Consider the following 61,061-nt stretch of genomic DNA (forward strand, 5'->3'; position numbering starts at 1 on the left):
CCATGGTTGTGAAGCCATGTGTTGTTGACCGATACTAACAGTTTGACCAAGATGAGGGGTAATTGTACCCGTCTGAACCTGTGTCATTCCACCAGTCGGCGATTGTGGTTGAGTCGTAGGGTCAAGGGGCTGTTGCATTACAACCTGAGAAACCTGAGGTTGGCATACAACAGGCAGCGCTTGAACTTGCGACACTGTCACAATAGCTGGCGTAGTCGGTATGTTTGACATAGGTAAGCATTGTTGCATTGAGTATACAACTCTTGGTTGTTGAGGTAGTATAGGTACCCAACCGCTTGAGGTAATTCCAGTATAACCTGAATGCTGTTGTGAACTCCCGTATGGATATCCTCCCGGAGGGGATAATGAAAGGGTATACTGCCCCCCATACGGTGGTAATCCAGAACTCAAGGGAATTGTTTTCCCTTGGGGGCCGAACTACCCAAATTGACCTCCAAATGGATCAATTTGTTGAGACTCGGCATAAGAGTTTCCGGATATTATTCCGGATGAACAAACAGGAACAAACCATACTGTCGAAGTAGCCCCTGAGTGGGCTCCTTCTAGCGGTTGAGAGCTAGTCCGGACAGATGGTATACCGGCGAACATTGTCGGAGTGATAGCAGGGAGTTCTGCCGTCGCTGTGTCAGACGACATAGTCCTAGATGTTGAAGGTTTTTCAGACATTTGTAGTCTATCCAAAAGATTACCTAGCGATTCTACAGGAGCTTCCGCTAGTGGTAGACTAACTTCTGATGAAGAAGGATATAGAGTTATCCCGACTCCAAATTGCGATGGAGTACTTGTTGGAAGATCTTCTACAATTTCTTCTATGGCAATCAAACCAGGTGGAAGGGGAAGACCGTCAGGTCCGTAGAATATTTCTAGTGCCGAAGAAGGTATGGAATCGGCACTGACAGATGTTTGAAGAGCAAGACTTTCCGAACCGGTTGTAGATGGAACTGGTTCGGTAACACAAGTGTTTACTCTCAGACTAGGATCAGTATCACTGTCCTTCTGTGGCTGCTAAACTTCTTCTGTAGAGGCAAGGATTCCAGAAATGTTTGGAGTAACCGGAGTCTCTAATGTCGTTGGAACACTTGTTCTAACTTTAATAGGAGATTTGGAACCGGTTAAACGAGTTCGCTTTGTCCGTACTGGCTTCGATTCCGGAGACAAAGACGGTTGACTCATAAGCCTCCGCGAACGACGGGGTTTCAATTGACTTTCTTCCATGACTGTGGATTACTCGATCAACTAAAATAAAGGGGAAGTATGTTTCCGAATTAAATGAATTTTAGACACTTTGACACAACTTGTTTTTTCAGTTTTTAAGAGTCGAGAAAAAACAAAAGATGACTCTAGTCGCCTTCGATTTTTAATGAGCCTGAAGTGACAAGTGCTCAGATGGACCTTTTCCGTTAAGGAGTCTGAAAAGGAACGAAAGGGACTACTCTGGAAGTCTAGGTAGAGGGAGTACCAAACCAATCGCAAAACTGCAGAATACTTTTTACGGTACGACAGTCAATCTTCCCGAATGCTGTGTTCAGTGCATTGCGATCGATAGGGCGGCAGACACGGCTTCCTATGGATAAATGTTTTAAGCCTATAGGGGTCTCCCAAAATATACTCGACGGTACGTGGGAGCACAAGTCCGTACTAGCACTTATCGTCTCAAAGTGGAGGAATCACCCAACCATCAGTGAGAACAACAGTTACCAGGCTTTACGACGCCGGAATACGTCTCTAGCCTAGACCTCTAAATGTTGTGCGTTAAGTTCCAAAGCGTTGTTAGATTCATTGAATTTATTTTAAGTTGATCTTGTTTATGAAGTTTGCCTTTCGGGTTCACCACGAGATGTAGATGTAATTCCTAAAATGCAATCTAAAGATGATAAACAAACTTTTTATCTCTTTTGTGCAATGAAAATCCTAGCTACTAGGGAAAAGAAAGACAGAATCTTTTCACAAAGAGCAAAGAGCACACTGTAAATGCACTTTCCTAAATCAAGCCAAACAGACTGTCTATATGCAAATGCACATGCATGTATTTGTTTTTCGACTTTCTTAGTATATAGATGCTAAAAAGAAAGTTGATGCACAAATCTGAATTTCTTTTCAAGCGACAAATATAAACAAGCTTCTTTTCGAAATCAAAAAAATATAGATGATTACGACACCTTACGATTTTCAAATGAATACATGTTTTTGACACTAGAAAATTACAAATTCAGGCCAAAAGCAATAGTAACAGGATAATCGACCATCAACAGCAATCAAACTTTCTCCTACGATTGAAATCGACACTTGCGACAGATTCAAATCAAAGGACGATAGTACGACTACGCTACTTTTGCAAAGGAAAACTGTAAATGACTCAACAAACACACAAAAACATCTACAGTTCTTTTGTAAAAAGGAGGCAGAATAACAGCAAGGAAAAGGGGTTTCAAACAGACATATACTGATCACAGGCAGCGAAATTCAGGAATAGAACTGGAAAGGATGATCCACAGAAGCCACAACTGCACAGAGCTAATCTAATCAGCGCACCTGTAACACAGGGAATCTAAAATGCAACGCAGGTTGTCCCTTCGGGAAGTGCGCTGAAATTCAGAATCTCTGAACAGTACCTGCGCTGGGCCAGAAACGAGACTCTGTTCGGGTTCCGGGTCACAGTTTACAGTTCAGTTCTTGGTTTTTGGCCGAGTAAAAAGCAATAAGTAATGCAACAATCAGGGGTAGATCTAAGGAGGATCTAAGAGCTATCACAAGGGCAATCAGATAGTTTGTGAATCAGTTGTTTAAATCATAAACAGATCCAGTGGATGGATTGAAGCAGCAGTTATCTACTTTGAATTTGTTATGGCAAATGCAGTTCGAATGCTACTTATAAGTTTATGAAACAAACAACAAAGAATGATAAACAAACAAACTACTTCCTCCCCAGCGGAGTCGCCATTTTGTTACAGAGAAAAGTGTTTATTTAGAACTGCTCTATCCCACTAAGGTGTGACAGCTGCCTTAGAAACAAACAGAGAAAAACTACTTTTGTATTTCCTTTATGAATTATAGATAGAGAGGAATAGAAGGACCAACCTCTGTCTTGCGCTAATCCTTCGATTCGATCCCTCTCTTCTTTTATAGTCCCCAGCTACCTGCTCCCTTGCACGCCCAGCTTCACAAAGTACCTGTAAGATCACAGAAGCATAGCACTATACAAAGACATGGATCTATATTCATAAACAATCTAGGATCAGATTTAGATTGACCATACAAATGTAACAAGCATCAATGATACAAAAACATGGAGGAAAACTCAAATAGCTTTTATTGATAAACAAGAAAAGATCCAGGAGGAGTTACAACCAGTTGTTCCGACCCAGCATCAACCTCCCAGCAAAGAATCCCATCACCTCAAACAAAGCTTAGATCACCCAACAATCTGATGTTTGTCTCTAGAAACTAACAGCAGTTCCTTACAATATGAAAAATTCCAGCCTTTGGATCTCTGGGATGAGGGATCCATATATAGATATCTGTAAGGGGGATGAGTCAGCTTGTGATTTGATTAGTGTCTTCTCTCTGATAGTTCTTGCTTCCACTTGGAGACTGAGGGCTCCTTACTCATCCTTGGTCGAATTCAGTGAGGCAAGTGTCACAGGAGAAGATTCTGGAAGCTTCCATTGCCTCTCCACCTCTCGGAATGACACTGCCATTTGTCATTTCTCGCCCATCGCACCCCACAGAAGGGACTTTGGAAATGCAACGCACCCTCACAGTGCATTTGGGTGAGATGCAACACACCTAGCCAGTGGAGCAGCTGCAATGATCCTGTTTTGACCAATTTTGAGTAGTTTTTCATGGAGAACTTCTGGGAGAAGTTGTAATCTGTTGACCTTGTTCCTTTAGGGGTTAGAACAACACTTTTAGGGACTTAGGAGCCCTTGGTTTATGGAAATTTCATGCTTGGAGTTGTAGGGCACAAAAATGTCTATAACAACAATACACATCTATTTCACAGTCTCAAATACAATACCCTCATACAAAGAGAGGGGTTGCCTTCTAGAGCAAAAAACCCTAAACTAAACATAAGTTCTATCGTCAGATCATCCGCCTAATGAATGGCCCAGATTGACTAGAAATTACTATATTTTACAAGGCAATTTTACATTTGTTTTTAGCTTCGGGGGCGTTGCCCCCGAACCCCCGCCGAGGGACCGCTGGCCCCCGGACCCCCCAGCCGAGGGGGATCGGCCCCCCCGAACCCCCGTGGGGGGGGACAAGTCCCCCCTGCACCCCCCCCCCCCCCCGCATGGAGGGGTGTACAAGACTTCCTGGGGTATACATCCAACTGAAACAAAGACCTCTGAACAATCATGCTCCACACACAACATATAAACCCTAAAATAAGCATGGTTTACCATGGTTGATTTTCATATTGAGACAATCTTTGTCACAATGCAATGTGGGACCATGGTTGACCATGGTTGATTTTCATATTGAGATAATCTTTGTCACAATGAGACATTGAAACATGGTTGACCAAGGTGGACTATGGTTGAGCATGATTGACAGTTAATTAATTGTCCGTGATTAATTATTAATTGTTATTATTATCGATAAATTATAATAATAAGAATTAATCCCTGATGATGAACCACACAATGGTTTAAAACATGTTCACTCAAGATTTTCAAATGTGATTTACCGGTAGATTTCGCTCTTAATCATTATGAATCACGAAAATTTGCATTTTCAATTAATTAATTAATTAATTAATATTGATAAATTAATTAATTTTAATTTTAATTAAACTTATTATTTAATTGAAATGCGTTGCAACACATTCAATATATTGAATGCATTCAGTAGATTGCAATCTATTCAATACATTCAAAATCTATTGAATTCATTGATTGCAATCTATTAAATGCATTCAATCTATTGAAATATATTGTAATTTGTTGAATGCATTCAATCTATTGAAATCTATCAAAGCAATTCAATCTACTGAAATCTATTGTGATGCATTCAATATAAATCTATTAAAATGCAATCTATTTAATGCATTCAATATATTGCAATCTATTGAATGCAGTCAATCTATTGAAATCAATTGCAATGCATTCAATCTATTGAAATCTATTGCAATGCATTCATATCTATTGAAATAAGTTTAATATATGCAATCTATTGATGGATTCAAATCTACTTAATGCATTTAAAATCTATTGAATGCATTGATTGAAATCTATTTAATGCATTCAATCTACTGCAATCTGTTTCAATACATCAAATCTATTACAACCCTTTGAAATCTATTGCACTCCATTCAGTGTATTGAATCCATCCAATCCATTGAATGCGTTGGAATTTATTGAAATGCATTCAATCTATTCAATGTATTCAAAATTTATTGAATGCATTTGAAATTTATCCAATGCATTGATTGGAATCTATTGAATGCATTCAATATATTGAAATCTATTGCAATGCATTCAATTTAAATATATTACAAGCAATTAAATTAATTAAATCTATTGATCCCAGTAAAATCTAATATATATTGAATGCATTAATTCGATATCTATTAAATATATTGAAATCTATAGAATCTATTAACATCAATTAAATCTATGCAGTGAACTGAAGTTAAATGAATTTAAGTTAAATCTATTAAATAAATTTAAATTAAATGAATTTGAGTTAATTATTTTGATTCACAAACAATCTAATATCCATCTATACATAACCTTGTTCAGGTAATGGCAGCCAACCAGAGTCGGGTTTTGTGGTATGACAGGCCATATTATCCAGGTGACTTAAATATCACTCTTAATATGGATGAAATCTGGGGCATCAATAAGAAACAGGATCCTATTGCGGACAAGATTAAAAATGAGCTTCTAAGTAGAAACTTTATTGACATTCTCCCTCCCAAAATTCTACCAACTTGGGAAAATGGAAGGGTCGAGAAGGCATATATTGCTAAGAGAATCGACAGATTTATCCTTCACGTCAGTCTAATTGACATCCTGGGCATGCCTTTTTCAACAATCGAGAATGTCTTCATTTCTGATCATAGACCGATCATACTAGGATGGAGGGATAAGGGCTTCAGAAAAGGCTACTCTTTTAAATTCAACAGGCAATGTTTAGAAGATCCAGAGTTTAATAACATTATTTCAAAAGCTTGGAACGAGATGTCGTCTTCAAAATCTTTTCCTACTTTAATGACTTTCAGAGATAAGATGGAATCAATCCGAAAGGTTGTAAAAGAGTGGCAGTTTCAAAAAAGGCAAGCGAATAAAAAAGATCTCCGGGAAATTCAAAAGGAGCTAGACAGTGTTGCGGATTCCATGGCTTATAATTCCTTATCTTTTGAAATGAGATGTCGAATAAAGGGTCTTCAAAAGAAAAAAATGATGATTTTGAAACAAGAAGAAGCTTTCTGGAGGTTAAAAAGCAGAGCGATATGGATGAAAGAAGGAGACAGGAATTCAAAATTTTTCCATAATTTCGCCAACTCCAGAAGAGAAAAGAATTCTATATGGAAAATCAGTGACGGAAAAGGGGGCTTCCTTTATTCCCAACAGGATATAACAAATGAGGCGGTGGCATATTTCAAAAATCAGTATAAAAGATCGAATAAATGCAAAATCCAGGATATTCTATGGGGAATTGATCTGTTCCCACGGATGTTTGATGGTGATTTAAATGATCAAATCTTCCAGCCAGTTTCAGAGGAGGAGCTGCTTGCTACTATGAAATCCTTCAAAAGGGACAAGAGTCCTGGTCCAGATGGCTGGACGATAGAGTTCCTCATTCATTTCTTCGAAATCATCAAAGCTGATCTGTTGCGGATGGTAGAGGGTACCAGAATGTCGGGCAGTATCAATCAAAAAATCTCCTCCACTAACATAGCGCTCATTCCCAAAAAGGGGGATGCTCAATCTTTCAAGGATTTTAGGCCGATTTCGCTATGTAACATCTCCTTCAAGATTGTTTCGAAGATCATAGCTGAGAGAATCAAAGGAGTTTTTTCAGAGTTCCTAACAAAGGAGCAGCACGGTTTTCTAAAAGGAAGAAACATTCATGATGCAGTTGCAAGTACTCAAGAGGGTCTGTATGTTATTCATTCAAAAAAATGTGATGCGATTATTCTCAAGATCGACCTCTGGAAGGCATACGACTGCCTGGATTGGGGCTTCATCAGGCGTTTGCTCGCAAAGATTGGTTTGAGAACCAACATGATCAACTGGATCATGGCCTGCGTTGAACCAGTGGACTATGCAATCATCATCAATGGGATTCCATCCCCTTTCTTCCGTGCGGAAAGGGGTCTTCGTCAAGGATGCCCCCTCTCCCCGCTTTTATTTATTCTGGCAATGAACTCTCTTAGCCTGCATATCAATAAGGCTGTCAAGGAAAACATGTGTCGCCCCCTAAAAATCTGCAGAAATATCTCAATCTCACACAATTTATTTGTAGATGATATCATCTTATTCAGCTTGTTTTGCAGGTTCACTTGGATATGCTTCTATGAAATCATAAAAAACTTCCAAAAGGCTACGGGTTTGCAAGTTAACAATGAGAAGTCAACAATCTATCACAATGATATAAATCAAGAAGCTGTTGCATGGTTATCTGATCTTTTTGGAATAAATGCGCAATCTATCAGTTGTGGTATTAAGTACTTGGGTTTTCAGATTAAAGCTAATGGTTACTCAAAAACTGATTGGAAATGGATCCTGGATAGATTCTACAGGAGGATTTCAGCTTGGGAATTCAGATGCCTCTCTTTGGCGGGAAGAGTGATTCTGGTGCAATCAGTATTAAATCAACTCGCGGTTTACTGGGCGCATTTATTTTTTCTTCCTGCAAGTATTATTAATAGCATGAATAGATTAACAACTAACTTCATTTGGGGTGGTCAAGTGGATAGGAGGAAATACCATCTCACAAAACTAGCCAGTATCTCTTTACCAAAAAGCATGGGAGGTTGGGGTTTGATCGATATGCGCTCCTTCGGAAAGGCCCTTTTATGCAAGTCGCTGTGGAGAGCTGTTCATGGTGAAGGTCCATGGAGTAACATGATTCAGTCGAAATACTTAGGAAGGAAGGGCTTACCGTTCTGGTTCAGAAAAGGAAAGATCGGTGCCTCATATGGTTCTTCAATTTGGCTCAGCTTTCGCAAGATTGAAAACTATTTTTTGAAGAATTTAATCTGGCATTTTCAATCTGGTAGTAAGATTCTTATTGGTAAGGATCAGTTCAAGAGTGGCGCTGAGGAGGTCAATATACCAGAGTCTTTATTGAATTTCTTTCATAGAAGAGGTCATTTCTATTGGGATAGTTTGATAGCTGGCTGGCAGGGACCCATTCCTCTGTGGAAAGATGCAGACGTTCTGGAAATGCCTCAGGCGATCGCACTTCAATGGGATTGCATTAGGGCGGGCCTTAGAAACTGTGGCATTTTTCGTACTGTGGATTCTGATTATCTTATATGGAATCTTTCGAAAGAGATGAACGTAGTAAGAGTTAAAGATGTATATCAGCATGTAGTTGGCTCGAAGCGTCTTGCGCGCAATCCTGTTTTCCCTCAAATTTTCTGGAAGGATGGCTGCCCTTCAAAAATGATTCTATTTGCTTGGCTAACCTTTCACAACAAGAATTTAACCTGGGAAAATTTAATGAAAAGAGGATGGCACGGGCCAGGTCTATGTTCATTATGTAGGTCAGAGGGGGAAAGTAATGTTCACTTGTTTTTAAAATGCAAAAAATCGCAACAAATATGGCAGGCTTTGGAGATCAGTTATGGAATTCAGCATATGACGCATGCTTCAATTTTTGAAATGTTTCTATGGTGCAGCGAGCAGAAGGAATCATGGAGAAGGATCTTCATCTTTTCTCTGTGGAGCATTTGGAAGTGGCGTAACAGCAATATTTTCAATGGCATTAAATCTTCTTGCTCGGAAATCTTCTTTAAAATTGTCGCTTCTTTTGAAGCCCTTCCGCAGAAGCCTATCAATCAAAAAAAGGTCGCCTGTACTGATCAATCAAAGGAGCTCTCATCTTTCCCTAAGGCGTTCTTCGACGGAGCTGAGCAGCAAGGCTCTTGTGGCTGTGGTATTCTCATTATGATTAATGAAAACACTCATTTCTCCATTCACTGGAATGGGGGGAAAGGCTCCAACAGTAAAGCGGAGGCTATGGCTCTCGCTGGACTATTAAAATTTTGCCTCTTTCTTGATATACAGCATGTCTCGGTATTTGGAGATTCGAAAGTAATGGTAGATTTCGTCTCAAGAAAAAATCATATATTAATGCCTCACCTGATTGGCTGGATGGATAGGATCAATTTCTTCTGGGGTTGTTTGGTTGGAGGCACTATTCACCATATCAGTAGGGACAAAAATTTGCAGGCCGACTCTCTGTCTAAAATGGGCCTTCAATCTGCTCCAGGATTATGGTTTTTGCAGGTTTTTTCTGAAGGGGAAATCTTTTATATCCAAGAGTTTTCTCTCCCGGACTTCTAGGTTGTATAACTTTGTTTCACAGGTTCTCCTTGGATCATTTTGGTTTTATGATGCTGCTTCATGAATTCCTTCTCAGCAGAATCCTCTTCCTCTGTCTTTTGCTTATGTATATATTTTGCTTCAGATAGTCGATTCTGCTTTTGATTTGCGCCCTCTATGATCTTTGGATCTTTATACAATGGGGATCTCCCAGATCTGTATATCCTGGCAGGAACTGGTTTTTTATCTGGATATGCTTCCATGCTGATCCCTTTTTTGACCAAATGTTTTGGGTCAACTACAGTTGTAAACATATTGCCTCTTATATCTCTCATATAATATAATATCTAGCTTTTTCGTCCTGAAAAACCTTAACATTTGCATATTCTTTTGATAAATTGTTTCTTAGAATTTTTTTTCTTTTGTTTTTACTATTTTCTTTTTAGTTTATGAGTTTTTTTTAATATACATTGTTTATAAAAAAAATTAATATTATATATGGTTTAATTTTGAAATGCAATTAATATATTAATATATATCCCATCTCTATATATATTATGTATATAAATATTTTAAATTAAATAATATATCTCTCATTATAGATAATATTAAATATTCAAAGATGTTTTAAATTGAATAAATGGTACATATCTCATGATATACCATTTTTTAAATTAAAAGATGTATATTTTATGATTTTTTATACACAATGGGAAAACTTATCATAACTCAGTTGTAAAACCAGTAGTGATGACAACCATCTCTGGCTGCTAACCACGAATGCAGGTTGACTCATCACCATTATTCAAGGAAAGCCACGCCACCTAGGATAACCCGTTGGTGGTCCATAAGGGACAAGCTTTTACTCCTGCCAAATGCCTCTGGGTCTTGGGTCGTTAACTTATTTCTTTAGGTTCAAGGAAAATAAACTCTTAGCCAAATAGAAACAGTTTTAGGGCACACTCTAGACCAATATATTTTATGATATATAATATTAATATATAATATTAAAAATTTAATTAATATTATTTCATTTTTTTAATTAATTAAAATTATATTTTCAAATATATAAATGAATTAAAAACCTGAAAAACTCTATAATATTTAATCTGCATGCAAATAACATCTTAAATTTGTTATTTTCAATCATTTTTAACACAATCACATTAATAAAAAAGGCGAAACCGGCAAACTTTCACATTTTCAAACATAGCCCTACATTTTTATGCGTCGTTAATTTTGGACAATTTGATGTAAAATACAAAATTTGCCACGATTTTATTCTGTAAATTTCACAATAAAATGAAAATTGATCCTATAAACTATAGGTGGTTAAAAAAAATTGGCCGATAAACTTTAAGCATTTAAACTGAAAATATGTAACACCTGCCATTCTCTTGTTTTTCGTGCATATTAATTTATGTTATAACTACCATAAGTTTTGGAGAGTGAATCTGTATATGTAAATATATGTTTTTAAAATAGCACGCAAAGCTTAATTCATTGCAACTACGTAACTGACACAACTATAATATATAATGATAGGAATTCAAATTATGTAAACTAGCATTTGTACTAAAAAAAAGTGCATCGATATTTTGTTTGGTCTTTTTTATCTTTTGAATAAAATTGTTTTACTTATTTTACAAGTTTGGGTTTGCAGCCAAGTCTAGCTTGGGTATTCTTATCGATAATGAGTTGTTTCCAAGAAGCTTGGGGCTTTGGGCATAGTTGGACTTAAACTCAATGCAGGTTGAGTAACATCTTACTCACGCAAGGGTTGTGAATATTCTAGCATGGAATTACACTAGAACTTTATTAGTGATTTATCTATTAAAAGTGTTCAGTGTACAAACCCTCCCAACCATGGCAAGAATATGGAAACTTGCCACCCACGTGACAATGAGAATGTGGGAGCCTAGTAAGCAACTTGCAATTGAGCTAAAGTGTTCTACATTGCTCTGGTATTGTGGGGGTGTGAATATTTCGCGCACGTAACAAAATACATTCTAATTTTGCCAAAAAAAAATTGAAACTTTCCAAAAAACTAGTAACATTTTGCGAAGTTACCATTTAAAGAAACAACATCCCCTTTATACCCAAAAATGGCATTAAAATTTAGCAGCACCTATCCGTGAGAGTAATGCAAAAACATTTTTCATTTATTGGGCATCTTGAACAGATTGCAAGGATTCAAGTACAAAAGAGAGAGGGAGAGATATTGAAAAATTCAATTAAACTTGGCCTTCCAATATATTGAAAAAATATATACAATGACCAATCCTACTTGAGTAGACTTCTATCTTCCCTGTCTTTGTCTCTCTATGCACCATGCCATATAATTGTTCAAGTGCAGGAAATGAACCCATAGCACCCACCAATTTGATAATGTTTTCTGTGAGAGAAATCAAATAGAATGAGAATGTATTTGCAAATTGTTTACAACTGATCAACGATTTGAAATGTGTATAAAAATCTAGAATTGCAAATGCACTAGGTTGATATGCTTATTCGTAGAGGATATCTCTGTTGAGTATCTCTTGTATCACCATCAAGGCTAAACAGAAACATGAATAGGGAAAAATTGGCCTCAGAGGCAAAAATATTTGAAGAGAATGGGATGAGGCCACAAAGAATCTTAGAAAAAACTAGGAAATACTCTTCCTATATGAATCAAATCCATTTTTTTATGTCATCTATAGGTGTTTCACAACTGAATGTGTGAATGATATGGTAATGGTTGCAGAGAAAGACTGCATATTTCTGTCTAGAGGCTGTAATAATGCTTCATTGAATTTTCCAGGCCTTGCTGGCTTGGGAAAATAGTTTCCTTCACTTTGACACCATTCTTGTAAATCTTGAATGTGGGTACAATAATTTTATTATTATTATTATTAGTTTATTTTTATTTTTTTACAATCTGCACCTTCAACAATTAAAGACAAGTCCATGTTAGAGAAAGTTAAACAATCTACAATTTTATCTCAAATGCATCTCTGGTTAACCAACAATTCAATACAACTTTGTTTTTTTAGTGTCCACCTTCATCAATTAAACACAAGTTCATGTTAGAGAAAGTTAAACAATGTTCATTTTTCTCTCAAATGCATCACAAAATAATAATATTAATTCAATTTTAAAATTATATTATACATCAATTTCCAAAAAACAAATATCCATCTTTGTCCTTTAGCATAAATCCCAAGCTCATCTAATGTATGCAATTTGACCCACAATCTGATGTAAAACATGAATGCTTCTAAAATATGTACAAAAGTTTTGCAGGTCATCATCGTTCAGCTGCACCAGCCCTTACTCCCTGCGAGATGATCCGCAATCTGATCTAAAACTTCAATGCTTGTAAAATATCTACAAAAATTCAGCATCAGTCATCATCAGTCACTTATATTAGTCCTTACCGAATTCTTCTGCCTGTGGGTACCTTCAAGAAGTTGACAGAATGGTATCTTCCACATAGCTAATCGAAAAAGGGAGAAATCTTCTTGCATTGGTCATTTGATATTGTGTTGAAATGGACTACTGCTAGGCCTGCATATCCATACACATATAAAGCAAGTTATTCGAGGAGTTTTTCATCTCGTGCTATGAAAAAACATGAAACCTTAAAATGGGACAACAAGCAAATATAGCATAAATGTCTCACAGGAATGCATTACCAACCAAGTGAATTAATAGCATCGCTGAATTGATCATCACTGGAAACCACCTCTACTTCCCCTCGAAACTTGATATCGTAAATCTCTTCTCCACTAGATTTTTTGAGTTGTACTTACAACAAAGCATTCTGAATAACTGGGGGAATTTACATGTCTTATATTAATCATTTCAAGGGCTAACAATAAAATGACATGAAGAATATGTCTTGCCTTTTTCATTATATATTTCAAAGGGCTAAAATATTAATTATGAAGACCGACCATAGCTACAAAATTCTACAGGGGGTTCCATCTAGGGAGCAAGACATACCATGGCACAACTCCTCTGGTCAAACATCTATCAAGAGCTTCCTTTCTTCAACATCAAAAGTTAGGACAAATATCGAGATTGTAATTCCAAGAGAAGACATTTCGTCCTCCTATTTGCAAGAGATAGTGGTAGCACCAGGATGTGTTGAGGCACCCTCTTGAGTTTCCTCACACATGATATTTCTCTTCTTGGTCTTAGGATTACATATTCTAAATAGCAAGATGATTCCTATATCGGCATTACAGTTTTATATGCTTAGGCTTTAGATCTTAGATCTTAGATTAGATTTGCTTTTATCTTGCTTTATAGATGTGGCCCTTGTACTCCCACTTCATATTGACTCAGATTACTTAGCAGTCCCATTGACCATTTAATGGTCATTCGTTGGACAATAATAAACTTATCTTATATTATCTTCTCTTGTTGATGCCATGGATTGTTATGACGCCAAGCAAATTTCATCCCCTTTAAATGCATACTTTGAAGAAATAGCAAGGACTTTCAAGTAAATCAATATCCCAACCATTCAATACAAGCATAAGCAAAAGATTTTATTGTTTTTTATTCCATTGGCCAGTACATAGTTGTTTTTCTCATTTAGCAAATGAGTTTCCAGCAATATACACAATTGTTTTTCTCATTTAGCAAATGAGTTTCTAGAAATATTTGAAAAAGATGATTCATGCCATACAATTATCTATTTTTTGGCACTGTATTAAGGTCAGATATACCGTAAAATACACTACAACTTCAATATTGTATCCTCTTTGGAGAAATTATTTTAAATATTAGGAATCTGACAAGATACCAGAGTCAGTAAAAATCTTTGTTGAAGTGACGTCTGAAGTCAAGCTGAAGTCATATGTTTACAATCATAATTAATTAGGCAGTCCCATGGCTATACATAAGCACCTTGGTCGTAGTGAGAAAAATATGTTATTCAGCGACCAATAGGACTAACAAAATATGCAGCCTTCAGAAAAAAAGATGGATTTTGGTGGAATAGGTGAACATTAATCTATAAAACAAGTCATAATCCTCAATTAGAAATGGGTATACAAATTTATAATTTTATACCACCCCAATATTTTGCTAAGAATATAACCTTATTTGAAGGAGTTGCATGTTTCCAAGCTGAATAGTGAACACTAGAATAGCTTTCATCAAAGTATCCATTTCATTTGGAAGGTCATTAATGTCTTTAAATATAGCAGCCAACAGTGCAATTTTGTGACCTTCATTGAATATTTACAAATAGTTGCATTGTAGGGCATTGTTGGAAACCTAGGAAATTCTACCATTGTAAATTGGCACACCCAACGGAATGAATGTCGATCTTATTCAGTTGAAAATAGACATAAGTCTTGATCTTGAAATGTGCTTTGAGCATTCATATTGAGTTATGTTGATCAACAGTACAAGATAGAAGGAAAAGTGGCAGAAATTTGGTATCATGGTCTAAGTTTTCAAAAGCTGAAAGCATAGCTCTTTACATGCTTTGGCCTAACCATTCAAGTAATCTAAAAAAAGTCTCATGACTACATATTTTAAGATACATCAAACCAATGATGACATAATCATAATTCAATGAAGTGTTATAAAAGCAAAACACTCAGAATCCAGATTTGAAGAATTCCCAGCAGGACTGAAACTAAGTTATCACATTTCTTATGTCAAGGAGATGGTCATGGTCAACATGCATAAATCTACAACCAACATTGCTAAAGGCATATAAAGTTCATCACACATACTAGTATAATAATATTCTTGTAGATAAAAAAGGAAGAGCCTCCAAAAGTTATGCTTTAACTATTACTATTGTCACCATAGTTGGTATACATATATCCAAGCACTAAAAAGGCAAACAAGAATTCATTTCCTTTGGTTTCTTTGAATGATCACTGGTGCAATCAGAACAGTCTAGTACAAACTGCATTGTTTTTGTCAGAGCTCTTGAGCTTACCTGTCGTCCAGCACCAAACGAATTGGGAGTAGTAGAACCAAGAGTCCCAGGCACTGACTGGACACGAGATTATGGACCAGAAAATGATGGAATGGAAACTTCAGCTTCTGTAGCCACCCAATAAAAGTGTTCATTTAGTGAAAAATTAAACTATAAATCATAAATGATCTCAAGAGGAAGGTTGAAGGGTAAAACATGATTTTATATGCAAATAACTACATTGAATCACAAACCAAAATCAAGCCTCTACCCTGCAAACAAAGCCACTGCTCTTGGTTGTAATAGTCTAATTTTCTAACATCTAAATAAATATAAATGCTTTTAGAGCACAAACCTGGGAAGAAAAATGTTTCTGATGTTCTAGTAGAAGACGTGAGTAGAACTCATTACTACCAAAAATTATGTATAAGATTTTGCATGAGATAGGATGAAAAAGAAATCAAAGAGAAAAGTCATCGGTCATTCTTGATGTTAATAATTGACAGATAAGTGAAACCATTGGTAATTGTAAAATAGAATAATATTGTTTTCTCAACTGTTAATATTGTTGTGTCCTTATACAAAGAAATTGGGAGTTTGTAGCAAAAACACTATGCAACCCTAATGGTCAGGCGGCCATGAGTTAGGCGGCGCTAGGAAGAACTACAGACTGTAGCAAGAGACAGACCCAGAAACCAAGAATCAGAAGAAAATGACAGAAGAGGAGAGGGGGGGAGAGATCCCCTCCTATCGAGATGCAGCGGCAGGGTAAGGCCAGAACACCAGTAACTAGGCGGGAGAAACAAGAAAACCAAGACCTATCCTTGGAGCACGATGGGAGGCAGGCATCAGAGGCAAATGTTTACCATGTGCGACGGAGAAACCAAGATTCATAATCCCGATGAACAAACTGGAGCGATACAGAAGTTATATGAAAGAACGTGTGTTCATATTCAAGTTCATTGGAGTATCGCCAACGAAAAAGGATCTCACCAAATGGATTCAGCAAAAATGGCAACCCCGAGGCCACATCGAGCTAACGCTGGGAGCAAGAGACTTCTTCACAGTAATATTCTTGAACCTGCAAGATAAAGAAAAAGTTTTTGAGAATGGCCCTTATTTTCATTATAATGCTTGGTTGTTCATGAGATATTGGGAAAAATGTTATAACCCAGACAAGGAAAAATTCTTGGCCACCCCGGTATGGGTTAGGTTATTTGGCCTTCCAATGGACTTCTGGGACCTAGAGATTCTAGAGGGCATAGGAAACACGATAGGCAGTTTGTCAAAATAGCAAAAATGAAAAAAAAAAAAGAAAAAAAAAAAGGAAACCTGCAGAGATTATTGTAGATTACTGGATAGGCATGAAAAGAATCCTCATGGGACGATTTCGGCTAATTGGAAATAGAGAATGGTTTCTAGTCTTTGCAGTATACGGCCCTCATATCCCAGCAGAAAGAGGAAGCTTCCTCCTTCAATTACAACAGCTTAGAAAACTCCACGAGGAGAAACTGTGGATGATAGCAGGGGACTTTAACTTGAAAACATCAATAGAGGAGAAGAATGGAGGTCTGCAAATAGAAAAGCCAGAGATGGTGAGGTGCAAGGACCTTCAAGCAGAACTAAAATTGGTAGATATTCCAACCATAAATGGAAAATACACGTGGAAAAATTGAAGGGGAGGGAGCAGATAGATAACATCCAGGTTAGACAGATTCTTAGCAACAGAACACTTCATTGGAAAAGATAGTTTCTAAGAAGCAACAATCCTCCCGTGTTTAGGGTTGGGCCATTGGCCTATTAAATTAGAAATAGCTATGAATCATCCTAACCATAATAGACCATTTAGGTTTGAGGCATTCTGGCTAAGAGAACCCACCTTTATCGATAAAATGAAGAATTGGTGGAAAGAGACTGAGACTGTGATGGAAGGAAGAAACCAAATGCACACCCTCCAACTCAGACTAAAAGACCTAAAAGGGAGGATAAAGAAATGGAACAGAGAAGAATTTGGAAACATACAAAAGGAACAAGAAACACTCCAGATAAAGATGAAACAAATACAACAGAAAATCATAGAGGAAGGAAGAAGCAAAGAGCTGGCAGAAGAGGAAGGACTGGTGCTAAATAACCTGGAAGAAAGGAGAAAACAAGAGGAAATCCTTTGGAAACAAAAATCAAGAATTCAATGGCTAAAAGAAGGAGAAAGAAACACGAAATTCTTCCATAAAGCAATGGTACAACATAGACAGCAAAACATAATTTTCTCCCTAAAGGACCAGCAAGGCAACAGGCTAACTCAGAAAGACGAAATGGAGAATCTGCTGGTTCAGCATTTCAAAGGGCTCCTGACATAACCAAATATCAGAAGGGAGGACAACATTTGCAAAATTAGTCAACATATCCCCAAACTAGTAAATAGAGATTAGAATTTGGCTCTCCTAAGAGTCATAACAAAAGTGGAGGTGGAGGAGGTAATCAAAAATATGGCAAAGAATAAAGCACCTGGGCCTGATGGATTCACTTCAGAATTCTTTCAAGCTACGTGGAACTTCATGAGCAAAGACATAGTGAATGTAGTAGAGGAATCCAGATGCACCAAAAGAATGCATCCGGCCTTGAACGCCACATTTCTAGCCTTGATACCAAAGATGGAGCACTCAGAAGAACCACAAGGATTCTGACCTATAGCTCTCTGCAATGTTATATATAAAATCTTAGCTACAATAATGGTGAACCAACTGAAACCAATACTACCTGGGTTGATATCCCAGGAGCAGACAGGGTTTGTCAAAGGCAGACAAATAACAAATGGCATAGTGGTGGCACAAGAAGCAATACACTCATTGAAAAATTCAAAAACCAAAGGGATGCTGATAAAATTAGACTTAGCCAAAGCTTATGACAAACTAAATTGGGGATACCTCCAAAAAATCCTAAAGGCATTCGGCTTCGATGAAAGATGGATAAGTTGGGTAATGTCAATGATTACCACTCCAGTTCTGTCAATACTGCTTAACGAATCACCTACAGAAGCTTTCAATGTGACCAAAGGGCTCAGGCAAGGCGACCCGTTATCTCCGTTCTTGTTTATCCTTGTAGCTGAAGGACTAGGAAGACTCATAAAAGCTAAAGTATACAACAAACAATATAAGGGCCTAAGACTCTGGGGGAATGATCTCCCTCTAACCCACCAGCAATTTGTTGATGACGTCATGTTGTATGGACAGGCAATGCTCAAAGAAGCAAAAAAAATAATGGAAATTCTCACAGACTTCACAAGTGCCTCTAGTATAGAGATAAATAAAGAGAAATCAGATATATATTTCTTCAACACCCCAGCACCCTCCCAAGATTTCCTGGCAAGAACCATGGGATTCAGAATTGGGAATTTCCCTACAAAGTATTTAGGTATCCAATTAAATGACCAGCAAAACAGAGTGGCCAACTGGAGTACCCTGATGGGAAAGATTCAACAAAAAATGCAAAACTGGACATTCAGGGCGCTGAATACTCCGAGCCGCATCATTCTGCTAAAATTAGTGCTTCAATCCATCCCGATATACCAACTTACTAGTCAAGCCACCCCTAAAACAGTCTACCAGAAAATGGTAGACATGTTCAAAAAATTCCTATGGCAAGGGCCTAGCACGACAAAGAAATGGGTGCTCCTATCCTAGAGCTGGCTGAGCAAATCCCTAAAAGAGGGAGGACTTGGACTTCGAGATCCTTACATCCTGAATCAGGTAATGGGGGCAAAGTTGTGGTGGAGATGGATACAGGGAGGGGTAGACCTTTGGAAAAAACTATGGGAGAGAAAATATGATATGCCTAGGTCCCTAGAAGGAAAGCTGAGAAGCCAAAATGAGAAGAAAGGCTCTACAATATGGAATCTTTCCAGTGCCAACAGGGATCTGATCAGAGAGCACAGCTTCTGGGAAGTCAGAGGAGGGGATAAAGCCAACTTCTGGGAAGAAGCATGGCAACAGAGAGAAAGACTCAACAAACAACCGCAGCTCAATGAGATCCACCAATTCACCAACTTACATGAGGGTGACACAATACTAAATTGCTAGTGCCTAAAACCAAAAGGATACTAGAGAAAGTGGAAACAACGGGAAAATTAGCCAGAAGTGCCAGCAATACCCTAATGGGAACTCTATGACAAGGAAAATAGCAATAAAAGAAGGTTCAGACACTCTAAGATGGGGCCATAGAATCAAAGGCATGTTTACAATAGGAGAAGGCTACCAAATAAAAGCAGGACACAACAGACATCCAGAAACAAAAAAATGGGAAAGCATATGGAAAACAAAAACATGGCTGAAGATAGCCTTCTTCACCTGGATCCTGAGCCATGGGAGAGCACTAACTTGGGACCAACTAGGAAAAAAAGGAATGCAAGGCCCATCGAGATGTGCCCTCTGCAGAGAACAAGAAGAGACAATAGAGCACCTAACCAACGCCTGTAAAGTTAGCGAAAACCTGTGGAAACAACATCAGCAAATATTTGAAATTAGCGACAGAAATATAAATAGCATGCAAACAACGATAGAGAACTGGAGGAAAAAACCTTACCAGAACACGATCCTGAATAGGGCATGGAGACTCTCGCTAGGCTTTGTTCTGTGGAATATATGGAAAGAATGAAACAAATTGATATTCAAGGAGGAAGGTAGAGCAAAACAAAAATATGGAACCAAATTATCCAAAATATCAGAGAGACCATTCTAACCGAGAACTGGTTTGAGGAGGATTGGAAAACTAACCCAACAGAAACAAAGATAATGACATGCCTAAACCTAAAGCCAAGCATGATGCACAAGCCAGCTAGGAAACACCAAATCAATGAGGCGGAGGAGGTCAACCACTTCAGAAGACCCCAGAAGGGGTTCATCAAGCTAAACTTCGACAGGGCTACAAAAGGGAACCCTAGCGAGGCAGGGATTGGAGAGTATTCAGAGATGATAAGGGGAGGACCCTCAGAATCTATGCGATGGACTGTGGCAACGCTACAAACAATGAAGCAGAGCTTCATGCACTGAAAAAAGGGCTAGAAATCACAATAAGAGAGAAATACCAAAAACTACAGGTTGAAGGAGACTCGAAAACAGCTACAGCAAGGAACCCAATGGGAGAAGATCAGTCGTAGCTAGAGAACCGCTTGGTTGGTGCAGGAGATTGGAAAACTTACCAGACAGTTAGACTACATCCTACCCACCCATGTGAGAAGGAAAGGCAATGCACCAGCAGACAACCTGGCAAATTGGGGGAGCAGTCATGTAGGAAGAACCTTGGACGCAAACGAGGAAGAGCTATCCCAAATGGAGGAGATGGCAAACTTAGTAAAAATCCTAGAACACGACAAAGGAGGAGAGGGGAACCCCCAATCGGGGGGCAACACAGGAAATCCAAAGGGACTGGGAAGGGAGAGGAAGAGGACAAGTGGGGGAACGGACAGATGAGGGAAATGAAGTGAGAAGACAGGTAAGAAGGCAAGTGGCGGAGCAGAGCAGAGAAGGTACAACCCCCGAGAGAATGAGGGCGGTGACGAATGAGCATGATAGCGAAGAGGGCAGGGCAGTAAGCAGGGGGGCGGGCAGAAGGATGTCAGCAAGTGGCAGGACAAGGACAACACGTACACGGCAAGAGCAGCCGGGAGCAAGTGAGGATTAATGAGAGGAGGTGGCAGCCAGGACTGAGGGGTAGCATTCTGAGGTGACGGCATAGGGATTAGCGCAGGTAATAATGCCAGACAGGTGGCAGTAAAGGTAAGGGACAGGAGGGAGAGGGGCATAAAACTTAAAGGAAATCAGGGCATAGTTAGACGCATGCAGATGACGAAGATGAGAGCTGGAGAGAGGAAAGGTGGCCGAAGAGCGACGATCCAACCTGCGGACAAAAGCGGCATCAAACCTGCAAGTTGGTATGTAGTTCCTCTGTTCCCCAACCTTGTAAGGCTCAAGATTAATTTCAGTAGGAATATAGGAAATCTGATATGGAAAAAGAATGAGTCTGTCAAGGAGGAACCCAGACCCTCCTGCGACCCTGGTTTAGACAAAATAGAAGTGCTTGCGAAAACTCGGGGTAGGGAGCTAAGGTGGGAGGGACTAGAACCCAGGATGGGAGAGGACTATACCATGGCAAAAGCTCGAATTAAACTCAGACAGAGCGTGACTATAGCCACCCCTGTAGGAAACGATGGGAGGGATCTAGAAGGTAACAAGGAAGCACCTCGGGGAAGAAAAAAATCAGGGAAAATTGAGAACCAGGGAAACAAGAAACCTCTAGGGGAGGTATTTAGAGCCAGCACCCTGAGGGAAGACGTAGACAAACCAGAGAGACCCTAGGAAGGGAGGAACAGAAAACCGACCTTATCTAGGGAAGAACCCATGAGGATGATTGGAACAGATAAGCAGCCGACTGTTGCCAAGGAGGGAAAACGATAAGAGATCCAAGAAAGGAACGAACCCATAACAAGGAGAGGACTGGCGACATTTCGACAGAAATCCCGAAGGAAACAAACCCTGGAAACAGAAGGGATAACAAAAAGGAAATGGGTAAATGGGAAATTGTTTTGTTTTACTATTATAATTCTGATAAATGCAATGGCTATGTGATAGGTCTCACCTCACACCGTAGACAGCATAGTGAGGAAGACAGAGAACAACAAGAAGAAGACAGTTACAGGCAGACAGGGAGTAACATGGCACCCAGGAGAGGCAAGAGAGATAACAAGAAGGAAGAAGGAATAAGCGGTTTGAACAAGGAAAGAGGGAGGAAGTCGGGCGGTGAACACATGAAAACTATTATTGACGCATATATGGCAGGGAACCCATCAGACATCAAAGCCCAAATTTTTGGTTGGGAGAGAGAACTGAATGACAGTATCAAGAACCAAGAGATCCCCATGGAGGAGTGGGAAAGCATGGTTCTCAATCTAGGGAATTCTCGAGGCCGTCACTCCCTCTTCAGGAAAACCATACAACAGTATTGGGTAATGAAGAATGTGGTGGCACGGGCCATGACCCTGAATCGAGAACAAGCAGCGGGTGACGGAACAGAGGCACAGGAGAAAAACAAGGAAAAGGATCCAGTCAGGGCTGAACTACTCAGGGAAATAGCAACAGTTCAGATACAAACCTACAAAAACAACTTGGCCTTGGGAAGAATTGAGCAGACACTACAAGATATGAAGAGGAGAATTGAGCAAACACTACAAGATATGAAGAGGAGCGAGATGCCTGGCTCCAGTGCCAAAGCGCCAGCCCCAGTAATATCCTCGGATGAGGATTGATGCAGCGGTCTAGTTCAAATCTGATAAAATTTTGATGAAATGCATTCACTTGTTTAATTTGTTTTATCTGAGCAGTAGTATAGACAGTCAAAACAATGTCGCTAGATGGATAGCAAAAAACCTTTTTAAATTTTGGACAGGTTTTAATGCAGACAGGTGGCTACCTGGTTTCCTTCGGGCAGGTAAGCCACCTGGAACAAATGGAAGTCTATGATTTTGGAAAATTAATATAAATAGAGGAAGCACTGCCAAGTTTACAAAAAAATATATTTTTGTGCCCTTAAAGCGATCATTGATAGTCATCTATTGAGTGATGAATCCACTTACATGATAATGTTATTATGTACCATATATCAGAATATTAAATGGTAATACCTATTTGGAATATTAGAATTTCCATACAACACAGTCTGAGCTTCTGCTACCAAATGCCATGAAAGACTTCTATTCACATTTGTACCTGGAAACACGAGGTCATATGTGTCAACAACCATCACAGAATTACATTTGTATATATAACTAGGAAAATATCATTATGCAGAAGCATGACTTCTTAGTCTATTATAACAAGCCATCCAAAGATGTTACAACAAACTCTTCCAGACTGAAACCAGGAAAACAACTTTTATCTATTGGGAAAATGGGTGTACCAAGAGGTACTAGTTGGGGTTTTTCCCGTGCATTTTCCTGTCCTATTCTAGACACTTTCTCTGCAGAACCATAAAAGCGTCCACTTGGTGGGCCTATCTTAAGAACATATCAACAAACAACGATCAAATCAGATTTGTTTTGACTTACACTTCCATAATAGACATGTCAAGTGCAGATGAACCTTCAGACTTACATGGTAAAATATAGTGTTTATAGTATCTTGGGATACTATTTACCAATGATTGTTGCTTCCTACCCTCCTTATCATTATACTCTTGATAAGTGTGAAGCCTCTAAAATTACAAAAAAAATGTCACATGGGTGAAGATCTCAACATGTTTAGATAACTTATATGTGATTCAAGCACAAAAGAGAACAAAAGCAAGTTTACAACATCATCGTCAAATGTGTTGAAATCTGATCTAACCAACCAACCCGCTCAAAGTGCTTAGCTGAGTGTAGCGACCAAATAACTTTATATTGTACACAAAAATACCTGATCAAGGCAAGCTATCTTAAGTTTTGTAGTTGATAGTTCTGTAGTTTGTTGACTGAGGAGGTCATTAAGCTTGTAAGAAATAATGCCTAGATGATCAATAACATTAACCAGAGCCTTTACTGCATAATCTTTCAAATTTTCCAAAACACTACATAGAGGAAAGATGAACCTTTGTTAAAACATGTGGTCATAAAAGAAAATGAGGAATATTATTTATCTAGCTCATATCTACATGTTGGTCTCATGGCGACCATAAATGCAAGTAAATATGTCATCTATATAAGTTGTCCAGTGCATATCCTTTAAAGTTAGGGTTGCTTATAAGGATGGTTTTGAATTTCATATGAAAATGATAAGTTTATCATAACTAGAGCTTAACAAAATCATTCATGTTAAAGCTATGAGTATTTCAACTTTAAAGTGATTGTTGAGGTACACTTAGGGAAATGCAACTCATGTCAAGTTCAAGCATAGAATCCCTATAAAAGTGGACATACTTTCTCAATCTACTCTAAATTCTCCAAAATTTTGAACAAATAGTTTTGATTGTTAAAAAACTTTTCCTTTTGCTCTCCTCTCTCAGGTCTTCAAATTGAAAGTGAAGTAAATTGTGAAAATGCACTACTGGTTGGAACATTAGTGTTGTGCATTCCTAAGCGTTTATGGTGGCTGGAACTGTGCCATGGTACACCTAATCTCAAAGAAATTGTGCCACAATCTACCCAGTTTCCTGACACCCTAGGGGCAACCAACAAATTTACATTCTATTTCACAAGAGACTTGCAACAAGAATCTAGGATCAAGTGGCTTGTTAATCAAGAATGATCTACAATATCCCAACATTCAAACATATTGGAGCATTTGATCTCCCTATCGAAGATTCTTTGGTCTGTAACTTCATCTTATAGTTGATATCATGTCATCCTTTCATAAAAAATTCCAACCAAATTAACTTTTCAGAGAATTCTATTGAACATACCCAAGATGAAGAAAATCTTGGAGTGATAGTTCTTCACATTATTTACTATATGTTTGAATTTTCTCTCAGAAAAAAAATACTGAATTATAACTTACTAGTTAAATAAGAGTTCGCGTAAAAAAAATTGATTCGTATATTGGCCTCTAGTGATTCTGTTTCATCAATTTTATAGATGGAAAAAGCTAGCAAGATGAACACAAGTCGCTACAAGAATTCTTTGTGCGGAAGCACAAGAAAAGCATTGTTTGATTAAAGCCATCTATAAAATTCTCATGACTATGCTAAATCTAAAGAAATTGTATTGTTCTATTCTTAATTGGTTATTTGCCAACACCACAGATGCAATCTTAGCAACTCAGGCTCAACTGGAAGACATAATCATTATCCAACCATGCACAGAAGGCTACAATAACAAATAAAGTGTAAGAAGGCATACGTCTATTTCTATTCATTATGAATATATGACATTTCACAATACTCTACTGCGGAATAAAGTTGTGGCCTTAAATTCTTGAGTTCCTGCAATTGGTGACAAATCAAACCATCAAAAAATTGAGATAACCCTTTCAGCATTAGACAATTTCACTTCCAAATATTTGCAGGATGATTTTTTCCTTAAATTCGTTCCAGCATCATGAAAAACGTAAAGATATGATGAAATATATTTTCTGAAAAAGGGTTTTCAATTTTTTTAAGTTAATAAAAAATTGCAAATGGAGAAACAAAGACAAATGAAAATATCTAAAACAAGTTACAACAAACAAATGAAATGGAATTATACAGTGACTGCATCTCATGCTGGAATAGACAACAAAAGGCGAGTTGAGTGTTTCCCCTCACGCTTGCAGCCTCAAGATCAATTCATCTCTTCAGTTCTAGAGTTCATCATAGAGCTACAACAACTCCCCTCCATGCCCAGTCTAGGTAGGCAAGATCATTTCACCAGGTTCTTCTGCTCCAAGGGTATTTCAGTCTTGAATGGTAGAAGAGTTATTGTAAAGGGTTCTTTACAAGTTACAACCCCCACTACTAGTCCAACGACCTCTTCTCAGCCTGGAGCACTCACTTGATGACATCATCAAGCTCTACATCAGGAATTTTATTGTGATTGTGAGAATTGCACACTCTTCCATACTCAAACTCCCTTTCCCATTTCTTCAATATGTTCCTATACTTCCTGTCAATTCTCTTCTACATTGTACAGGGCTTCCTTCATTTACTTTTTTATCTTCCTGCATTATTGATCGCCTAGATTTGTTTTTTTGGTAGGAGATGCACTAGACACTCATTTTGATATTTGTGCCCACCCTAATCTTAAGTCCCATTGACCTTTCTTTGTCCATGGATCGACACTACTATAATTTCAGTTTCAATTTCAATTCCTAAGCATGTCCATAAACTATGGTTGAATGCAAGTTGGATTTCTAGAATTTATTAGGGTAAATATATCCAAATCAATAACTAATTGCAAGTTGGATCTCTATACATGCAGATGTAGAGCATCTCCAAAAGAACATCCAAATGCAAGTAGTACTCGTTATTTGATCAGTTGTACAATAATTTTCTCTTTCCCTGAACATTAGTTGTGGACTCCATGTTTATGAGTCAAAGGCAAATAGTCTCACAAGAAACAAAGGAGAAGAGGTGGGAAATATGTGAGACAGTTAAGCGACCGCGGGAGAGTACAATGACCATGCAGATGTAGAGCATCTCCAAAAGAACATCCAAATGCAAGTAGTACCCATTATTTGATTAGTTGTAAAATAGTTTACTCTTTCCCTAGACATCAGTTGTGTACTCCATGTTTCTGAGTCGGAGGCAAATAGTCTCACAAGAAACAAAGGAGAAGAGGTGGGGAATATGTGAGATAGCTGAGCGACTGCAAGAGGTAAGGCAGACAGGCTCCACAGGGTATAGTGACCAGAGGAGAAGGGTACAACTATGGGTAAGGCGAGGAGTAGAAGACGTCAAAGGGAGGGAAATGTTTGAAAACATGTATGGTAGAGGACATTGTGTCAGTCGAGAGATGCAGAAACCCGAAGTTAGGGAAAACTGGGCTCAAAGCAAGTTGGACAGATGGAAAATTTCCATTCGTTGGAGAGACAGACACATGGAAAAATGGAAAATTTCCATTGGTTGGAGAGACAAACGCATGGAGAAATTTAACTGGTTGGAAGGGTGAAATTCAAGCTAGGGGAGGAGACATGCTAAAAATTTAACCAAGCTCCCTGTCAAGCTTGCTATCAATTTAAATATTTCAATCAACATGCTCTGCTATCAAATTAAAACCAAAAGGCCAAACTGGGTCTTTGCAAAGCACCCATCACCGATTTTCTATTCCAACAGAGTGTATAGAAAAATTAATTGTATTTTATTGAAATATTTATAGTAAAGTTGGTGTGTATATGAAAATTAAAGTTGTGATCACAAACTTTGAAGCCAAAAGGTATAGTAGTTCGAGTTATTAAATAATTTTTATTATTTATTTATTTATTTATTTTTTAATTTTTTTTACTCTAATTCGGATGCATTATAAATGTTGGGCGAAGCCCAACTTGGTCCAAGTCTTGGTCAGAACTCCGCATTTTAGGGAGCGGAGTGCACGGTACCGCGGAGCTATATACCACGCGGTGTTTTAGGGGCTTCGGGGTGGGTCGAAGCCCCTTCTTTTTGTAACGGGTTTTTGGGAAATAGTTTCTTGTTTTAGGAGATCCATGGTATTTGTGATATACTCGTTGATGTAATTAGTATATAAAGGGAAAAGATGTAAGTCGAAGAAAAGATATGTAGATGTAATCATATGATACGAGCATAAGTGAATATCTCTATCTGTTTTTGGGTCTAGAAGGAAAGGCTCCGCAACTGAGTGCACGAAGGCTTAAATTTTGCAGCTGAGTGCGCAAACACCTGCAATTGGGTACGCATGTCGAAGAATTGTACATTGTTTCAAAACATTAATATAAAGAAGTACAGTTTAATGGGCATAACTTGTGTATGAGTATTGTGTATCTTTGCTTTTTGTCTAGTATTTTGGTTATATTTTACTTCCACGCAGTATTGTTTATGGTTGTTTATGACATGGTTAAGTAGATGATTCAAGTCCCGTGAAGTAAAGAATAAAGTATTAAGTAAAAATAGAGTAAAATGTCACATCACAGTATCCCTCAAGGCTGCAAAAACCTAGTTTTGCAACCTCCCATAATCACTTCGGGTGGGACTACGATCTGCTTGCAAGTCGTTGCTGAAAGGGCCAATGATTAGGGATTTGTTGGTGTGCAGTAAAGTATTGAACCCAGGTCAAGCCCAAACGAACCAACAATAAATAAGTAGTTCTTCATTGGTGAATAAAACGAGGTACACAGTCACCCCAAGCAATGGAAGTGTGGCCAATCCTTGATTTATTAATATTAATATTTCAGATCTTCTAGCCACCAATTCAGGATTTGATAGTGTGCTTATATTGCTCAACATTCCCGAGATATATTAAATATGTACCAAGCTATCTACTTTAATAATATATTACAAACATTCCATGAAAATTCTTTGAAATTGTGCTTTAAATAACATCCATAGTGTTCATTATGGTAACACTGTAAATTAAGTGCAACCATGAAAATATTCACATCAACTGTTATCTATTTCTATTATCGTAAATATTATTTCTATTTTTATTATTTATGTATTTCTATTATTGTTATATTATTTCTATTTTTATTATTGTGATATTATTTACATTGAGTGAAAATATTATTGTATTTCTATTTGAGAAATAAATGTATTCACATTTACTGTTATCTACAATTTCACTATGCACTTCCTCAGCACAATTTTCAACAATTTCACTATGCACTTCCTGAGCAAAAGGGAAAGCAAAGAACCAATTTAAATATCACCTAAGCCCTCTAGATTCCTTTTAATCATGGGTGAGTGGAAAAGGCGCAACAACTGAGTGAGTAGAATTATTTTCCCATTACCGAGTTTCACAAACTTTATATGTGCTTCGATTCAACCGATATGATTCTATTCCCATTTTATAAATATTTCTGCAGGAACCAATTCGATGAACGTTGTCATGGACCGAAGATTTTGGTTGTATATCATATTTTTACTTAATTTCGCATCAATTAAGGCAAATACATTTAACATTTCATTTGAAGCTGGCACTGGATCTTGTCTATTGAACATAAGCAAAGATCTTGACGCTCATCCATGGATGGTTGACCAATGTTCCGGGGTAGACAAATCTCACTGTTGTGAAAGCATCAACAATTTAATCAAGATCCTTCACTTTTCATGGATGCACACTATCGGCTCCTTCGTCTTGCCCACTAAATACACAATGGTCATTTGAACTAATTTTATAGGATGTTGGAAACCTGGACCAGGATGGGAGCCCAATTGTTCAATGACTGAAATGTGAGCCCTCAAAGCGTGGAGTCAGATTCCAACACCTGCCTCGTAATTGGAAATCTAAGAAACTTCGAGAGAAGGGTGGATTCGTCAGACATGAAGTTGAACTACAAGGCATCTCGCCTTGGATGTTTTCCATGCAATAAATGCTTGAGTGCCATGGCGACGACGCTCCATTCGTTGGATGAAGGATATGGAGGAAAATAGAATTGCCCATTGTTTGTGATGATTTATGTGGAAGGAGGCATCAATTGTTATGGAATTCTTGGCCCAGACATTGCTTATTGCCTTCAGAGCATGGAGAATTTAATGGCATTGGAAGCTAATACCAAGAAACGAAATAGAATTACAAACACATGTCACCTTTCAGCGGCTATTTTTGCAGTAGGAATCCTCATTGTTCTATTCAATATTTTTGTGTATTTAAACCGTCGAAAATCTCGTCTTTGCAATACTGTTGGGACTTCCAGTTATGTTGCCCCCGAAGATGCTCTCTACGACCTGTTAAAATCAAGGAGAGACAAAATATGAGATAAAATCAAGAGGCTCTCCAGGTGAGCCAACCTTCACCTAGAGAATGCCTAAGCACTCAACACCCTTCATTCAATCAAAGTCTCGTACATATAAACTCACACATTAGTTGGGTGGTTTGAACCACTCCCTAAATAATAAGATCTTGGACCTAAATAGAGGATCTCAATCCTAACGTACAACAACAAACAACCAAATACATTAATATAGAAAAGACTAGATTTCTCCATTAATCAAACTCTCCCCCTTAATGGAGAAATTCACCCAAAGTCATGTTTTTCCTTCCTTGGCTTAACATAGGCCACTTGATGTGGTTTGTCTTGATCATTGGTGATAGATAACGCTCCACGGAGTGCAAGCTTACTTGAAGCATTACTTCTAGTATCAATCATCTGAGCGTGAGAATCTTTCCACCCACACAAGGTTTTATCTGATTCCATGTGCTCCTTGTGGGTCACCTCATTAAAGTCCATTCTCCTTATTATTAAGGATGTATAATATGATTTATTTTTTCCCCTGTAGATTACTTTGGAGCTTTGAGATGGAAAAGCTTGAGATGATGATTAGATTTGATAAGAATTGTTAGTTCCATTGAAGACACTTTTGTTTCCTCTTTGCCTCTATTGTGCTCTTAGTTCTATATTTCCCTCGTTATCATCTAGATCTTCAATAATATGTTCATGACTCAAGTGTTTACGGCCTTCCTCATGAAGAACTGATAGCTCTTCTATTGCAAGGTCTTGTTGAACATATTGAGGCTCGTGATACTTCTCATCATTAATAAAACCACATTGTTTTCCTAGAAAATTCTTCAAACTCAAAAAAACTACCCAAGCCAAACATGTTTCCAAATGAGCTTATGAAAAAAACATCATCAAAAGGATCAATGTCAAACATGTCTAAAAATTTAGACATATTGACAACACCACTTATTTCACTCCAAATTTCTTTGCTAGACCCACACACATCTGATATGGCAACAATTCGGCGCCAACAAAAATAGAACTGCCTCATAACTCCAATAATTGACTTTCTACACTTTCTGCAATATAACTCCTTGCCATCACGCTAACACACATACCCACTATGTTTGGACGCAATGCTGGCAGGCAACAACACAAAATAAAATAGCTCCAATGTGGTCGGTCACTTAGGAATTCAACCTTGGAGTTATGCCAAATCACGTCCACCCAAGAGATGTTGGCAATCAGGCCCTTTGATTGGTCAAAACTATACGCACCGCACCTCTTATTTTTCAACTTTGATGAGTGTGCCTCCACCAACACTCCTCCTTGCAAGAGATAGAAGCGGTGATCCTTGGAGTCACTAGATCGCTTCAACTGCACCAACGAACAGGTTCTAGATCTGTTCGTTAGCTCAGTTCACCTCTACTCAACACCGACCGTTGTGGGATCATGATCCAAGGCTTTTGCTTTGATACAGATGGCGGCCTACTCAATGAAGGAGGAATTCAATCAGGCACGTAGGCTCTAGACTCCTTAAAAAATAACACGAACCCGTCAAAATTCAAGCATGAAGGCTCACCACTTGACACCTCCGTGAATAGGCCCCTCCATGAAGCAATGAACAGGCACCTCTATGAAGCAATGAACGAGCACCTCTACATACATGGATCCACATCAACTACACTACCTCAAATCGGTGTTGCTTTCCCATGCAGCTTAGCTTTGCCACACTTTGATTTCGAGGGCACCGTAGCAGATCTGCGCTCATAAAGGGCATTCACCACATTGCTACGTTGTGCAAATCCCCAACAACTGCACTTTAGGGAGATCCACAAAAAAATACAAACAAAACACCAAGGCACCACCACTCTTCCACCAACAGGTTGTCACAGACACCACCACATCCATCACCGCCTCCTTCTCACATCAGGAGAGCGTTCACTATGGGGCAAAGAGTGAAAATAGGTCGCTTCAGCTGCAACTCAGACTCTGTTTGCCTTCTCCAATTTCCACATGCATTATGGTTATATCTCAACTACAACATAACAACTCTTAGGCGAAATAAATATGAAGATCATTTTCTCCCTCACAGCCACCGCTAATGCTCTATGTGTGTTATTCGATCACTAGAGGCACAAAAATAAATGCACTCAAAATATGCACATAGGCCGCTCCAACACGCCACACACCAGGCAAAGGACGTGTTCCTGCCTTTCAAACTTTCACTCTCGTCACCAGAGATCATGCAGTCCACCTTCAAGGACTCAACCTCACTTAACAAACAACACACAGGCCTCTGATCCCATGCTTTGATACCATGTTAAAATCAAGGAGAGATAAAATCAAGGACTCAACCTCACTTAACAAACAACACACAGACCTCTGATCCCATGCTTTGATACCATGTTAAAATCAAGGAGAGATAAAATCAAGAGGCTCTCCAGGTGAGCCAACCTTCACTGGAGAATTCATAAGCACTCAACACGCTTCATTCAATCAAAGTATCATACATATAAACTCACACATTAGTTGGGTGGTTTGAACCACTCCCTAAATAATAGGATCTTGGACCTAAATAGAGGATCTCAATCCTAACATACAACAACAAACAACTAAATACATTAATATAGAAAAGACTAGATTTCTCCATTAATCCAACTATCTGAACATCAAAAGCAATGTATTCAAGTTCGGCATCATACTGTTGGAGCTCATAACGGGGCGGTTAGGGTGGAGAGCTCTGAATTCGAGCTCTGTGATGTTGAGCACTTTCTTTTATGGACACTTAAACCAACCTGATATTGTTAAAACCAACCTAATATTCTTGTCGTATGTTTAGTGCTCCCTACTTAGCCAAAATCATAGCCAAAACCCTAATTGCTCATTCAAATAACTGATGAAATTTTGAGCAAATGTCACTTAATGGGCAAAACAACAAAGACAGATGTCAAACAGAGATGAAAAAGGTAGACTAATGCCTAACCCGACCAGTTTCAAAAAGAGAAACCTTCGGTGTAAATATTGTATAATAGGTTTAGCTATAAGAAATGAGAATAGAATGTTGCTTGTATGGTGGGAAAAGAAAGTGTGATTGGTTTCTTTTACAATTATGTTGAATTTTTGTTGGTCGAATTTGTACTCTATTTACTATTGAAAATATTTCAAATCTAAACTTTCATTATTCCTCATAGATCGGAACAATGTTTGGTTATAGAGTAAAATAAAGCGACATTTTAGCTTTAGGGTATTTTTCAGCAAGTATAATATTTTTGGTCGACTTGCCATTACTGGGAAGCCAGATTGATAAAGCTTACTGAAATGCAAAGTCGTCCAAGTTTTTATTGATTACAAGCATTACGAAAATTAATGAAGATTTTGTGTGGAATGCACATTGAATTTGGATATTAATGGACTTCTGGAATGTGGAGTTGAGGTTATTCATCGACGTTGTGTAGATATTATATGATTTTTGCAACTTTTAGTTGGAATTTGCTGAAATTTTTGGTTAAATTATATATATATATATATATATATATATATATATATATATATATATATATATATATATATATTTTGTATATATGAATCTTAGAACACTTGGATTCTAAAATTCAAAATAAGAAAATTTGTATATATTAGAATATCTAGATAAAATAGCACACGGCAATATATTCTATTATGTTTGAATGAGGAATTACACACATATTTATACAAGCAGTAGTCTCAAGATAGGAATTCTATCTTAGACATACAGTAGTGTGGTTGAGAGATTCTCTCAACCACACACTAAACTAGGAGAAACTAAATTCCTATTATGTAGGAACAAACTCTTCAAATGGAGAATTACAACCACAGACAAATAGGAATTAATTATTTCTAACTCCCCCCCTTAATGACTACTTGTCATGACAGTCAAATCCACCATCATCAGGCGAATTTCATGTACAGAACCTCCAAAACACAATCTGCCTCCCTTGGACAGATCCACAACTTCTCCGATCTGCCTCCTCTCACAAATCGTCAAACGAAGATGAGGATTCCCGCGGATCCCCTTCTACTCAGAAAATTAAAAAATCATCTGAGTCCGAGCCAGGTGTTCTGCAGTCCACCTGCTCAATTGAGCACAAAGCTCTCGTGTACACCCGGCCACAAAGGCACCTCAAGCCACAGAGGCGATTTTGCCACAAAGGCACGTTGGTCTCAAAAGCACTTCAGCCACAAAGACTCTATAGATGGTTTCTGGCTCACCACCAACCCTCACTTTACAGTGACAAAAGATGGTTTCAGGCTAACCATAAACCATTACAAAGTGGTTTTAAGATCACCACGAACTTCAGATGCCTTTAAAACTTACATTTCATTCCACATTTTGGAGTTTCTGGGTACATACAATGACCATTACAACAACTGGTCTTGCTTATAACATGCTAGGAAGTCTATTCCACAGACCACACTGACTCAAACAAACATCTATTTTGTTGTCCACCATAAACGTTGTCGTTGCTCCTTTACCTCCTCTTTTCGATTGTTCATATCATCTTCAACATTATCTTTGGCATCTGTCTAATAGTTATCTTGGATTTCCATATTCCACACAAGTGATTGGTTAGAGTAGCCAATTCTATCCAAATCACTACATCATATTGAGTTGGCTAGACTTGTTAATCAATTCCAAGACAATTCTATTATCTATAAACAACATGATATTCTTTACAGACAATTGAGAAACATATTTCATTTATCATGACCAAAGATATTTATGATTACCATCTAGAAAGCCTTAAGGAGTCTTGGGAGCTCCAAAGTCACCACACTTCATGGGTTGAAGTCAAACTGATCAACCATTGTTGCACGCGGCACCAGTCCACGCCATTGCTCCAGATCTTGGAATACACTTTCCAATTTTCATCGAAATTCTCAGCCACTGCTCGACCCCTCTTCATTCTCAACACACCTTTCCTGTAACACGATCCAGGTGCGGTTTCATGGCGGTAGCTGAAAGACCCTGCTATGTAGCGTGAGGCTTGATGCAGGTGCAGACTTTGAGGGAATCCGGCAGGATTTGTCAGGGCTTTTGAGCAGCTTCACCGAGCACATGCTCAATTGATCAGCAGACTCAAAAATATTTAAAGGAAGCTCCACCCTTTTCATTTGTTTCTCCCTTGATGGATACGGTCATCATCGTTTTCTTGTTGAGCCTGCATTCCACAACTACTGAAGCACTAGATATAATGTAGCCATTTTCACTGCGCCTGCCCTCTAAACATGCATCGCAGAACACATTTACAGTAACCACGACAGATCCAAAAGCCTTGTCTTCAGCTGCAATATTAGTGGCAGCACCCAAAGCCAAGTAGCTCAGGAAAAAGCCAATCAAAATAGACTTGCGTGCAATTCAATTTCTTCACCAATCATGGCGTCGGTTGAAATTCCTCATGGGTTGTGTATTATTCCTTTCAACAGAAGATGGTTGATGGCAACTTAAAGAAAAACACCGCAGGCAAACAGAAAGACCATATCCGAAGAATGGCAATGGGACCTAGAAAGCTAGGCCCTAGAAATTTTAGCAAGGAATCTGCCAATGTTGTGGGATGGATGAGATTATTTAGTGGGTACAGCACGAAAGCAAATGCCCCAAAGAAGGCAATGAAGGGCAATATACAGGAATAGAAAAGAGCCCTTTTTGATAAAACATTTGAAAGCTTGGTATAAATAATCGTGAACCCAATGTCTTGAGAAATGGAATGATCTCAGCACTGCTTCCCTTGGCAGTCACCACCAGCACATCCTTGGTGTCTCTCAGAATCGTGTAGTTGAAAAGAATGCAGAAGAACATCATTCCAAGAGGGATCACCTTCTTCAGTGTGATTGGCTCAACTCCCATGAATTTCTTCGGGGGAGGCACAAACTCCTGCGCATCACTACCACCCGCATCAGCAGCAATGGCCTGAGGAGCCCTGCATATGCGCCGAGACCTTCTGTTGACGAGGGTACCATTTTGAAGTTCAGGAGCAAACAATTGTCTGCTCTGGTTAGCCGCTTCAATCAGGGAACCACCCAATATGCCAGATTTATCTGTTTTCCTCCTTTCAACAGCCAAAACCTCAGATTTCCCCCGGAAAAGCCCATTACTCAATCTAAATGCGACCTTACTAGAGATCTGAGAACTTGCAATTCTGCGTGCAGGCGAGACATATGCACTGGGAATGACCCCACTGGCTCCAACTGCTGCCTCCATTGCTAACCACTTAAACTCGGATCCCCCTTCCCCTATTAATCTTTATAAGCTTCAAATCACAAAACCCTCTAAGATACTATCAGAAACTCATCCTCCAAAGCCCTCCAAAACCCTTCATTTGAGCTTTGTCAATGCTGCAAGAGCCACTCCAGTGTGAGGGCATATAAACATACCTTTCAGGTATGCCAGAGCTGCAACATCCATCAACTCCTCCTCGGTAGCCTCCTCGACTATTCCATCTGAATTCTTCAGTGCATATACAGCTCGATCGATTGAAACGGGATCACCAATCTGTATGGTCGAGGCAAAGGTGGAATTGGCAGTCACAGGTTTAAATTCATTCCAACCGGACTTATAGTACAAATACAGAGGATTGGCGTTGGCAGCCTGTGCACAGACAAGGCGAGGAATATCATTCACCAGGCCCAACTCCTTGCACATCTAGAACCCCTTATAAAAGGCATAGATATTTCCCAAGTTCCCGCCAGGCACAATGACCCAATCTGGCACCTCCCAATCAAACTGCTGCAGGATCTCGATCGCTGCAGTCTTCTGCCCCTCCAACTGCAGACTATTGAGCGAATTCGCCAGATAGATCGGCAACTCTGCGGTCACCTCCCGGATCAGCCTCATACACCCATCGAAATCAGTATCGAGACTGAGCACCAACGCACCATTGGCAATCGGCTGCACTAATTGTGCAATCGAGATGCGATTTGCAGGCAGAAATACAATAGCAGGTATCCCTGCAGACTTCAGATAACTGGCACCGATCACTGATCGATCCTCCTCAGCCACGCTGCAATACCGGCACCACGACGCATAAAACTCGACCAAAACACGGAACCTCGAGCTCCCACTGCTGCAGATCTGACCGCCTCGCAGCACACCAATAGATCCAGCTCCCACCGACTGGTCAACGAAGCAGCACAACTTTCGCCCCAGCAATGAGTCTGAAAGCAATGATCCACACTTCTCCCTCAGGCAGACACGGAGCCACCACGCAGCCACACTTAGCTCCAGGTTGTTAATCTCTTTATTTCCTTAGCCCAGGAGGGGCCAAGCCCAGGAGGGGCCAGGCCCTCACAGGCTCTGATACCAAGATAAAATAGCACACAGCAATATATTCTATTATTTTTGAATGAGGAAATTACACACATATTTATACAAGCAGTAGTCTCAAGATAGAAATTCTATATTAGACGTACAGTAGTGTGGTTGAGAGATTCTCTCAACCACACACTAAACTAGGAGAAACTAAATTCCTATTATGTAGGAACAAACTCCTCAAATGGAGAATTACAACCATAGACAAGTAGGAATTAATTATTTCTAACTCCCCCCCTTAATGACTACTTGTCATGATAGTCAAATCCACCACCATCAGGCGAATTGCATGTACAGAACCTCCAAAATTGAAGAAAATTGAATATTGATTCATATAAATTTCATAAAATTCTATATGTCTTACAAACAATTCCACACCCATAACATACCCTTCTATTTAATGTTGCAAACAATTAATTCATCGAATCATCCCATACACAATAATTTAAATTTTCAAAATATATTCATAGCAATTCGTTGTCTATAATAGTTTTCAAAGAAATTATTTAGATTTCTAGAAAATAGCAAAGGGGATTCTACTTATCTTCCATGACAAGAACCCCAACTGGACTGTTTCTTATGCTCACATTTCTACTCTATATCATACGATTCTTGAGGATGACCCCAAGCGTACCAATAGGACCATCATTGCAGAGGCCATAAACATAGAAACCCCGTGGGAATATTTTGAAGGATCTGCTGAGCATGATGGATATGTAGGTAGTGCAATATTATATCTTAATGAGGAACACCACTTCAAAATAAAAATATGTCTAAGAAGAGGAACCAATAACTATCCAAAACTTATCAGTCTCAGACACCTTCTCTCATTTTCTTCAGAAAAAGGATGTAGACACCTTCATATTTTTGGAGATTCCAAACTCATCATTAATTGGTTCAATCAACAATCTATTTGTCATGTGCACACACTCTGGAACCTATTGGATGATGTATTATTATTAAAATATCAATTTGATACCATTTCATGTCATCATATCTACAAGGAGAGGAACCAACTTTCCAATCTACTATCCAATGAGGCAACGTGCCAACCACCACTGGATGATTCAAGAGAAGAATGGACATGAATTACTAGTACTTCTGCATAACTTATGATGAACAACTCTCTCAAGGGGCATCACTTCCCTGATTTTAGCGATGATTTATTTTTGATAGATATATCTTTCTTACATCAGACTTATACATATTTTGATTGTCTCTTGTATATTTATAGTGGGATATCAGGTTACATATATGTAACAGACTCTTTCTTTGTATGTGGCTTGCCACCAGATTTTGATATATGATTCCTGTGAAGCATCTACAACATGCAATTTTCAGATATATAATGAAATTTACGATCTTTCCTTGAGGAAAAAAAGCAAAGGGGATTTTAAAAGACTAAATAACCTAAAGTTTGTCCATTCAAAAACCTTTGCTTAATGCAGATTTCACTAGATGTCATATTTATACAAACTTTCTCTAATTTAATTTTTATATATTTTCCATTTGTTGTCTGTTCAAATTTTTGGAGCTAATGATGTCTATATGTAGTATCAAAAATGCATACTCACTCATCTTTATTTCAAGTATGGTATATGGAAATTTTCCTTATATTTTCTCCACAATGTTGGAATATTAATTTTTATGGGTTGTTGTGCCTTTGCTGCAAGTACCGTGGTGCAGGGCCGTGAGGTTCACAACCAGTTGGTCTCTGCCAAATTTATTCGAACTCTTGTAATGCAATTAAAAACTCAAAACCGGTCATGGAGGAGAATACAAACAGGTGAACATTTCATATGGGCTACGAATGGGTGAATAGGCACGTGTCAAAAAAACATTGTAGGCAGATAAGTGGTAATAAAAATCTTTTAAAAGGGAGGAACCAAGTGGATGCATGCAGATGACAGGTGGTAAGGAAATTCAATTTGTTCAATTTCCAATTCAATTTAAACTCTGACGCTTTGTGCTCCCAAACACCATAACCATTGATCAACCATTCAGACAAAGCATATTCCAAGTATATTAATTGGAGAATCAATCATGCCCATCCATTAAAAAAAATTCCATAATATTACATCCAACCTTGACTTGATATATATACACCTATCCATGTATAATGTTGAAACAAGTATTCATATGCAGATTAACATTATTATTGTGCTAGTTTGTATAGGTATGAGATTTAATTTATATGAAAACAATGTAATTGTTGAGTTTGTGATTGTTCCATGGGACAATTGAGTATGTGGTGGTGGATGTGAACATGGATAAGATAATATGTTTGTTCTATTATAATGGATTTGAGATAATTAGACCTTGAAGGCAAGTTTCAAAGTGAACTTTTATTCGTGCTTGGGTTCTTATTGTAAATCTTAGTGTTTGTGCGATATTGTGATTATTTACTAGTATGATATATTATTGTTGATACCAATGAGTTGTATTAAGTAATAAGTAAGTTGAGATGGGATAATATATATTATCTAACATCAGTATCACTTGTAAGTAGCAAATCTAAACAAAAGGTTCATTGTGTGGGATTCTTCTTTCTGAATCATATGTGTTTCTACTTTTTCAACCTCGTTGACATATATTTTGAGTGAACATTGTTATTCTTGTTGATATGAAAAATATAGACCAAAAGGGATAATTAGTGCTTCTTGCTTGCTTCTTAACTACAATGACCATTCAACATCAACTCCGAGATGCTCTTGAAGCTCGTGCCTCAAATATAAAATAATTTGAATAATGTTGTTAGTAATTTTTTTCATCCATTCCATCTTTGTCTTAATCTAAATTACCTCTATACTCTCTAATTAGTGTACTACTCTATCCACCTTCCTTTGAATGTGCTACAAATGTTCACCTGAAAAAATATGGCAAAGTAGGAGATCTTATCCCCTTAGGAGATGAATCGATGTCTAATTAGAGAAGAGTTGACCTACATGTTACTGTTAAATAAGATGTCACTATAGGGGGTTATCACTCAACTTAGTTCTTCTTACTTGTAACCGTGAATTGATATATCCACCGACCCGTTTACCCAAAAAATTGACAAATCCACACCAAAAAGACTAAATTACAATCATGAAGAAAGTTATTGTTAAAAAATTCAATAACACCATGAATATCAAATGATATAGACAAAATAGGTAAACTTGGCTAGTGCGATGAAGTTTTACAAACTTATAACTAAACCATAATTTTACTTGAAAAAAAACTTAAACTCACAATTATTTGGGAAAATGATGGTTTATTGGTTGGATTCATTGACATGACAATCGACCATGTTAAAACATGTCTAATATGTAGTGTCTATGCTTAGTACCTGCCTCTTATGCAAAAAGTAATTGATAACAGAAGTATAAAAATTTACCTCATGCCTATGCATAAAGATCTTAATTTTTTTTAATTATTAAAACTTATGATTTGCAAGGTTTCATTTTGTAAGCGACATTATAATAATTTAGATCTTCTTCAACTTTTGAATTTAGGTTTTTACTTTAGAATATTAAAACAAATTTTCAAAATATTAAAACAAATAAAATTGTTAAGTTTTTAAGTAGGGAGATTTTTATAGTTGAATTCACAAAGTTAAGATTCAATAAGTGTTTAGTTAAAACAATGAAATTTCTATTTTACATTAAAATCATTTATAACAAAAATTTACACAACAAATGACATCAATTGGCTTTTGTTTGTTGTCTATATTCTTAAATAACTAATGCATCTACAAATTCTTAAGAGTCTTTACCTTGCATTATTTGACAACTTGATAGTTCAAGGCCTTATATAACTCCTACACAAGTTGCCCATAAAATCAAGTTAGCTATTAAAGACACGTAAAAATGTTTAAAAAAAAAATAATATCATAAAATCAAGCTAGCTATTAAAAGTAGGTAAAAATGTTTGAAAGAAAAACATTATATAATATTAAAGGAACACATAATTAATTATGAAAATGCATGTTGACTTAGGGGCATACCAAAGAGCTATAAAGATTTATAATGGAGGGGACATTGTTTTTTCTTATCAATACATTATATTATTTTGAAATATGTTGTTAGTAAAGGAATAATTAAGTTTTAGGCATTTTATATTTTTATGAAAAAAACAATAGAAAAATATTTATAAGTATTGGGAGACTTTAAGTTATTAATAGATTAGATAAGAAATAAATGTAAAATTGAGACTATAATATTAGTTCCAATTAGAAATCAATTTATGAAGGTAAAAAACAATTTCGATATATATATATATATATATAGTATTAATGTAGGAAGAGACTCGTGCAACGATAGTTTAGAGGAAAAACTTAGATCACATTTTCAATGTGTTTGTTAGAATTTTTTTGTAGTTGTTGCAATAGTATTGGAGTCCTAGTAGTAAGGCTTAAAAAAAATTTGTTAAAGATTTTCCAATAATATTTTATTTAAGTAATGACATAACAATTTTAGAATTTTTTTTTAAGTAAATTATATATGTTAATATTATATATAAAAGTGAATCTATATATAAAGTAATTTCACATTTAAAATATCATATATATATTTTAAACCACCAAAAAAAGAATATCATAAAATAAAATGTGATTGATAAATTTTTCCAAAAACTTGGCCAATTATTTTCAAAAGTTGCATATTAATTAAAAGTCAAACATGAGTTTGACACACTTACTTATAAATGAAATTTTCATAAATATTGAGATTTGATGTGTGTACTATTATGATACTTAGTGGCATATTTTTTTTTAATAATTAAATTTTCATAAATATTTATATTTGATGTGTGTATTATTTATCATAAATATTGAAATTTGATGTGTGTACTATAATGATATTTGGTGACATATAGAATATTTTTTTTAATATTTTTTCATTTATGACAAATTCTATTTTTAACTTTATAAAATTAGCCATTTCATTTCTATGAGCCAATAAAAAAATATAAATTTTAATTTTTAAAAATAATTTTAATTTTCAAAATATTCAGTTTAATAATTGTTTTTTTTCAAAACTTTAATAAATTTTATAAAATCTTTTTAAAATTTTCAGAACTAATTGAAAGTCAAAACATTTTGACTATAAAATAATTACAATATAACTTGCCGTAAGCAAAATCATATCATAAGACATTTTTTTTCCACGACACTCTCTCTAATGCCCTTCCCAAACAAAATATTTTTAAAAATTGCCCTCTAACTTAACCTCTATATTTGTCTTTTGCTCTAAAAGGTCTTTATATATGAAATAATAATGAAATGAGCTTAACCTTTAGGTTGTGGTGCTTTTTGAACTCGCCATCGTTAAATTAGGCACAAAATTTGATGGTGTTGAATTCCGTACATTGGTAATAACAATAAAGGTATTGCCATATGATTAGTAAATGACATTTATGGGATGAAATGAGCTTAACTTTTGGGTAGAGGTGCTTGTTGCATTCACCATGTTTAAATTAAGGACCAATCATAAAATTTGATGTTGTTGAACTAGTTATGTTGGCAGTAATAATATTGGAAGTTATTGCCATATGATTAGTAAATTAATTGACATCTATTAAAAACCATGAAACCATGCTCATTCGAATAAGAAGGAGATACAAACTCATAATGCTAATGTTAATAATTTACTGCAGAAAAGGCAATTTCCACCACATATCTCATTAAAGGGATAAGATCTCGTAATGTATGCTCAACCATCTCAAGTGAGAAAATTCAAACTTCTTATTAATTATTATTTAATCTTCTTCTCTTATTATAGTTTTTTTTTCAAATTTTGTCCTTTGAATGGTATCTCTTTTCTTGATTGGTTTTATTGCCTTGTATGTTTGTTTTTTTTTTCCGAAATAAGAAGGCAATCTACCAATGAATCCTACAAAATCACGTAGAGAGGTAAACTCTACAACTTAAGGAAATATTACATAGTCTTGTTTTGTTGTGACGAGCTTCTAAAATGAGGGTTAACAAATGCAATTCTAAGCATATTTTTTATCCATTATTATGATGATGATGGCCATGATGATTAACATCTATTTACAACTTATTTGGTCTATCAAATCTTAAGAAATGTAAGGGATTACTTGGATTTCCTTAGAATTTTACTATGTACTTTGAAAGCTTCAAGATAAGCATTCCAAGATCAACATAATTTTGATGACTTAGAAGGTTGTGAAGGTAAATATTGTGACAAATATTTTGGGACTGTGATCTAATTTGTGTATACATGGAAAATATAAGAGAAACCATCTTTCATCTTCAACTCTCCTCATGTCACATAAATGAAAAATTCTTTTGTCCTATGGCTTGTCTAATGCTCATTTTCACTATGCAACTTGTTTGAACTTGTTCTTATTTTAGTGATGTTTATTTTCTTCTTTATGATAGTCAAAACATATGGATGCTTTTAATCTTGTAGATTTGTGTTGTCTAACTACATACGTTATTTTAATTTTCTTTTATCCTCTAATTTTTTTATCGCACCACAAATTTTGCTTAATTTATATGTTATAAATGTTTTAATATTATTGGTATTTTGCAAATGACTTCTTCATTTATTCCTTGATTTAGCCAAGACTTGACATCTTAATGACATCCCTGCTTAAGCCACTACTGGTTTTGGCTAAGCAAGTTTGGGGAGTTTCTTGTCATCCATGTTGCTTATCTTGTTATTGTACATTAAGTACCTAACCATAGACATAATCTTAGCGAGGGAAAGGCTAGCTTCTATGAGGAGAATAGGAGAGAGTGTACTTCCTTTACTTTTGAGATAATAAGTTATAAAATTCTTTTAGATTTACTCCATCTTTCTCCATGATTCTTTAGAGACACAACATCCTCAAACTTCACATCCATACAAGATAGTAGGAGTGACGAAAGTACAAAAGATGAGTAATTCCTTATTCCATAGTCAAAAGTCCACTAATTTACAAATGTTTTCAAGATCATAATAAGTTTTCAACCCTTTATTTATCCTTTTCTCAATGATGTAGTTCCAATTGATCTTTTGATTAATGTTGATCCTAGGAAAATATACATATATCTCTCCACATAGGGGTTATTTGCTTATCATTAGGATGAGCCATATGAACAACTACAAAAGAAATTGTAGTAAGGTTTGGTGTTTTTTTTTCTTTTGTTTTTTCCATGCAAAATGTTTTCCTTCTGGTTTTCAAATAAATCCCTTTAGGGATTTTGGTTTTTCTCCTTGATCTACATTATGTTTTTTTGTTTCTTCAAAAAAGATTTTTACAGTGCACTCTTCACAAAAACTATAAAAAGATTACAAAAATGTTTAGATATATGAAGAAATTAAAGAGAAAATGCCATGCTCTAGAGAAAACAGTCCTCACAAAATTCATTTATGATGAAAAAATTTGTATGTAGAGTAAGATCAACTTCTTTTTAAAGCTCATCTGTGTAAACATTTAATTCCATATAGACTTGTGAAAAATGAAGACCATTTAAATCTCTATATTAGGTCCCTTATCTCTTCAAGTATGAGATGCAACCTAAGATTTTGAATATGGACCTTGTTGTTTGCCCGATCAATGACTAATTTTGAGTCACCCAGAACTTGTAGTTTGACTATCCCTATTTTTAATGCTCGAAACAAAAGATTCCAAAGAGATGCAATTTGAGATTTCATAATGGAGCCACAACCTACAACATATCTTGTCTAATAATTATGGGAGTTGGGAAATTGCAAAATATACCCGACCCCATAATAAGGAAGGTGGGATTGGATAGCCCTGTCAAATTAGCCCTAAGGGATCCATTGTTCTAGGATTGGCATTACTAGTTGTCTTGGCTTGGATTGCTTCACGTGTTTTTTGTACTCCATTGATATTGTGCATATCAGATTAGCTACAAGACCAACAATGTTATGAATTGTAATGCACCCCCCACCCCCTTGGACTTCCCAAGCCTGGTGGGAGGTGTTATTTTCAATTAATCCGACCTCCATGGTTTGATTATGAAGATGGAGTTACAAATTTCTTCTCACCCAAAGCGTGTGGAACTCACTTTCGATAACACCATTGCATTCAACTCATTAAGAGATTTTCTATTATATAAACTTTTCCTCAATCTAACCTTTGGATTAGAAGTTATGCCCAACAAAATTTTGGCCCCTTTCCACATCCGTAAGGATTCACCGCGTTCACCCTGTTGAGATTGCAACAAGATGATGGAGCTTAGTGAAAAGAGTCGCCTTCACTAAGTGGGCCCGCAGGCAAATTATGGCACAAGTTCTATTTTTGATCACAGTGTGGATGATCACAGTGTGGGTGACCACGGTGTGAGTGATCACAGTGTGGGTGATCACAATGTGGGTGACCAAAGTGTGGGTGACCACAGTGTGGGTGATCAAAGTCTATTTTTAGACTAGGTGTCAAAAATAGAAAAGTCAAATATTATTGTCTCATAATAATATTTGGACTATAAACTTGATCTTATTCTCTTGGAGCACTTCAGTTTGAGCTACAGATGTGGCCCATGCAGCTGTCAGAAGGAAGTACGCTTTTCTTATGAGTTAGTTGAGTTGTTGCATGCATGACTTCAGTTAGAACTCAATCAGTTGAGTTTGGTGGAGTTGATTGTGGAGTTGATGGAGTTGTGTTCAGTTTGACTTGGTTAAACTAGTTGTAGTTAGTCTAACTGCAAATAGACTAATGATGAGTTGTTAAAATAATTATTAACTCATTATACAACTATAGAATACATCAGTTAACTAAGTTGCATGTCAGTGCATGTTCAGTTCAGCAGGGACAGGTGTTAGAGAATCAGATTGCTATCAGTTGTGACTATAGTTGTGCATCAGATCTTGCACAAGCAAGGGATTGAGTATGCCAATGAGTTTGCTCATGTATTTGCCCAGTTTGTAGCTTCTGCTCACGTCTTACACATTGTGAGTGATTCTTTGGAGGTGAAATACGAGTTTGGTAGACCATTCTCATTCATTCTTGAGCAGGTATTGAGAAGTGGAGGCAGGCAAGCAGTGGAATAGATTTGGAGATTAGATCTTAGCTGTATTGTGTGTAACAGGTGGAGCTGGTACTGGATTGCTTGTGATAAGCATTGTACTTTGTAATGTCACATGGTCTCAATCATTAATATACAGATAGTGTGGGGTTTTTAGCGAGATGCTTTCCCCAGGTTACATACTGTGTTAATGTGTGAATGCTCTTGATGTTTTATTGTTATTGATGCTGCTATATTGATGATCAACGTAGAGGAGCTTATGTATTATGTATGTATTCCGCAATAGTACATGATCAGGATAATCTCTATTGAATATGCGTTAAATTATTCAAAATTTCTACATAGTATCAGAGCGAGCTAGATAATTGTAGAAAAAGTTTCTACATGGTATCGGAGCTGTTGATCATCAGATCTACTATTCAGGAAGTGTTTACATTCTATTTCTTCAGGCAGAGTCTGTAATCGGGCCAGGTAGCCTCTGGATTCATCCTTCCTTTGGAAGGTGAGATATCCGGTGAATGCCCATACAGTCAATCTCTGTACGAGAAATATTGTGTTCTCACGAATCTTAGATCCGAGGCGGTTGAGTTGGTTGCTGGTGGAATTCGAATTTGCAGCAGTGTTGTTGAAATGTCTTTCAATGGATTGCAAATGTTATTCCAAAGCAAGAGCGACCTGGCGCTCAAGGGTAAACTCAGAAACAATAAAGGTGAGAATGGATCTTCATCAAAGGTATCTGATGAAGAGAATTGCGCTTTGGCTGCCAAAGCAAAGAAAGGGAAGAGCAAGAAAGCTTCTCAGTCTGGTGCGAAAGGCAAGAAGCAGGATATGTTCAAGGTGAAGTGTTTTCACTATCACCAGCACGGACACTATGCCACTAATTGTCCGCAGAAGAAGAAGAACAAGCAGGCTGCTGGATCTTCAGCAGGAGAGGCTCTAGCCTCACAGTTTGAGCTTGATTTTTCATTGATCGCATGCTTGGTTTCAAGTGTGATGGGATCAGTGTGGTTCTTGGACAGTGGTGCGTCTTTTCACATGACGGGAGATAGAGATTTGTTCTCTGATCTGGAGGACAAAGATCTTGGAGTGCACATCGAGATGGGCAATGATGGTAGATACAGTGTGACCAGTATCGGTGCCATTTCCTTTGAGAGGGAGTCTGGTAAACCCTTCGTATTGAAGGAAGTCATGCATGTCCCAGGATTGACGAAGAATCTCATCTCAGTGGCGATGTTAGAAGACAAGGGGTATGATGTTGTTTTCAGCGAGGGAAAGGCTTTCCTGCGCAGCAAGACAACTGGTGAGACCCGGAAGATAGGGGTTCGAGTGAGGAACCTTTATCAGTTGCATGTAGATGGATGCGCAGCAATGGCGGGCAAGGCAGAAGGATTGGTGAGCCGAGATGATGGCGAGTTGTGGCACAGGAGATTGGGTCACCTTCACCATGGAGCCTTGAAGATACTACAGCAGATCACTACAGGGCTTCCTAAAGGCACACTTGCGCAGTCAGATCAGTGCAAGGGGTGTACTTTGGGGAAGTTTGTGAAAGCCACCTTTCACGAGAAGTATAGTCGCGCCACGACGATCCTTGAGAGAATTCACACAGACGTGTGTGGACCTTTCTCAGTTGCTTCGACAGCAAAACACAGGTATTATGTGATTTTTGTTGATGATTTCTCTCGTAAGTGCTGGATCTTCTTCATGCAGAAGAAGAGCGAGACATATTCAAAGTTCTGTGAATTCAAAGCACTGGTCGAGAAGGATTCGGGGAAGAAGGTGAAGGCTCTTAGGAGCGATAATGGTGGTGAATACATCTCGGACGAGTTCAAGGATTTCTGTAAGGAAGAAGGGATTCGTAGAGAGCTCATAGCTCCCTATAACCCACAGCAGAACGGGGTAGCTGAGCGGAAGAAGAGAACGATTGTGGGTGCTACACGGGCAATGTTGCATGATCAAGGCCTACCCCTTCACTTGTGGGCGAAAGCATGCAATACAGCAGTTTATGTGCAGAACCGTTGTCCTCATAGGATACTTGGCATGAGTACACCTAAGGAGACTTATTCTGGTAAGAAGCCTGATCTTTCTCATTTGAGGATTTTTGCTGCTAACGTTTACATGCATTGGATGAAGGATGCCAAGAAGAAGTTGGAGCCGACCGCAGAGGTTGGGATATTTGTGGGGTACACTGATACGCCCCACAACTATCGTGTGTATTTGCCAGACAGTGGTAAAACTGTTGTGCGACGGGATATAAAATTTCAGGAGGAGAAAGCCATGAAGTGTTCGCTTGAGAGGGAGCTACACTTGCATGCAGATGAGGAGCTATTAGTTCCTAAGGATGAGCTTCAGGACGTGGATCAGCCACAGGACGAGGTTCATGGAGTGGAAGAGACCACTCATGCAGCACCAACCATCAGAGGGCGAAAGCGCTTGACAGAAGCTGAGCGACTGGCTCAAGATGCAGAGAAAGTTGTAGGACCACCTACAGCCCAACGCAGGCAGAGACAGTCACCTGATCGGTACACTGGATACATGGCTCTGATGAGCAAGTGTGTTGTGACTGAGCCATCCTCTTTCGAGGAAGCTATGGAGGATCCCGCATGGGTAGACGCCATGGTGGAAGAGTATGATTCTATTGTCAGAAACAGTGCATGGGAGATTGTTCCTAGACCGGAAGGGAAATCAGTGGTGGGTTCGAGATGGATCTACAAGGTCAAGCAGGCAGCTGATGGGAGTGTGGAGAAGTACAAGGCAAGATTTGTTGCCCGAGGCTTTTCACAGATAGAGGGGATCGATTATGAGGAGACCTTTGCACCTGTCGCAAGGTATTCTTCCATACGGACGATTCTTGCTCTCTCAGCGCAGATGGGATGGCACATTCATCAGATGGATGTGAAGACTGCATTCCTCAATGGAGTCATTTAGGAGGAGGTGTACATTGAGCAGCCCGAAGGCTTTGAGGTCTTCAGCAGCGAGTCGCATGTGTGCAGGCTCAAGAGAGTGCTGTATGGGTTGAAGCAAGCACCACGTGCTTGGTACACACGGATAGACAGCTATTTCACAGGACTTGGATTCTCCAAGAGCGAGGTAGATCCTAACCTATACCAGATTGTGGTGGAGGGTAAGTTGCTTATCATTGTACTGTATGTTGATCATTTGATTCTAACGAGTGATGAGCTTTCGATACTGTCATGCAAGAAGGATCTTGCTACAGAGTTTGAGATGAAGGACTTGGGCCTCCTTCACTATTTCCTAGGATTGGAAATATGGCAGCGCAGTGGTGGACTGTTTGTTTCTCAGGGCAAGTATGCTCGGGAGATACTGGAGAAGTTCAACATGCATGGCTACAAGCCTGTTGATACTCCTCTTCCTGGAGGTTGGAGGAAGGAGGATGCCACTTCGGGAGAAGAAGTGGATGCCACTGTTTATCGACATTTGGTGGGGTCGCTGATGTATTTGGTCAATACACGACCTGATATATGCTATGCAGTTAACCAGCTTTCACAAGCTATGGTTAAGCCTACCAAGCTCTTCTGGAAGGCGGGCAAGCATGTATTGCGCTACTTGAGAGGCACATCAGGATATGGTTTGTGGTACAGACAGGAGGATGAGGTGAAGCTATGTGGCTTCACGGATGCAGATTGGGCAGGGAGCCCAACGGACAGAAAGATCACATCAGGAGGGGTCTTCAGTATTGGATCGACAATAATTTCTTGGTACAACAGGAAGCAGAGATCCGTGGCACTCAGTTCAGCGGAGGCCGAGTATATGGCAGCAAGTTTAGCTGCATGCGAGGCTATATGGATGAGGAAGATCATGGTTGGTTTGTTCAGTTCTCATTTGGATCCTACTGTGATTTACTGTGATAACCAGAGTTGCATTAAACTCTCAGCTAATCCTGTATTTCATGATAGATCTAAGCATATTGACATCAGGCACCATCATATCAGAGATTGTGTGCAGCGGAGGATCATGTTGCTTTCATACATTCCAACGGAGGATCAGGATGCTGATATTCTGACGAAGGCTCTCACCAGGAGCAAATTCGATTACCACCGAGGCAGGATAGGGGTTGTTGATAATCCATATCTTGTCGAGAGGGAGTGTTGAGATTGCAACAAGATGATGGAGCTTAGTGAAAAAAGTCGCCTTCACTAAGTGGGCCCGCAGGCAAATTATGGCGCAAGTTCTATTTTTGATCACAGTGTGGATGATCACAGTGTGGGTGACCACAGTGTGAGTGATCACAATGTGGGTGACCACAGTGTGGGTGATCAAAGTCTATTTTTAGACTAGGTGTCAAAAATAGAAAAGTCAAATATTATTGTCTCATAATAATATTTGGACTATAAACTTGATCTTATTCTCTTGGAGCACTTCAGTTTGAGCTATAGATGTGGCCCATGCAGCTGTCAGAAGGAAGTATGCTTTTCTTATGAGTCAGTTGAGTTGTTGCATGCATGACTTCAGTTATAACTCAATCAGTTGAGTTTGGTGGAGTTGATTATGGAGTTGATGGAGTTGTGTTCAGTTTGACTTGGTTAAACTAGTTGTAGTTAGTCTAACTGCAAATAGACTAATGATGAGTTGTTAAAATAATTATTAACTCATAATACAACTATAGAATACATCAGTTAACTCAGTTTCATGTCAGTGCATGTTCAGTTCAGCAGGGACAGGTGTTAGAGAACCAGATTGCTATCAGTTGTGACTATAGTTGTGCATCAAATCTTGCACAATCAAGGGATTGAGTATGCCGATGAGTTTGCTCATGTATTTGCCCAGTTTGTAGCTTCTTCTCACGTCTTACACATTGTGAGTGATTCTTTGGAGGTGAAATACGAGTTTGGTAGACCATTCTCATTCATTCTTGAGCAGGTATTGAGAAGTGGAGGCAGGCAAGCAGTGGAATAGATTTGGAGATCAGATCTTAGCTGTATTGTGTGTAACAGGTGGAGCTGGTACTGGATTGCTTGTGATAAGCATTGTACTTTGTAATGTTACATGGTCTCAATCATTAATGTACAGATAGTGTGGGGTTTTTAGCGAGATGCTTTCCCCGGGTTACATACCGTGTTAATGTGTGAATGCTCTTGATGTTTTATTGTTATTGATGCTGCTATATTGATGATCAACGTAGAGGAGCTTATGTATTGTGTATGTATTCCACAATAGTACATGATCAGGATAATCTCTGTTGAATATGTGTTAAATTATTCAAAATTTCTACACACCCTAGTGGCACTAACTCCTTATGTGAAGTGCATTGTGGCACTCGCCACATCATAGCACCATTATGCCCCACACTATTTCTTCAAAATGGCACCCCATTCAAACCTTTTCTATGTGCCATAGAATTTCTTATTAAATGACAATGACAATTCTTGTCCCATAGCTTTTGTTTCCTCTGTGTCCCATGGTATTAATGCACTACCAAATACCTTTGCAGACCTGAGCTCCATGGTGACGTGGTTCCTAGCCCTGTGTGATACCTTGTTAGCACCACATAGCACTCCATGTCAGGTGTCACCACAAATCACCTCCATGTTCCATTTAATGCTATGTTAGCTTAACCTCCACATCATCCAATTCTATAGTGTCTTGTTGATGTCATCTTGACATGTGTCACACTAACAATGTGTCTCATTGAAAACCTCGCCATGCCATAAGTACATTTCATGTGTATCATATGTGGCATCTCTCGCCTTCACTGAAGCCATGCATCCCACTGAGTCCCTGACCTCCATGTGAATTAATGTTTTCAAGTTCAATGACAGTGAGGACATTCTATCCTGCCCTCCATTAATAGTGCCAACACACCCATAAAGGGGTGAACCATCATCTTTCCTCCATGGCGCAACGAAAAGTTTTGATGGTAAGTGATGGGAATTTTCCTGTCTTGCACATCCTATCAATCACACTCACTTCTCCCCTCTTAGCATCCTTGGCGCGGTGTGACATGAATGTTCACAACATATTATAGGAACTTTTCTCGTTTTGTGCTCCCATTAATTCACGACCTTGTCCATGATGCCAAAGTTCTTGTCCTGTGGAGTAACATCTTTGTTCCTCAGGATGTAGATATATCTGGTAACAAACAAACATTTCTCAACCTTCGTGGCTTCAAATCTATCACAAGTCTTAACAAGATTCATCCATCCCAAGCACAAGCCTGTTGTTGAGAGACAATTAAGCTTAGAGTCTTAAGGACTCCAATAGCTTATGAAGCCATTCCATGTGACAAGAAATGCTTTGCACCATTAATATAATAGGGATAAATCCTAACCCCAAGGGTTAGTTCAACTAGTCGAGTCCCCATTGTTAAGTACCTTGCCGATAGGGAGGTCATAGGGTCATTTCTCCTCGACGCCCTTAGGGTTAGGCCCTACTAGTCTGACAAAGGGCTTTAAAAGATTCCCTTCGGGATTGATCTACCCAGATTTTCCGTGGATGTAGCGGCCACCTGTGAACCACCTCTAAAAAAAAATAGGGATAAATCCTACATTCGCTCGCCAACATCCTAGGCAAAAAGCATAATGAAAGAAAGGGAGTGAAACCATCAACATGCCTAACAACAAGCATTATCAGATTGAATGATATAGAGTGCCATATACACATTAGCCACAAACTTCCACCAGTGTGTGTTTGTGCCCATAATATCTATGGCATAGTAACAATAAAAAATGTGTGTATCCATAATATTCATGGCATAACAACAATAGAAAGTGTGTGTCCTTAATATTCATGGCATAACAACAATAGAAATCACACACAATGATAATTAGCTAAACTCAATAATTAACCATACATACTAGGCAAGTAACCCTGCATTCATGAGATTATGAGCAATTACAGGGATATGCATATCCCTCTCAAAATATGAGAACAATCACACATGAATATCATTAAAGGCAACCAATAATAACACCATTCCTCAATATGAAATAAGGATAAATTCACTGTTATAACCCATAACAATATCATTCAATATTCATAATGCAACAAAAGAATTATTTGTATAGCTCAATGATTGGAAATTGAGGGAGGGACTTCAACTCTCCACCCAACCATAGGCTAGCTACACTACAATATTTCTTGCAGTTGACTACCCCCCAGCCAGATTCAAAGTTTGAGGAGGTAATTACTCAGGAGCACTCTCACCAATAACCAATCAATAAATGGTAAGCAACAGAGTCCATTTCTTAGGTGGTTTCTCAACAACCCTAAGCAGTAACACCACAATGACTCTTTATTCAACATAATAATCAATCACAAGGGTTCATCCAAGGTTCACTATGTTTCAACTCAGTTATAGGAGGAAGAACATGTACGTTATTAGGAATGCTTATCAATTGGAATAGTATTATAGGGGCAAAGAGTCCACTACCAGGAGATTTATCAACTTATTAAGAAAGTCACTAAGTGGTTTATCAACCCCAATACTAGCCACTTAGTGGCTTATCGTAACTTTCAATTAATTCTTGGGTGTATTAGCCTGTCAAGTAGTTTATCAACCCCAATTAGTATCCTAGTGATTTATCACCCCCAAGGCTAGCCATTACCCCCATGTTTATCAGCTCTCTGAGCAAGCACTTAAATTGTTTAGTAGCCCCAACTAGCACCTAAGTGTCTTAACTCCATTGAACTCTCTTTGGCTAGCCAAATCATAGGAAAAAACATAGGCCTTAACAAACATAGGGGATACCATCCCAAAACATAACACAAATTATAACAAGCTATATTTTCCTAGTAGATTCACATACACTGCCAATTCAAACTCTACGTTCTCTTCCTTTTTGTGCATTTGCTTGTTCCTTCTTTTCTTAAGGAGCTCTCTCTTTCTCAACTCACTCTACAATCTCCCTGTCTGCTTGTCTACCTGAATCCATGGCTCTCCTCTCCACACCTTATTTCTCATCAGGATTTCCTTATCGTACATTTCCATGCATGATGACCACGACCACACTTCCATGAGAATCGAGACTACATGTTCATCCTTCACTTAGGGAGCCCATTCCCTCAATTCAATGTTGCACCAACAATGCCATAAATTCATTAGAGAGATAGGTGGTGAAATAAATACAGTTGCTTGCATTTACAATCAACTCCTCCTCCTTAGTCCTCAAAATCCGTGTTCACTTCCCTTAGCTAGTCAATGTGTTACATTGCCACATTATTTACATGAATTACAATTCATAGCAATATTTACAATAGGGATTAACAAAAAGGGCTATCACATGAACCTTGCATGTAAAAATAATCAGAAACTATAATTACAATTCACCTTGAGGGGGAAACCTCCTTTTACAATGAATGCAATGTATAATTTGATGATCATAAGACTAGGTCTCCTTTGCACATGTGTGTAGAGGAGACAAAAGGTACATATATAATAGAATGGTACCATTAAAGATTCTAGCCTACATAATAATATATCAAGAGAAGTGTAATCACTCAATATTTAGGGCTCAATAAGGGGTTTTAGGGTTAACATGGAGATTATATAGATCTTAAACTTCTCCTCCCCTCCAAACAAGTGTTGCCCTCAACACTTGACTATCTATGAGTGTCTTTTCATGAACGACTCGTCTTTCCAAATTACCTCCTCTACTTGTAGGTTCTTCCCTTTGACGAGGTACTTAGTAATTGCTCAATTTCTCAGTTGCTTAGTCATTGTTTTCAAGACTATTTCTACTTCTAGTTTGATTTTCCCTTTATTATTAGTCTCTCGTAAAATAGTTTGGATGGGATCTTGTCACCAATTACCTTCTTTGAGTAAGAAACATGGAAGGTTGGATGTGCATGTGACGATGGAGGCAACATTAATTTATAAGCCATACTTCCAATTCCTTGCAACACCTTATAGGCGTTGTAGCTCTAATTTATTGTCATTCTTTTGTTGGTTGAGGGACATCTATTTATATGGTCGAAATCTCACAAATGTCAAATCCCCCACTTCAAATTCCCCTTCACTGTGATGTTGATATACATGTTGCTTAATCCTATTTTTTGTTAAACCAAGTTGTCTTTCAATAGTTCAAGAACCTCTTATTGGTGTCATATATGACCCTCTACTGCTTTAGCCTTTGTAATCCCTTTCAAGGGTGATGTGATGGATGGAGGATGATATCCATAAAGCGCCATAAATGTTGGTATTTTTAATGAAGTATGGAAATATGTGTTGTACCACCATTATGCCAAGGGAAACCACTTGACTCATTGTGTTTGCTTATTAGATGCAAAACAATGTAGATATCCTTCTAAACATTCATTCACAATCTCAATTTGCCCGTTAGATTGTGGATGGTAAGATGAGTTGTGAGCCAATTGAGTACCAAAACACAAAAATAATTTAGTCTAAAAAATTATAGTGAAAATCAGATCTCTGTTACTTATAGCAATCTTCAATATTCCATGTAACTTTTGGAATGTTCCTGTGAATGCTTCTACCATTGTATTTTCTTTAAAAGGATGGGAAAATAGAGCAAAAATTGGCATATTTTGTCACTTGATATACCACTACCATAACAACACTCTTTCCTTTAGATTTGGGTAAAACTATAATGACATCCATTAAAACTTATTCCCAATGCTGGCTTGGTATGGCTAATGGTTGCAAGATCCTTGGGTTCTTGATTTCCTTTCCATTATTTTGTTGGCATAACATACATTCAACTATGAACTTTTGCACATCTAATGTAATACCTTTCATGAAATAATCATTCTTGGTCCTATGGTATGTCCTCAAGAACCTTGATGTCATCCTATAGGAGAAGTGCATAGCTCCAAAATGACCTTCTATTTGAGTTGAGAAATCTTACATAAGTGTAATTAATCTTTGATACCGCAAAAAAATCATTCTTCCACATATATTTTTCCACTGCATGGGGGTCCTTCTGTAGTTGTTAAATGATCTTGCATACCTTCTCATCTTGCTTCCATCCTATCCTTTCCTGTTTCACCTACTTAGATTGTGGAATGAAAATAGTACAAAGTAAACCTTTTGTGTCTTCCTCTTTCCTTAAGAGCGCATCTCCTACAATATTTTGTTTTCCTTTTTGTAAATAATTTCAAATTCATAACCCAACATCTTTGTAACCCGTTTTTGTTGCTATTATGAATATAGTTTTTCTTCCAAGAAGTACTTCAAACTATCATGATATGTTTTTACTTTGAAGTGTCTTCATATTAGATATGGACGCCATTTTTTAACTGCATGTAGTGTGGCCAACATTCTTTTTTCATAGAAGGGTTTGAGTAAGTTGTTTCTTAATTTCACAACTTTAAAATGCATGTGCCTTCCATATTGCATCAAAACTACACCAATGCCATGCCCTGAGGCATCACATTCCATAAAGAAGGTTTCTGTGAAGTCAAGTATCGCTAGGATGTGAGTTTTACACATAGTCTCTTCAAGTTTTTCAAAAGCTTCAGTTGATTCTTTAGTCCAAGAAAATGGTTCCTTCTTCAATGATTTTGTTAGAGGTATTGTTATTTTACCATAATTCTCTACAAAGTTGCAATAATATCTTATCAATCCTAAGAATCCTCTAAATTTCTTCGAGGTCTTAGTGATTGGCCATTCCCTCATAGCTTTGATTTTATTAAGGTCCAGTTTGACACCTTCGTGGGATACAATATGATACAAATATTCCACTCCTTGAACATCAGATGCACACTTGGAAGGTGTTGCATATAGTTGTTTCGTTTTAATAGTGTTATGACCTTGTTAACATGTTGTACATACTCTTCCCAATATTTGTTGTAAATAAACATGTCATCAAAAAATGCTGACATAAATTTTCTAAGGAATGGTTTGAAAATATAATTCATCAAGCTTTGAAATGTTGAAGGTGAATTTGTAAGTACAAATGGCATAATCAAAAACTCATAATGACCTTCATGTGTTCTAAAGATTGTTTTGGGAATGTCTTATTGTCTCGTTTTGATTTGATGATATCCAAAACTATGATCCAACTTAATATAGAAAATTGCTTCATGCAATTTTTATAATAATTCATATATGATAGGGATAGCAAAACTTATCTTTGATTGTCATTTTTTTGAGTTGACTGTAAGTTGTGTGCATATGCCATGAATCATCCCTTTTTATAACCATCATCGTTGGTGAAGAGAAACCACTCTAGGTAGGTTGAATGATGCTAGCCTCTAACATTTCTTGAACCATATGGTCAAGGTCACTCTTTTGTGCATATGGATACCTGTAAGGCTTAATGTCAGGTGGTACACTTCAAGGTTGCAAATGAATAGCATGCTCATAATATCGAGCGAGTGGAAGATACTTAGGCACTCCAAATACCTTGGAATGATTGTTGATAACTTTTGGAGATGCACTGGAGTAGAAGATATAAATTTTTGAACATTTATTATTATTATTTTTCGATGAAATAAATCGGCATCCCTCTTATCCCAACTAGATAAAAGAACACAACACCAATATTTTTACATGGTTAAAATCCTTTAAGCGAGAAACAATCCATGAACCTAGCCAATACGATCACTTTAGGCAATTTTATCAATGCAAAAAAAATATTTTACATAAGAGAGTTCTCAACCAATCATAAGTCATGACCCTTCATGCTCTTTAAATATAGATCATGGACCAATTGGTGCTAAGACACGAATCAATAGTCGTTAGTGTCGAGGAGAAAATGAGTCGTCAAATCACTCTTAGTCTAAAACATATTGTAACCATCAAATTACAATGCACTCTAAAGAAACACCCTTTTACCTAATAGACACATTAGACCAAGTTGAACTTAACTAACTCCTTAGTGTCTAAATATCTTAACAATCAGTAACAAGGATTTGAACCTCATTGGGAAGGACAACAATCATTATGGTTAACCACTTGAGATAACCTCAACTAATAGATGTTTGAACATCTAATGAGCACAATTGTGCAATCACACCCTGGTGTCACTTTTTAACAATTTTGTCATGCTATTGGAGCTTATCACTTTACAAGGTCTCTCTTGGATATCTCTAAGTTCAATTTCATTTTTTTATGAGGAAAATCTTACGAAAAGATCTTGAAAATTAAGGGCCACTGTTCCCAAGGATTGTAACCATTAGACCACTAATACAACATCAACACCACCCATTTGGATTGTAATCATGGGACTATCTAGTAAATACTCCCCCATATACAGTTTAATACTATGGCACTTCCATGAACAGTTTATGTTATAGATCTGACTTGAAAAGATAGGATAATAGAAAGAAACCCAGAAATAACAAGATCTGAAATATAGAAAATGCTTCAGTTTATTAATCAAAACCCTTAAGGTAGGGTAACACCATACATTCACTCCTTAAGGAAGGAGAACACTCCACAAGCCATATGCTTGTCCATACAATATTCCTTGACATCTCTCAATGGGGACTCTCTAGCCTCTATATAGGCCTCATACATATAATACCATGTTGGCATTTTGGCACAGGTGTGGCGCTACGGTACAGGTGTTGTCCTTGATGGCAACTCTCTTTGATGACAGATCTCAGTCCAGACTACAAGAATGAAGAGAAATTTCATATACGCAGGTTCATTAAGCCCAAGTTGCGTATACACGCTGGTACGCTATATACTAAGTCGCGGATACGCAGGCTCGCTATATACGAAGTCGCGTATACACGCAGTTTCATGAACAGAAAAGAGCGTACATGTCGAGAAGCTTTCCTTTGGTCCGTGGTAGTTAGTCCTCGGTACTTGAGCCTATGTTTTTGGACCAAGGTATCTCGACAGACGTGTTGATCCCTAGTTTTGAAGTTGATGGTATTGTGTTACTATGGTTTTGGACCGTGGTATTGTGAAGGGCCTAAGGCTATATAAGGAGAAGAAGATCATTAGGCAATGGCATTGAAAAAGTCTTGAATATCTGATAAAGAAAGAGATCTAGTATGCAGGTTCTGGGTTGCTTGATCTAAGCTAAGGAGAGATCACACCGGTTGATGGAAGACTAGATCTAAGGATAGATCGGGATCAAATGGTTTGAAATGAACTATCGTTATATGGTTGATTATGCGTATTTTTAGATCTGCATACTGACGCAATGTTATGTTCTGAGTATGACTAATGTCTGGTACAGCTGCAAGTTATGAGAAATTATTTTTAGATCTGTATGCAGGTTGTCTTTGGTAAAAGCGCGTGTATACGCGGGTTGGTTTCATTGAAGTAGCGTATATCTTTTGAAGCTTAATTTTTGGGGTTGCAGTTGGGTCTGACTGTTATTGCAGAGTTCTGTAGTCTGCTCTGTGTTCTGGTGACTGGGTGTTGACAGGGTTTCAGTGGTTCAGTGATTCAAAGATTGATGATGCTAGTATTGGTTGTTTTGTGCTTCAATGATCTGTTATGAAAATTGGATGAATTGTGGTCTTCAGATTGTAATGTTGTGCTTCAGGAATATCCAGTCTGAAAATGTATGAAAAGTGGTACCTGAAGGAAAGAAGATTGTAGGCCAGCACCTACGTACTAGTATCTTAGCTAGTACAAGAGCAAAGGGGGTTGGAGCTCCCTTCCAGGAGAGTCTGGAAAACGAGAGAAGGTTGTAGCCTTCTGCAGGTTGTAGCCTGCGTACTGGTATAAGGGTGCACCAGTACAAAAGATTGTAAACTGAAGTTTCTTATTAAAGAAAGATAGAGACGACTTGCAGCAGGTGGTTTTCACCCACATTGGGTTTCCACCTTATATCATGGTGTTCATGTGTGTGGCTTTTGTGTGATGATCTGTTCTGTTATACTGCACCTGTTTACTATTAATATGGTTAATAATGTCCTGATGCATTTACTGAAGATAAGCTAACTGAATCATAAGATTTCTGGTTATACGCTGGTTGCTTTAGACACAATAGCGTGTACACGCTGGTTCACTTAACTAAAGTAGCGTATATGTTTCTGAGTATGAAATTGAAAAAGTTTTATTGATCTGATAATACTGATTCACCCCCCCCTCTCAGTATTATTTCCAACATACCATAGGTCATTACCATGGTTCCCTCAATACCATCTATCTAATACCATGGGCTTATTACATTATTGCTAACTACTTATGGTCCCTTACATGATACGGGTTAACCACTTTATTTATTACGATGGCCCATCCCATTATCACATTATTCCCTTGGGTACCTCCCTCTGTACTTCATACTATCCCCGTAGGTATACTACAATTTATGGTACCTCCATCTACAATCATTACTTGAATTTTTTGTGCTAGATATACAAAGAAGTTAAGAAGTTTTTCCAATTTGTAATTGATGAAGTTATGGATACTACCCAAATAAATCAACATTGTTACCTTTTTCTTTTGATATATCCTTCTATCTTGAGGGTTTGTGGAGTACTAATGTCAGCCAATGCATGAGAAGATATTGTTGGAGTAGTCTCTTCTAGTTGTAGATTTTGTGACAGTTCTAATTGTTGATCTGCTTCATCTTCATAGTCTCTGCAAAATCATTTATTTTCACTATATTTATGCCCCTTACATACTTGTTGTCACAGTTGAACATAACCCCTTTGCTCTTCTTTCATCCATTTGTTGAGGCGTCAACCATATCGGTATAGGAGAGGGAGTAGGACTTTCTCTATAGTTCATAGTGACCAATTTTCTAATAGCCATATTTCTACTTCAACTTTCCTTGCTAGACTAAAAGCATGCTCTACAAATCTAGGCTAAAAGAGACACATCTCGTGTTGTATGATTTCCTTTAAAGTTCCATAAATAGATCTAACAAATTATCCTTTGAAATGTTCTTACCTCGAGAATCAACTTTTGGAACTATTGAATGTGATCTATAACTAAACCTTTTTGTCAAAGATTTACCAATTGACTAAAAATGTATTGCTCTTAATATCCCAATAATGTGCTATGAATTCTTTTGTAATAATGGACCAATATACAATAGAATCCTATTTCCTTTTACAAAGCCATTGATAC

The 61,061-nt window shown here is 37.8% G+C and overlaps 1 pseudogene; it reads right to left on the minus strand.

Moving 5' to 3' along the window:
* Positions 1 to 36,135: 36,135 nt before the first annotated feature.
* On the minus strand, positions 36,136 to 60,743 carry LOC149256490 (threonine synthase 1, chloroplastic-like; annotated as a pseudogene).
* Positions 60,744 to 61,061: the final 318 nt, after the last annotated feature.

This window comes from Pinus tabuliformis, chromosome 7, assembly GCF_031772625.1.
Source record: "Pinus tabuliformis cultivar Carrire ecotype Pingquan chromosome 7, CPIR1, whole genome shotgun sequence".
In the NCBI taxonomy this organism is placed as follows: domain Eukaryota; kingdom Viridiplantae; phylum Streptophyta; class Pinopsida; order Pinales; family Pinaceae; genus Pinus; species Pinus tabuliformis.